Source organism: Acipenser ruthenus, chromosome 8, assembly GCF_902713425.1.
Source record: "Acipenser ruthenus chromosome 8, fAciRut3.2 maternal haplotype, whole genome shotgun sequence".
In the NCBI taxonomy this organism is placed as follows: Eukaryota; Metazoa; Chordata; class Actinopteri; order Acipenseriformes; family Acipenseridae; genus Acipenser; species Acipenser ruthenus.
The window spans coordinates 52,969,697-53,026,446 of NC_081196.1; the positions used below are offsets into that span (position 1 = coordinate 52,969,697).

Below are 56,750 nucleotides of genomic sequence, written 5' to 3' on the forward strand. Positions count from 1 at the left end.
GCCAATTTGCAAGTAAAGGTGTTTCCTAAATGTATACACAGATGTGCTAACATAATACTGTGGGAGCATAGGGCCAGCCTCACTTTTCCTGCACATTAGGCTTCAGTGTCTTTATAGGGATGAATGTCAAGCTGACAAAGGTTCAAGAGGAAAAAGGTGGTCTAGCTCAGTGGGAAAGTTGCAGTGAATGTTAATGCCATTGTTTCCCAATGGGAAACTTCCACTAATGATCTTAAAACAAAGAAGAGTTTAATATGTGCAGGGGATCTTTTTGTTTTATATTATGTTTTCAGTTATGTTGACGTTCAGCTTTTTCAGTTAACATTACCGCTTAAACTAATGATTGGAGTGCAGGGTTTTTGCTAGGTCTCACGGCTGATGGAGATTCCATACACGTAGGAGGTCAGCTGGCATTTCCTGTGGTCTTGCAATAGTGCAGATGATAAGTGTTTCCCCCCCTTTAGAAAAATGTTGGTACTTGGTAATTTTGATAACTTAGGAATCTTTTGCTTATTATATTATCTTGTTCCTTTGTAAAGTGTTTTTAAGAGAAACACTGGATTGGCCAAAAGGCCCTTTAAGGGTGAAGAAAAAAAATGTGTTCAGAGTGACATCTAAACATGATGTAATGCAATGTAACATTTCTCACGTTACATGTATATTTGCCAAAATAATGTAGACCTGTACATTACTGCTCACTTAATGTTTTAATACAGCAGTTTAAAAGTCTATAGTAGGAAATTAAACTGTGCAGTTACAGTATCTTCTCTGTCCTGGCCTTCTTTTTACCAACAGTTATAAAAACAGTCATTTGTTTTTAAACTTTTGCTCTTTCCACTGCATGGATACAGTGGATACAGCTTGATATCTCAGCTTTATTATGACAAGCACGGCGGTTTTTACATTCACAGCTTATGTTCTTTGATCTCTGTATGCTGCTGATGAAGTTTGAACCACATATATTTTTATTGTGTGCTTGTACTTGTAATTGTCTTTGTATTTTTTTTCCAGGACCCTCTCGGTCTCAATGGGGAAATTTCCTGGTTAAACAAATAAATAATGTTGGATTTTCTTTGAAAATGACCAGTTTCGTTTGAATCATAATAGCCTCACTGTACATTTTCAAGACATATGCTGCTTTGTATTGTAAGAATATGATGAAATACAGATTCAAATTGGGTCACTCTCTGGGTTGTTCCCTTGGGAGATTACATATATATACCCAGTTACTTCACACGGCAGCTAAATTGATCACCATGCCACAGAGCTGTCATAACACAACAACAAGCCTTCATGTCTTGAAATGTAACCCTTACTGTGTCCTCAGATACCACATATTTATCTGGTCCATTTCTACCTGCAAATCCACTGGGTTTGGAACATAGAGTTGAGCTTACCAACTGTTTTATGTGTATTATTATCTGTTCAGAAATGTAGATAGAGTCAAGTCCATATTTTCCAGAGCATATTTTTTGGAACACACTGACCTTGGGAAAGGGACTGGAATCTTCTTCTTTTCTTTCTGCTTGTTATTTCAGTGCTTGAACTCACCTTGTCACATAAGCACAGGCATTTCTCATTTCTTGGGAGCCTTCAGTCTACCACCAAAAGGCAGCTCTAGCAGCACCACAAGAGGGTCATTCTTGATGGCTAGATCGGGGTTTGACTGTCCAAGTGTCCCTTTCCAGTGGTCCTCTATTTGTTGGCTATAGGTGGTCTCTCAGCTGCCACAGGCCTTAGAACTAAAGTGCGGTGAGAGATTTCTGGTCTCTTCAAAGGGTCCCTAGTTTGAGACTTGAACTTGACTTAATATTGGTAACTGTGTGTAACAAAATTTGCAAGTTGTCTCTGCTGAACTGCAATGTTCAAAAGGCTTTAAACAAAACTCACTTTATCCATTACTATTGAGTTGTATCAAACGAAAGCCTTTATTTGAGACAAAATGACCACTGAAAACACAACTTGTGATCTTAAACGTAACATACTGTTAACACACCGTTGCATTTTAACATGAACGTTCTAATGCTTCAGCATCGGTACCAAACCAGCTTTTTTTGTTTTGTAATTTCTATTAGACTATAATGACAGCACAATATTGTGTTTAAAACAGTTTATAATAGTAAATCGTTTTTGTCAAGGTATATAATATTAATAAGTGTATCTCGTGGCATTAACTGACCAATTGGTCATTAACTACCTATTACCATTAACCACCTATAAAAGAAAAAAAAAGAAAAAAAAAATTACCCTGAAAAATATCAATAAGGAGAGTCTCCTTCACAATATTAAACTGACTTCACATTCATTTTTTTAGCCAGCGAAGAAGCTAGTCACATGACTTTTTACATCACTTTCATTGGCTGATTTATTCTATGATGTAATGTTTCTTCTACAAATTGAACGGTCCTTTGATACAGTTGCTTGCAGCAAATTTGCCTGAAACTTGTAGCTTGCACGTCAGTTTCTACAAAAAAAGCATCCCTTTCTACATTTTTCTAGCAACATGTAGACCAGTATCCCCTCGGCTTAAGGCTAGAGTTTTCAAGTTGATTATCAACTGAAGCTTGCCACTGGTCTTACTAGGTTCACAGTCAAATTGTCCAAAAAACTATTTGCTGGTGTCAGTTTGCACCCAAGCATAATAGAATGGAAGTCATGTTGGATGAGAGTCAAATCGGATCAAAGTCATGCTGGTCAAAACTTATGCAGATGAAAATCAGACTGGATCAGTGTAATCAAACAGGATACCCATGACTTTTCTTCTGTCAGTTATTTATGGCGTGACGAATGGAACCACTCTACTCCCTTGAAAGAGCTGTTACGACCTGGCATGTCTTCCTTCTGATGCACTACCTCATTTACACCTTAATGGTCAGGCTTGTACTGACTCCTCTTACCATGTGCCCAACACATAACGGGCATTTGCAATGTTTTGGCATCTGTGAACAAAAGCTGTTGATGCACTGAGAAGTATACCTGGTATGTTAAAACATGCCTAAGTAGTTTTGTTTTTTCAACTGTGCAAATTGTAACATGTTGTCAGCGGTAATTGCTAAGACTCACCAAGAAGAATTCATTTTGAAGAGTGGACAAGAAGTTACTCAAAAGAGACCCAGAGGGAAATAATGACTATTTACAGTACAAAGCTTTGAGAATAGAGCCTGGTGTCTCTGTGCAGTAGGGAATGTTGGATTTAACAGGTTGTCATTTATCAGTGGATTCCAAGGTATCATAAATCGAGCATTCAACTGTATTCCAGATCAGTCTGTTGAAATATCTGTGTGAATTGGCAGCAAATTATTGGGCTGTACACTGAGGACTTTCTCAAAAAATGCATCATTGTTCATTTTGGAGTATTGCCATGTGTGTAACAGGTTGTGTGTTGTGTGATACGCAGCTGTTACGGATTCTGTCCCCTGTCGGTGAGATGATGTGACAGGCTGACCGTGGTAAGGAGACTCAGAGTCAGGATGTGCAGGGAAAAGCGCTCTGGCACGTATTTATTAAATAAAACAAACAAAATAAACAGTTTAAACAAAAACAGATCTCGCACACACAGGATCAGCGATCTACCCTCTCCAGAATCCTAACACCAACTAACCCTGTGCTCTCAGTGCTCCCTTATATACACACACCTGTGCAGCAATTTACACCCACTTAATCAATTAAACCCTCCACCACATTCTCACGTGTTTTTAAAGTGCAAGTGAATTAACCCTTTAATTACCCACCACCACTACAAAACACACATATACACAGGCCAGTACCCTCATTCTGCCACAGATGAGATGAGGTTAAAAGCTCTATAACCATGACTGCAGACTAGCCCAGCTCTTTTGCATTGTTGTTAAGACACTCTTGCATTGCTCAGGGTCGCCGGTTCACGTCTAGCCTCCAGCCTGTTACACATGCATGTGACTTTCAGGATAGGGCCTTTCTGCTTTTGCTCTTCGCATGTGTAATATTCCTATATGTTTTTTGTTTTGTTTTGTTGACGAAGTGGGACAGAAATAAGTCTTCAAAACATCTCTTCTCTACAGCCTGAGTTTTACAACTGTGCTTGTAAAAAAAAAACTAAACGTAATCACTTATCTGGAGACCTTAAAGCCTATTAAATACAGATGTGTAAAGCGCTGGGAATCCGGATGATGCCGGAACTACTAACTTTTCATTCCCAAAGCATGAAATAAAAACACGGCAGTTGTTACACTTCAGATTTGTAATATCCAACAAGAACAATATACCACTGTTCATTTCAATTGACACACTTTCCATTTGGGCAGTTCTCTCATTACAGCATGTTACGCTCTGTGTATTGCTTCTAAAGGGCCGGTAGTTTCCATCAAGGGTGGAGAATTTTTTCTTTTTAACTGTGGCCTGCCAGCATATTGCATATGTAACAATTGGGAATTAATTGTAACTGTTAAACTATCTGGAGAGACTCTTACACACCTGGAAACTAGTCTTAATATGAACTGAAATATATACTTCAAATCGGCTGGACACCTGGAATCATTTTATTGAAATGAATCACAAGGTGGTTAGAACAGCCAAGCAGTGATTCGATAAACTGATGATAGACTTGTTCAGAGTCAGATGCTTCTAAGTATTTGACTGAATACATTAGTGTAATAAAGTACCACCACACAAACACACTTATGTTTGTAATATCATTTACTCAGAAATGCACTTGAAAACTGTTTAGAAGTAATGTGTATGCAAAAAGTTTGAAAGATGCCACTGGGATGCCATTGTAAAACTGTGCCTCAAGACTAATGATGCCCATATTTGAATGCCCATACATACAGGGCGCATTGAATCCTGTCAAATTGTCCTGGCCACTACCACTAAACATTAATTGGCAAGCCTCTTTGTTTATTAGAATTATGAATGCTTCTTGCTTGTACACTAAACTTCATTAAAAAAAAACATTTAATAATGTTATCAAGCCAGAAATAAACATTATATTCAGTCTTGAAAATAATCTTAAATAATCTTAAATTGTTTCTCTTTCGAATTATATTTGATGTTTTCTATTTCCTTCTAGAAATAAAAAAAAGCACTATTGATACATAAGAGTAAATAGCTTTTGAAAATCTGGCCTGTAGTCTTCAAAGTCCCACTAGAATCCCAGTGAGCTGGTTTAAAATATTATTTTGACTCTATTCTGGTGGGGATCAGGATAATATACTGTATCTACATTGTATGGGTTGACTTAATTTATACATCCGTAAACAATTTACAACAGAGGTGACCAAAGCTGGCCCTGGGCTTTGTGCCAGACCGGTTCTAGATGATTTATTTGGACCCCAAAGTAGGTTATTATTTAATTTCTTAGACAACCATAGGTGGACTGGCCCTCCAGGAGTGTGACTGAACCTGCCTGGTTTACAATATATGCCATGTCATCTGAATCAAAGCCATGCAGAACATTACTAACAGCTATGAAAGCATGCTCCCAAAAGACCTTAGTTCACAGTCAATTAGAGATAATTACATAAGTCCAAGGACGATTATTAATGTGCAGAAAGTAGTGTAAATGTCAAACCATAATTACTTCCAAACCAGGAACATATCTGGAGTTGTCATAACTTCCCATCCCATCTGCTAACTTTTATTTTAGCGATTAAAATCATTTAAATTAAATTAATTAGTCGATTTGATTTTTTCAGTGCTTTATTTTAGACATAATTATCTTGCGCTGTTCTACTTACAAACTGCAGTTTTTGAGATTATGATCTTAAATTGCTTTTGATCTGCAGTGAAAGTGTGCAAAGCTGACAAATATAAAAAATGAAAGAGACTGCAGCATGCAAATGTAGTCTTCATTCCTCACAGTGTTGCCTACGATTTGTGCTGAAGCACTCCTCAATGTAGCATTGGAGACAAAGAAACATGAAATGCTCTGCATAACAACATCTCCCCAAACTGTGTGCTCCTCAACCAGATTATTTCCCATGCTGCATTGCTCTAGACTAGATTCAGAAAAATCCGGAGATGCAAAAGGTGAAGGACTTAAATAAAGCCCACTTATTAAGATGTCTTTTTTCAAATCTATCCAATCATTTCCCTTCTTCTGCAGACCACTTCATGGGGCTCGACTCCATCAGAAATGACAGTGCTGCTACAGTACATGACCTGCATAATGTCCTTGTTTTATCTCTCCCATAGTGTAGGAAGAATATGAGTTGAAAGTCTCTATTGAGCAGCCAACTTCAGTCCTCTATAAGCCCTGTCCCCACCACAATGCTACAGGAAGAGACCGTGTCTCCAGGGTTGCCCAACAAAGCTTATAGAAGAGGAAGTTATTCTTTGCTTTGGAAGGGGGGCTTTGGTTTGGTTTTATTTGGAATAGGGGGCTTTTGAAACACAAATCTATCATTTAAAAAAAAAAAGCTTTTTATTCCAAATCGCTTGCGAGAAAAGTTTTAAAGAGAAAAAAAAAACCATGATCTGTCTGGATGAATAATGTGGAAAGGTCTTTAACTGACTTGCAAACATACTTAAAGTGTACATAAATAGATACAACATTTCATAACCCGGTGCATGTGATTAGCTTAAAGTTTGAATTTAATTTAATGCAATGTTTTGTGTTCCAAACCTAATTTGTCAACAAAAGGTTATGACCACAGTATGAATGTGCTTTTATAAAGCTGGAAAATGGTTTGTTTCCAGTGAGCTGAGGTTACTTAACCCACAGAGCCATCTGAGAAAACAAAGACGGATGACTGTACTAGTATATAAACTAGGCCTTATGGGAAATACATGAAAACTAGTGGCACTGCTAGGATATTACTTTAGGGCGTCACCCCTCTTCAGTTTGCTGAGCAGTTATAATGAACCTCCCCTTCAACTGATCTACTCACAAACAAAGAGAAAACACATCCCCAAATTAGTGGATTTTTTTAACAGGCATCAGATGAAAGCATCTTTTTAATCATAGTGTACATACAAACCCCAATAAACATTGACTATGATACATTTCCAAAGTAATTGTTGTCATATATAAGGACTATACACCATTTTGAATTGCACTTTAGTATTGTATCCTTTATCACAGCCACATAATAATAATAATAATAATAATAATAATAATAATAATAATAATAATAATAATAATAATAATAATAATAATACACTCCTTTGAACCAACTCCCGAGTGACACGACTTTATAAAACTTGCCAGAACAAATGTATTATTCTGAAGTGAAACCATGGGATCAAAAGGTCATCTCTAAAATGTGTTTTTACTCCTTATTGAGCAGCTTTAGAGAATTAACAATGTTCCTCTGACTTCCTCTACTCAGAATAAAAGGTGTAATAGCCTTGAGGACATGTCTAGTTTTTTTTAATTTTATTTTTTTATTTTTTATTGGTTAACCCTATATTCCCACACAAAAATGCATGCTCATAAATACGGCTTCTGTTCTGTGTTGTTTTCAGCGTTCATTTTTTTTTAAATAGAAATGTCTGTGCTTTTTAAAACCTAAAATCAAAAGCCCTGCTTAAAAACGAAACACTTGTACTGAGCCTGTCTTCTGACCACCTGAGATCTCAATCACCATGTTAAAGGGCAGCCACATGAGAAGCAGTACAATGTCCTCTGTAAAGTAAGACTGAGCAGTAATTTCAGAAAAACAAAGTTTTTCAAAGATGAAAATTCTGTGGGTGTCATTCATAAAATAGTGTCCAGTAGGTGATATTCTGAATGGGGATGTCTACTGGAATGTGCTGAGCAAGGTTATATAATACATTGGTAGGTGGCTAATGGCAGCTTCTCCAGTAACAGAACAACAGTCTTCAGAAGAGAAACATTCTTTCATTTACTTTATTACTTGTTTGCTTCTAAAGGTCACGGAAACCTTCCAAAAGCCGCTATTTCTACTAGAGTTTGTTTTCAGGACTATCAGAGAAATGAATGAAGGAATGGTGAGGTGTTGTATACTAGGCTACTGGAAGATTCAGTCACTTGTTGGTTCACACCATCCAGTATCTCAATGGGACCCCTGCCACTCTGCAGTCATCATGTAACAGGATTCTGCAGGCACTCCACTATGATGCCTCCAATGACAGCCCTAATTCTGGATTTCACATCCCTTTTGGAGGTCTTGTACCCAAGACAGGTAGCAAGGTTCTGTTGTCCCAAGGAGCAGGGCAATGTTCCCTAGCAGAAGTCAGGGAAACGGTTGACAGAAATACACAGTTTATACAAGCGAGGAATCTTCTACTTTCTTGTGATTAAACAGATGTGCATTTCAGTTCTGCAGAGGGACTTGATCTACACCTAGAACCCAAAATTAAATGAAAAAAATGAACAATAGTTTGGGAGTCTGTTAAAAATAAAGGTCCACTAGGTGTTATTGAAACAACTGCAATTAATCTACATAATGAAGTATATACTACTAATTACAAATAAATAAAAACAGGTGCATATCATTTTGTATCAAAAGAGGAAGGCATCTTACCAAATAGCACCCGCTATTGGAACGGTGGTGTAAATGTTCTCTTAGTGTATTTATTACTATCTGCCTGCTGATGCATACAGTACACGTTGAATTTAAAAAATAATGGGCTGGATTCTCAAAGTCTTTACTCATGACAAATCCCAGGACAATTTAGAATGAAAAGGGGCATTACGCTTTGACCTTTAAGAGTTTCCCAGGGATGAAGGTATCAAAGCTTACAGCTTACACTGGAGTCCAATGGTATATTATTATAACACCAGCAATGACAACACAGTGGATTTGAAAAACATATTGCAGTCTGTGACCGGGTAGCATTAGCAGTGATTTACAATCACAAAAATAACAAAACAAACACACACAGTACCGCACCGCACCTTCACTATCACTATTCCCAAGTCACCTGTGATCACCCTTTTTATACACCTGTGGCTTCCCACGAGTTTCCCACGTGTTTTTGCAGGAAGAAATTTAACCCCCTCCTTGCCACCCAATATTCCCAACACACCCGTGCACCAGTAGGGCTTCCACACAGTCCTATACAGGAACACACTAGTACTGACATGGATGCATGGTACTGCAGTAGATGACCAGTGTGTATTTGTTCATACTGTTATTATGATACCTTTAGTATATTAAGGTATTACAGTGTTACCACTGTATTACAATACAGAGTCTCATACCTTTGCTGCATGCTTATCATTGTCCCTTAGCACAGAACCATTGCAGTATGGGAAGAATGCATGATGTGAGTTAATGTTGAGAGATAGTTGTTTACTTCATAGGAATGCATGACATGAACGCAATCATGTGAAACTTCATACATAATTAGATCTGAGTTACTGATGAGTTACTGATGTCCATTATAAATGTTTGGCTCCCCCATTTTGAAGACGCAGTTCACAAAACAGCTGTTTGCAGCTGGTCAGCAGCAAAGAAAAGTTAAAAACTGCTTTAAACAAAGTACTGATTAACTTCTTAACAGCAATGCCTATATTTTCCACTGTAGGAACTTTTCAGGCAAATGTATGAAGTGGGCGATCAGGTCCCAAAAGTCACTGACAAAATAGATGAAAATCAGCACAGTAGCTATTACACAGCCTAGACATATTTCTTACTAATTAATTGACGAAGGAAGTCCATTTAACAAGAATAATCCACATCCTGATTTAATACAACCTTTAATAAAAATAATTGAAGGCAGCTGCTTTCAACACGTCCTAGCAGCTCCCAATAGCTTCTCCATCTTACAGAGGAAAAACAGAAGAAGAAATTAAAAGCTTAACAAGGTCTGCTGCTATACCAAGGTAAAAACATAGAGAATTGTAGGAAGGAACATATAGAATCACAGATACGTATGGTAAAGAAAGGATGTAAAGAATAATCTAAATACATTGCATAGCATGAAAAAGCAAATGCAAAATTCAGTGGCTTACGGGATGCAGTATTTCTCTCCACAATTCAATGCCTGGCCACAAAGTCATGGGTTTGCAGGTCAGTTGTCTATAAATGAGGTAAGCCTTGCTTGCTTTCACGTATATACATACATCTAAAAAGGCTGCTTTGGGGACCAAAGTTGGTGGATCCGTTCAAAAGACCCTGTTGGAGAGCTGCCAGCAATCAGAAGCCCAATAAACCCCTGTGTCTCAAATGCTGCACTAGAGGCACACAAAGGAAATGCTCTACCTGCGGACATGGATAATAAATCCATGTCCGCAGGGTAGCACAGTTAAGGTGCAGCAGATTGTTTTTCCAGTGTGGGTCCTGCTTCTACACAGTGAATTAGTTGCTCCATTACCACCCATTATCCTTGTCCACATTGGGTATAAAGAGATACACGACTACTGAGCCATACAAACTCAATAAACCAATTTCTCTGTTTTGTTAAGTTGTTCTCTTTTAATAAAGATCAGGTATTATGGTATTTGTTTCAAATTCAACATGGTGCTACACCTTGAGCCAAAAGCCAAAGTCAAGCTATCAGATTATCTGCATGCTGTGCTATGTAGTTTGTGTGCGTGCAAGAATAAAAAAAAATAAGTGTGAGATAAACATTCTGGAGAATACTTAGGTGCCTGACTGTGAGTCATCCTGGAGCCAAGCCACTGTAAAGATCCTTTCTTGCCTGTAATATAAACAAGTCACAGTATTCTAAAACAATGAACCGTATTCACAAAGTTCCATGATGGATTAAATATAGTTTCTTACGGATGTTGTATGCTTTAATGGGTTAAATAAAGGTTGATATCCATGATCTAGACTATATTGACTTCCTTCACAACAGTCTACATTTGGAACAGTTCTAGATCTAGAACACTGGATCCAGAATGCTATGTAATCCATAAAAACACAGTTAAAGATGAATCACCTGTTAAATATCTCATGAGTTAAAGCTTTATGGATATAGGGCCCAGTGATAACAATCCCTACTCATATATTCTTCAGTGCTATTGCTTCATAAATGCAGCAACTGGACAAAATCTAAAATCATGAAACCTCCCGTGCACCAATCAAATTCCCCACCCTTTTGTTAAGACCTGGCTTGGGCTGGCTGATCTGCAATAGGTGATCAGAAGAGCACATACAGTAAGCAAAATGTGCTGACAGAACAGAAGAGCAAGCTTTGCCAAGGTCTAGCAGTCAAGTAGACTTGGGCAGAGACCCTGAGGTAATGAATGGATTTAAGATAAAGCTTGCCTAGGCAGGCAGAGGCTGTGCCAGGGGCTATGAAAAGTAACCCATACTGCATGCCATTTTACCTCTGTGCATCTACTGTAATATCATTAGTCAGTCTTAATTATTTAATACATTGAATGATTCATGATAAGATAGACCTTGGAGTTGTGAAAATGTATGTGGCCAAGATATGGTATGTTTGTTTAGTCAATAAATCAGTAAAAAGCAATTTGCATTTATTTTCCAGAAAGTGCTACAGGCAGAACTTTAATTGTGTTGTTCAAAGAAACCAACTACTACTTGACAACAGGACATGACTCCTTACACCCATAGTCCACTCATTTGAATACAGACAAGATGAGTAGCGATGAAATTTGAATAAACTAGCAGTCATAAGAAATGCATTTGGTAGATATGGGTAGAAACGGGACTTGCTGAGGGTAGACAGAAACATGGGTTCTTTCTTCACAGGTAAAAGCAACATGGAAGGCAGGGTTTTGTTTTGGACTAAAAACACATGCATGGTACCAAACTCTGACAGGTAACCATATAGGGTGTGTTTTTATCAGTTCTTACACTGTAGTTAACTGACAAAATAGCTTGATATGTTATACTCAGCGGTGGTTATTACCTAATAATAATTGCAGCACTGCTGTTGTATTCACCTTTGGAAGGCACCCCTTTAAAAGTAAAATCAATCCATGTTCATACTGACAAAAAAATAGCAAGATGGGCTGGTGCCAGCATAGTAAAGACTGGGGAATTGCAGTTTCTTTATATTGACAAATTAATGCTGGCTCAAATTCGTACTGGCTCAAATTAGTTCCAGATTAGTGTAATAAAACTTGGAATAATCCCTTGAAATACTGTATACAGCAACAACTACATCCCAGGTGTTATTTTTTGTATGGTGCACCACTACACTGTCATGTTTAGGTCACTAGCCGTGTGTAAACTGAGAATGTGCCCCATGCTAGAATGGCCAGACTGCGCCATTTATAAAAGTGAAGATTCTCATAACCGTCACCCGGTTTTAGAATTGTGCAGTTCAATGACATATCGACACTATTCTCTTACTGGAATAGAACAAACCCTTACCTTCTTTGTCAGGTATCTTTTTAACTTGTGTTATTTTATTTGTCCTTATTTATTTACAGTAGCTCTAGTCCTCCCCTCACCGTAGCTCCACACTGTTTTTAAAGTCTCAGGGGCAGTCTGGGTAAACAAATGTTTTGCACTTTCCTTTGCACTATAAATGGTTTAGAGTTGTACCCGCTAAAGCTTGATGTTATGCAATTATTATTAAATCAAGAACGCTAGCTATGCTGTGTTATATTAATAATTGTACAGACATGAATGGACCAAGTATATTAAAATGCAAAGTTTCTGATGTATTTGGTATGTGTATGATAAAATATAATATAACTCTCTATGTGCGGACATATATGTTATACAAGTTTAACATTTGCAGTAATTTAGCAGTTTTACCATGTTTTCCAATACTTTTTCTGCTGTTATTTATTTGTATTCATTTTTTTAGGAAATCATAAATGTACAGGTTATGCTTCTCAAGCCAAATAAACTTGTATTGCTAGGGACGTGTATGCTTCGACTTTATTCACCATATCAAAACCAGTAAAATGCAAATATCGTGGGCTGTGTAGCGCAGAGCAGACTACGGGTGGGTTCTAATCACGTGGACAGAAGCAGAGTTGGCTAAACTTTGAAAAAGTTTCTGCTCGGAGGGGACCCGTCATCATTCAGTGCTTTCCCACTGGAGGCACCTGCATGGTTTGAAATCTCCCTCTCTCTCTCTCTCGCTGTTCCACTGTCTTACAGTTCCTGTTCGTGTGTGATTCAAAAGTGAAGAACATAAGGAAATGAATCTTGGAAAAGGTGGGAAGACACAGGATTTCCTCAAGGTTTAAAAACCTAAGGATCTGTTGTTGCGGCTCAGTCGCTCAACAAGTTCGCCTTCGCAGTTGGTTTTTCACTAATGCAAAAGTAGGAGCTGCTCGCCGTTTCCTCCTGCTAGTTTACCTCTCGGGGTGAAGGAGAGCTGCTGACCCGTTGGAACGTTTTGTGAATGTGAACAGGTAAGCACAGTGAGCGCGCGGGTTTATAGCGCCGCAAACAAACAAATTGAATAAACTGTATACAAACAGAACACACGCAAGATCGGTGGGAGGAATGTACTGTACAGACTTGTTCATAGACAGAGAGCTGCTTTTCTTGATCCTTCACTAATCGAGATTGCATAATGCGCAGCGGTTTTGATAGTAGCCTAAAGTTTTAATGTTTGCTAGAATATTTGATACACACAAAACTGCAAACTAATCATACTTGTATAATGTATTATTACATGTAATATTATGTTCTTATTTAACAATCAGGTTATCGTAAAATTAAACTCCATAGGAATATGTTCTGTTTAACTTTAAAATGAACGTTTCTGATTATTCTTAACGGTATGTCAAATAAGAGAAGCAAACCCTTATTTTAAGTGTCCGAATAATGTGTGTGTGTGTGTGTGTGTGTGTGTGTGTGTGTGTGTGTGTGTGTGTGTTATTGCATTAGCATTAGAGAATAAGCAATGGTGGTTAGCTGAAGATTTTCTCCAAAACGATCGTACTGTGAGGACGCTGTGAGCGCACCTCATGAAGTGGTCTAGTTTGAGATTGAAAGAAACCACCATTAAATCTGTTCATACCGGTATACTGTAAAATAGGACGTGTGTCATCGCAGTTTAATGATTGCTCTGCAACTAAGAAAACCCTGATACTCTGATGGTCAATAAGAAAACCATCATACTCTAATAGTTAATAAGAAAACCCTGATACTCTAATGGTCAATAAGAAAACCCTCATACTCTAATGGTCAATAAGAAAACCATCATACTCTAATGGTCAATAAGAAAACCATCATACTCTAATGGTCAATAAGAAAACCATCATACTCTAATGGTCAATAAGAAAACCCTGATACTCTAATGGTCAATAAGAAAACCCTGATACTCTAATGGTCAATAAGAAAACCCTGATACTCTAATGGTCAATAAGAAAACCCTGATACTCTAATGGTCAATAAGAAAACCCTGATACTCTAATGGTCAATAAGAAAACCATCATACTCTAATGGTCAATAAGAAAACCATCATACTCTAATGGTCAATAAGAAAACCCTGATACTCTAATGGGCAATAAGAAAACCCTGATACTCTAATGGTCAATAAGAAAACCATCATACTCTAATGGTCAATAAGAAAACCATCATACTCTAATGGTCAATAAGAAAACCCTCATACTCTAATGGTCAATTCCTGTTTACAATATTTGTTTCACAATGTCCTATTGTAAGTGACTCTGCATATAATGCAGTTCACAGCCTACCTCTGTAAAGCGCTTTGTGATGGTGGTCCACTATGAAAGGCGCTATATAAAAATCAAGATATATTATTATATGCAAATGGCATTATATGAACTGACAGTATTTGCAATGTAATTATTTACAAATGCCACATATTACTAGTCTATTGAATTCTAAATGGTGAGTTTTACTGTTGTTTAATCATTTTAATTGAAACAATTTAACAATGTTTAATGCTTTTTAGTTTCTTTAACATGATGATTTATTTTTTCATTAGAGTTCTTGAGTTCCCCCTTCTAAAATGGCCTTAACATTTATTGGTGTTCATTAGCATGGTGGTCAACTCCATGGTATTGAGTTACCCACATCACTTTAATTCCCAGTGACTCAAATGTCATCCATATAAATACTATACGTGAGCAGACTCAGAATGCTGTAATTGTATATGACATTAGCAATGCATGAGGGCTCATGCTAAGTCTCAATTGGGATGCTAGACTATTTAGCTTGCTTGTTTAATACTGGTCTGTAATTACAATACCAACACGTACAGTAAATCTTTGTGAGCTGTATTTAAATTACTCTCAGCACCAGATGCACCCAGCTCCACATCCCTGTTAGTCCCCAATGGGAATCAGTGAAACATAAATTGAACTCTGTGAAATGTCTTACGGATGTTCCAACATATGAGCTGCCAGGAAGGCAGTGATCCACATGGTGAGTCTGCAGTAGGGTTTTATTAGGGGAGAGGTGACCATTTCCTTTAGGTGAGTTGAGGGTGGAAATTTGTGAAGTCTTTGAATCAGAAGCACCTCCCAACTGAGCTCTCATCGACTAGCAGTCAAAGTAGGTCAGATATCCATTGTGACCAAAACTAACTTGGAAATGAAAGATACCTCGATTGTTAGGTTTATTAGGTTTAACTGTTGAAAAAAGGATTTTCAAGACTTTAAAGTGAATAGGGCCCAAATATAGCACATTATTATAACAGTTACATACACAGAAGTTCAATTGACTTGGTTTTGTTTTGTAAACCTATCCAATTGGTAACAACTCCCCATAGTGTAGGTTGAAAACTAAGCCGCTCTTTACACTTCATCCAGGGAAGCATATTTACACTTTCTGATTTGGGAAAAACATGTAGGGGGCAGTGTGGAGGTGTTTATTAGTTTCTGAATAATTGAGATTAAAAAAGAGCTTTTGGCAACCTTTAAATACTTTTCTATAGTTATTATTCACTAAGGCATTTGGAAACAGCCCTTAGACAGGAAAGTGGGGTTGTTACCACTAATCTGTAGTGTGTCATTTTATTTATTGACTATTTCTATTAGAGTAGGATGTACAAAGGGTCACTGAATGGTGTTTTGGTCAGTTGTGGGGGCTAAACCAATACGTCAGTGGTCATCCATAGCAAGTTTTAACAGCCTGGACATGCCAGGAATGAAGTCTACAAGATGTTAACAGTCTCCTAAAACATCAGAGTTCATTAATCTTCCACAGCCTCAAACAGAGTGTGTGCACAGTGACATCGTTTAAGTACAAACCATAGGCCAAAGGAACTCAAGCCTAAATATCATAGCAGTTCATTGATCTGGATGCACACCTCTCTAAATATCATAGCAGTTAACTGATCTGGATGCACACCTCTCTAAATATCACAGCAGTTAACTGATCTGGATGCACACCTCTCTAAATATCATAGCAGTTAACTGATCCGGATGCACACCTCACTCTCCTGCCCAGTTCCTGGTCAATCCAGTTAGGACCTTATGTGATAATCCCGACCAGATCCCAGCCTATACAGGGCATAGAACTGAAGTGGACATGCACAAGGAAAGCGAGAGATCCACCATTGCAGAGGTCCATGGTAATACAGTCTTGAGGCAGTCAGGGGCAACAATGATGGCCAATGTAGTGGTATCACAGACACAGATATGAAACTTGCCTGTGCAAATTAATTATATTCACAGAGTATTCCTTGGTCTTTGCTTTTTAAATGAATTACTTAGAATTAATATTTCTTCAGGTGTGTTTTGTGTTACCTCAGTTTCATTGTTAAAATAATAGATTTATTAGAGGGATCCTACAGGGAGAGTTGCATTGACCTGGTGTTCTTGCATGATTGGTTAGACAAAAAAAAGTCTATTAAAATGTAGGAGGGAAATATGAACAATTTAAAATAAAAATTAAAACTCAGCATGTTTGTAAATTACAATGGATTATCTGTACATACTGCTCATGACAGACACTACAGCACTGTGTTAAGAGGGGTTAAGATATCATGCATCATTGTGTTTGAATCAATGGGATTCACATTTTTATTAGTATTTGTTTATTTAGCAGACACCTTTATCCAAGGCGACTTACAGAGACTAGGGTGTGTGAACTATGCATCAGCTGCAGAGTCACTTACAATTACATCTCACCCGAAAGACACACAATGAGTCAGTGGCTGAAGTGGGATTTGAACTGGGGACCTCCTAGTTGCAAGCCCTTTTCTTTAACCACTGGACCACACAGCCACCTATAAAGGGTTAACTGGAGTAGCTAAGCTGGTTATGAATCAGGTTCAGTAAATTCAATTATTTGAACAGGATGGGGCAGATAAAGATGTGAAAACTTTGTAGTCTAATGGACGCTGTGTTTCACATCAGGTTTCCAGACTCCTGGATGAGCCTCTTTTAATGGATGGGGATACTGATTAGCTTGTCATGTCAAAGTGATGTGATGGGAGGTGCTGTGTTACAGAGAGGGTGTAGTACTGAGGAGGCTGTTATAGTGTATAGAAGGTACCACGCTTTCAGAACTGGTTGAATTCAGTCTTCCATCCTGATTTTCATTAATGTGGAATAGAGCTTTTTACCTGTTTTATTTCAGGTTTCATTTTTTAAAATGATTTATTCACACCCCCTTGAAATGAAACACCTTTCTGTTGAAGAGAAACAGAAGAGCACATTCATACATTACATTTTCTTTTGCAGAGGAATATTTTACAAAATATACATAGCATGATAAAGGGAACTTTATTTTTGTTAGATCTTTATAAAAAAATAAAAATAAAAAAAAGATAATTTATGTCACTCTTTTGTAATACAGTGTGATTGTAGAATATATCAGATTTATATTTGCCTCTTTAATTTAGAAATGCATACATTTGCTTGAGATTGACTTGGTAACTTGCTGATTCTTCCTGAGCAACATCCGAAGAATCCGACCCTTCCTCAACAACTATGCTACCCAGCTCCTGGTCCAGGCCCTGGTACTCTCCCGCCTAGACTACTGCAACTCCCTCCTGGCTGGCCTCCCTGCGTCCGCCACCCGTCCGCTCCAGCTCATCCAGAACTCTGCTGCCCGCCTGGTGTTCTCTCTGCCTCGCTTCGCCCACGCTACTCCACTACTCCGCTCGCTCCACTGGCTCCCGATCACCGCTCGCATCCAGTTCAAGACTCTTGTACTAGCCTACAGATGCCTTGACCAGACTGCACCCAGCTACCTCCAGACCCTCGTCTCTCCCTACACCCCCACTCGACCTCTCCGCTCCGCCTACACTAGAAGACTGGCTCTACCTCCGCTACGCTCCCCTGCCTCCAGAGCCCGCTCCTTCTCCACCCTTGCTCCGCAGTGGTGGAATGACCTTCCTACAGATGTCAGGACTGCCCAGTCCCTGACCACATTCCGGCGCCTCCTTAAGACTCACCTCTTCAAACAGCACCTGTAGAACTCCTCTGTTTGTATCCTGGGACACTATCACCCTTCATTTAAATGCGCTTTACTTGCTCTTATCTGCCCCCTATTTTACTGCATTTAATCCTGTACTTCAGAATACTGTAATCTGCCAAGTGTTTAATCTATAGTACTTTGTATTTAATCTTATCCTGATGTAACTATCACTATTTAATCATATCCTGATGTAACTATCACTATTATCTGCTGTATTATTGAATTGTGGTTTGTCACACTTGTACTTTGCTTGAACAAAAGTTATTGTATTTCTTGCTCTTATTGTATTACTTGTATTGTAACACTTGAAATGTATTTGCTTACGATTGTAAGTCGCCCTGGATAATAATAACTCCCGATAACATGGGCGCCTGTCTTTAGCCGGAACAGCTTCCGCAGCCTGGAATGCATGGAACACAAATATGTCTGGCATTTCCTTCTAAAATCTTTAAGAGTTTTGATGGTATAGATTATTTATTAAGATGTGATTTTGAGATTTCTAAACTGCCCATTAAGTTATCTGCATTTCATCAACAAGTCATCCGTTATTGGAAACTAATATATAAACATAACTTCACAATAGATGTATCCTAATTAAGAGAGAATCCTTCTTTACAGTGAATGGATGGAGAAAGGTGGCTGGTCTATTCAACATTTAATGTATGATAATGGAAATATTCTATTGTATAACGATTTCATTCAAAAATATGATCTTGTTTGCACCAATAGACAATATACTACAGTGGTTAAGGCAATTCCACAAGCAATGATTATTTTAGTTAAAGGGATGTTGACTTATTCTGCTGCAGTACTACAATGTTTTCATTAGTTATAGATGGATGTAATTTCTTAGATAAAAAATGTAATAACAAATTCTTAAGAACTACTGTTACTACAGAGTGCTTCCCTTCACCTTTGAAAAGGAAATATATGTCACTCGATGTTCTATAGTCAGAATAAGAACCAGATGCCTTTCTTTTCCTTCATCGCTTAAAGATAAAGAAGTTCATCTCAAAACAATGAATGACATTTACAATGTAAAGATTTCTGAAGACAGAGATTTAACTTTGACTTTAATCATTGTGTGTTTTGTAACTCAGATATTGAAACAGCAAAACATCTTTTTTTCACATGTCAACCTACTAAAACCTTCTGGATGCATTTCAGGACTGGATCACAAGTAATGATCTATTCATACCCACTTTAAAGTTTAATAATATTAGTTTGGTTTTCTAATGGAGGACAGGAAAGCTGAATGTATGTATAATAACTTGATCATTATGGCAAAATATTTCATTCACAAATGTCGTTTTTTTAAAATTACCCCCTCCATGTTTATTGTTTTCTTAAACGAGAGAAAGTTATATAAACAATCGTTGAAATTGGTTAAATCCAAACAAGCCATTGATCTTTATAATAATCTCTATAATTTGATTCCTGAATATACCACCCTGTGTATTTGTGTTTTTTTGTTATTTCATTTATTTTATTTGTACAAGTTTGCTCAGTCTGTTTATTGAAAGAAATATTCTTTCTATATGTGAATTATGCCTGTTTGTTATTTGAAAATGTCTGAATAAAAAAATAAATAAATAATGTCTGGCACAGACTCATACCCAGTCAGTCTGACCATTTTTTTTTCTGCAGGAAGCTCTTCGAGAGCCAATCACCCACAGCGTTACCTTCACCTTGTGCATGTTGGATATAAGCAGGCACAGAGACAAGGGGCTCTATGTACCATGGATTTTTCTTTCATATCTTGACGTTTCGTAGGTTTTTGTGACTTCGTAGACTTACCCGCGATGCATTAAAGTCATTTTCACTCCCGTAAGTTAGTTTCATCCTTGCTGCGGTATAGTTTCATCCTATGCAAATGTAAATACAAATGTATATCATTATAATATCTAAGTTTCGCGCTTACGCTTCATGTATCATCTTTCATTGCGGATTTACGACTGCGCTTTGTGCCTGTTATTTTACGCATGCCTCTGACTGGCGTATATTCAACTAGCCTTTTGTATGTGAAACTTCCTGTTCAAACGTTTGCGTGCATTTAGTTACTTTAAATAAAAAAAGAGACCCTCAAAAATGTATTTATTAATAGTCTATATTAAATAGCAATGGCAATAAATACATGTTGTTTTGGTTTATTTTATATTTTAGTGTACTTTATTTTAAACGTAGGCCCCACCTAGAATATTGTGTTCAGTTCTGGTCACCTCGTTACAAAAAGGATATTGCTGCTCTAGAAAGAGTGCAAAGAAGAGCAACCAGAATTATCCCGGGTTTAAAAGGCATGTCGTATGCAGACAGGCTAAAAGAATTGAATCTATTCAGTCTTGAACAAAGAAGACTACGCGGCGATCTGATTCAAACATTCAAAATCCTAAAAGGTATAGACAATGTCAACCCGGGGGACGACTTTGACTTGAAAAAAGAAAAAAGGACCAGGCGTCATAAATGGAGATTAGATAAAGGGGCATTCAGAACAGAAAATAGGAAGCACTTTTTTACACAGAGAATTGTGAGGGTCTGGAACCAACTCCCCAGTAATGTTGTTGACGCTGACACCCTGGGATCCTTCAAGAAGCTGCTTGATGAGATTCTGGGATCAATAAGCTACTAACAACCAAACGAGCAAGATGGGCTGAATGGCCTCCTCTCGTTTGTAAACTTTCTTATGTTCTTATGTACATAAAGCATACAACTATTCCACTCTATTACTTGGTGGTAGAATGATAGACTGATACGCTGCTTCTTCTAATTGATTTTAGGTAGGATAAATATCAAACAGAAACCACGAGATGCCTCACATAATCAAAACGAACTATACAGGTAACACCAATCGGAAGTAAACATTTTACGCGTAGTTTGAAAGCAAGTAGAGCAAAAACAGCCTTCATTTGTTGTCCCATCAGAAACAGTAAAATTGGGAAATCGTCCCTTGCTTTTAAGTACAAAACTGCATCGGTGTGCTCAGCAAGATGATAGCAGAGTAATTTATTTGGTTGTGTTAGCGCCATTCAAAAATAAAATAAACAATCGTATGAATTATTTTGTTTAATCATTCAGATTCTGTGTTTCTCACGTTTAAATGGTAATAGCTGATCTATTTTTTTAAAATCTGGCTTTTGTACATTTAACATGTTATGAGATGACAATATGAAGAAAATACGTAGTTGTTATCATGTGCAACACACACACCCGATGTTAAATTTTGTAAGTTACTATATTATTGTATTATTATATACTGTTTAACTGCTTTGGAGTTAGTGCGGCTTCAGTGAATTGAAGAAAAGAAAAGTGCTTCACTCTGCAAACATGGTAACCTTAAATTACATGGACAGTGCGAGAAACTAAAGCCGAACAACTGGACAGAACTCACATAGATATTCAGTATTTTCTCGAGTTGCCTACAGGCAGAGCACAGTGCAGCGCCTCCTACAGCACGGCGGGGGGAACGTGTTGGCTGAACAATAATACTGTACAGACAGTACCTGTTAGGAATTAAAGTTACTGACGTAGTGCATAGACAAATGAAGCGCGGCTAAAATTATTTACATCCGTAGCCTGCTGTATGTAGACTACTTTACTTATTTCCTTTACACAACTAAAATATACATAGATTGAAACAAAAGTTTTTCTGCGATATTCTTAAATTAAATTAACGCACTGAAAGCATGATTACGGTGCAGAATTACCGTGCATATGTACCATGTTAAACTTCCATATATATATATACAAGCTTAGCTTTATTCATGCTTTCTGTTTTTGGGGAGCCTTTCTTTTAGATTACATTTTGGTCTGTTTGCGCTCCACTAGTATTACATTGTAATGTTTACTTCCAGAAGTTCTAAATTTTGATTTTCGTCGTTGCCAATCTATTTATAATGAGATGCAAACTCTGATAACTCCTGTATAATGAGCAGTAATTTATGCTGTTCGTAAACTTGCGTTGAAATTAAGATAGTTGTTCACGAAAAAGAGCTGCTTACGAAATCGCACGCAGAAATTCTACGAAGGACGGAGGCTACGAATTCGCAGTATTTACGAACACGAAAGTCATATTAGTACATAGAGCCCAAGGGCTTTATATTAAAGTGTTACAGAACGCCCTCTAGTGTTTACAATAAACACATCGTGGGTCATGGATATCTAGAGAACACGTTTCTAATCTTTCACCCTAGTGCTTGTCGTGAGTATTTTAGTGTGTGCAGATTTGTCGTGAGTATTATTATTATTTATTTCTTAGCAGACGCCCTTATCCAGGGCGACTTACAATTGTTACAAGATATCACATTATTTTTACATACAGTTACCCATTTATACAGTTGGGTTTTTACTGGAGCAATCTAGGTAAAGTACCTTGCTCAAGGGTACAACAGCAGTGTCCCCACCTGGGATTGAACCCACAACCCTCCGGTCAAGAGTCCAGAGCCCTAACCACTACTCCACACTATCTTAGTGTGTGCAGATTTGTCGTGAGTATCTTAGTGTGCAGATTTGTCGTGAGTATCTTAGTGTGTGTAGATTTGGTTCACTCCTGCAGCAAGACTGCTCATAGTCTCCCCACAATACATCAATCATTTTAGATTTCAGTAAGATTCACATGCTGAAATATGATTTTACTGTTAGGATTGGAACAGATGAAAAAGTAAGTAAACCCCTGTATGGTGTGTGGCAGTGGTGTGCTGTTCAAATGAGCCATAAAAACCACAGGGTCTTAGAACATAAGAAAGTTTACAAACGAGAGGAGGTCATTCGGCCCATCTTGCTAGTTTGGTTGTTAGCAGCTTTTGTTTAACAATGATTAAATTAACAGTCTAGTTGAAACAGTTTCATGAATAATCAAAACAGTCATTAAAAATATAATAACATGAGTTTAAACTCTGTGAAAATATGAGTTCAGACAAGGACTGCTTGATAATAGCACTAGGCAGTGTCTCACCATGTGGACCGCTTCCATCGAAAGACAAGTTTGTGGCTAACCTGCAGCACAGAGCATAGCTTGACACTGGGCAGAGCCATGTTGGTGTATCTGGGCTGCTTTACGCAAGACAAGGTGTGGTTGTAGCATGCAAGTTCCTGTCTGTGCTGAGGTTTGAGCTTTGGGTGGGTATGCATGTGAACACAATATAAGACATGTTTTGTTAAGCAAACAATGCAAGTGTTCAGGTATGTATTGGAACATTTAGGATAGCTTTTAGTTAAGTGCCTGGGCGTGTGTTGCTTTGTAATATTCTGTAAAATAAACTAGTTCCTTTTAACCAGCTCCTTATAAAAACTAATACACAATTAATTTAATTCCTGTCTGCTCTTCAGGTATTTACAATCTTAACAACTTCTTCTATTCTGCCCATTTAAGCCCTGAATTAAGCTCTATAGTTGACAGCAGGGGGGGGGGGATTTTTAGGTCATATTTTGTGAGTAAATTATACGTTATGACCATTTTTAAATGTTTTTATTTATGCAGCACAGCTGTATTGTTTAGTGTATTTTTCTAAACTTGGTTTACAGCCTGGATGGGGTTAAAATGCCCCATCCAGATAAAATGGGTGAGAATGCATGGTGAGCAGCGAGTGATTATTGACAAACTGGCATATGAAAACCCATGCCGAATGTGGTTGAGGGATAAACTAGGTAATTAATAGGCAGTTAATCCCTCGCCCACAATATAAAAACAAGCAGCTTTGGGTGAACGGGGGTTACGGTGTTCAGAGGCAGAACGAGAGATTTGAGATAAAAATAATACATCTAGAAAGCAATTGGTACCCGTGCTGGTGTAAAACCAGCACAGTACTTGTTAGTTCCGTATCTGTTGTGTTTGTCTGTTTTGGCCATCGTGCTGTTTTGTTTGTTCAGTGTTTTGCTTCAATCCATAATAAACCATGCATCTGCCCTTCATTCACACCTCAGTGCTGTGTGCGTGTGTGTGTCTCCTTCCTGGTCTGAAGTCACTCGCAAGCCATCTTGCCAAAATTGGGTTTTGCAGCTAAGGCCTATTTTAGACAAACTGTGATCAAATCTTTGTTTTCTCTGAAGACAGAAATATATAAATTAGGGAGTGTTCCATTAAAGGCATCAGTCAGAATTCTACAATGAAGTAATAAATAAGCTTACTGCTGCCACCTGCTGGAATAGTAGGTGTTTTTGGGGAAATATTTTGTATTATGGTGAGCTTCCAGCTTCTCACATGTTTGTTTTTTTTGGGGTTTTTTTACATCTTAACCTATTAAACATTCTCTTGCCTTGGTATTACACGGTATTGGGAATTAAGATTTTTTTTTCACAACCTGTTCCAGTCTAAGAGAAACCAAGTAGCCATATTAATTATACTGACGGTTTTTTTAAAAAACAAATTTAAAGGCACATTACATCTTATACGTGCATGCTAACTTTAACATTTTTCTGGTCTGCTATGAAGCGCTACTATCAGCCACTTTCTTCTCTACCTGTACACCTAAATATCAATTTGTAAAGAAAAATTTACTATACAAATCAATCCGAAAGGAGTGAAAATGTTAACTTTTAAAAGGCCAGAATCCTAACTGAACGGTTGACTCCCTCGTAGGTTCATCACACAGTAAAACTGTCTGAAAGCAGGGCTTAATACCAGCTAGCATACTGGTACCATAACATGTTAGTTACATTATATGTCTGTTTCTATTAAATCTTCCACCAGGTCCTGTAATTAAAATGTACTCTTTCAACAGGTTATCTCCCAGCATGGCACCTTTGCTGACTCTTCTCATGCTCCTGTGTGCCGTCAGAGGCGCTTTGCTTTATCATCCCATCTGGAAACCCATGTGGCCAGCGTCCAAAGTGCCAGTGGTATTGCCTCAGCTGACCGAAGATTTAGATGCCCCAGAGTTCACTGCTGAGGCCAAGCTTGAAGTAACATCTCCATGCGGCCCCGAATGTCACAAGAGGGCATTAGTGCCCAGCTACGAGGAGCTGAAAGAGCGCCTCTCCTATGAGACTCTGTACTTCAACGGGAGCTTGACCCAGACCAACGTTGGCATCTACGGCCTGAACGTGGCAGAGCTGGCTAGGACCCAGGAAACCAAAGGGAGGTCAAGGGCTAAGAGGCAAATATACGGCTATGACAGCAGGTTTAGCATTTTTGGGAAGGACTTCTTGTTAAACTACCCATTCTCCACCTCTGTTAAGGTCTCAACAGGTTGCACAGGGACTCTAGTGGCCGAAAGGCATGTCCTGACAGCTGCCCACTGCGTTCACGACGGGAAGAGCTATGTCAAGGGGGCCAAGAAGCTGAAGGTGGGCTTCCTGAAGCCAAGACAGAAAGAGGAGAGCAGCAACCAGACAAGGTCCCACCTCTCTGAGAAGATGAAGTTCCAGTGGATTCGGGTGAAGCGCACCCACGTCCCCAAGGGGTGGATCAAGGGAAACGCCAATGACATCGGCATGGATTATGACTATGCCTTGCTCGAGCTCAAAAAGCCCCACAAGCGACGCTACATGAAGATCGGAGTGAGTCCAACGGCTAAACAGCTGCCCGCAGGGAGGATCCATTTCTCAGGCTACGATAATGACCGCTGGGGGAATCTGGTCTACCGTTTTTGTAAGGTACAGGAAGAAACCTACGATCTCCTGTATCAACAATGCGATGCCCAGCCTGGGGCAAGCGGCTCCGGTGTCTATGTGCGCATGTGGAAGAGGGAGCACCGACGCTGGGAGCGCAGAATAATCGGCATCTTCTCAGGGCACCAGTGGGTGGAGCGTGACGGCATGCCTCAGGATTTCAATGTGGCGGTTCGCATCACCCCCCTGAAATACGCACAGATCTGTTACTGGATAAAGGGCAATTACGCGGACTGCCGGGATGGATAAAATGATATACATAAATGAAACAAATACATGAATACAGCTATGGCCAAAAGTTTTGCATCACCTAGAATTATAGGATTGAGACAATATATATATATATATATATATATATATATATATATATATATATATATATATATATATATATATAACAGAATTTAGATATTTTATTTAACATCATCTAATCAAATAAACTACAAAATTATATCACAAAAGTCTACCAGAAACCATAATAGTAGTACAGTATTCCATGTTATATTTTGAAATGTCATGTTTTTCAATTGTCAGTTTTTCAAGGTTTATGGAAAACTACAAAGCAGTATGTAATTCAATATGTTAACGTTACATTTTTCAGTAGGTTTCATTCGACTATTAGTTAATTTTATAGGGTGATGGAAAACATTTGGCCATAGCTGTACAGGCATAAACACTAAAACAAAAAAGCACTTTTAAAAATAAAAAAAAAACTAAAAGAAAAGGAAGGTGTTACTTCCCTAAAAAAATATGTGCACTGTGCATTGAAAAGGAAATTAACCCCTCCCTTCCAGAACTCTGCTTCAGATTGTATTACAGTTATAGGTTATGGACAGACAGCAAACAAATCAAAGGGGCTGTGGTTGGCTTGTAGAAGCCCTTTTCTGTTCCTAAAATGTCATGTTAAAACAACTGTGCAACTTATGACACTTCCAAGCAGCCATTCAACAGAACATTTTGACAGCTCCCATGATGTTACAGTGGCACCATCACAGGACATGGACATCCGAGATCTGGAAAGGACAGTTTTGTTTCCCTTTGGTCACTCGCTGACCACCCTGTTTTTCAAGTTTAGGGTGCTATATAGTGGCTTTTTAAGAATGTTATGCATAATTTAATTTGAAAAGGATAAGGCCTTATATACAGTACACAGACACGTTTACATGAATTCATGTTGCTTACTTTAAGACAGTATTTATGTATCCTCCAGTCATGTATCATTTTAATTAACTTAAGTTTCACACAGTTCTCATTAGATTTATCCTTTTTCTAGTGACAAGAACCCATGTCATTTTTAGTGTCTCCTAATGTACAAATGACAAAATATTGCTAATAGTTAAAAGTAGCAGTTTTTTAATCATCTTGTTTTGAGTCATCTTTGGTCTGATGAGATGCAGTAGGTAACCCAGCAATACAAAAGCTGTTTTTTAAAATGAGCCTAAAAAAAAAATGAAATAAACTTTATAGCACTATAATTTGTACAGAAGTATTTGCAAAATGTTTAAACAAAGATTTGAATAGAAGCTTGTTGCAATTTTGTTTTGAATGAAAGTGCAGTTTATAGAATTTTCACTGCCTAGTGTCGACACGATAAAAGCTCAATTGAAGGGGTTAGGAGAAGCCAACTGTGGCAACCCCTCCAGCGATATGAGAAATTGAGTATCCAGAAATTCAGACTAACCTGTGGCTTTATCTTGTTGGAATGTCTGTCTTGCTTTGCCTGTCGCTACTTTCCCCCAAAAAACAACCATCATGTCCTTTTGGATGATTAAACGGCACCACAAGGCACTGATCATTTCATACAGTCTTATTTACTGCATTTGCAAAAATGTTCTTCCCTGAAAAATTCCTCCTCAACCCCTAAGTGATCGAGCACTGTTCCCGTAAAAATGTAAACATTTCTCTAGTGCTAGTGCTGAACTAGCCTGGCTTACCCGGCGATGACGCTCCCTTTTATTGTGTTTTCTCATGTGCTAGCATCATGGCTTCTTATTGGTGGAATTCCATGCCACAAAACATAAAATTTCTTCATACCGCATTCCACTCCACTAGGATTGGTGCAAAGAAGTAACACTACCTGTAGATAAGAATCCCACAGCAGTGTTGCAGCCTGCAAGTTCAAGGACTAGTTTATTAACCACCTTTCGGAATTGCAGAGGGACCTTTCCTATGCTGTTTCTACGCAATACTGTGATAGAGACAGAGTGAAATTTGGTTTGTAACAGGCCGTCAACAAGATCACTTGAGTTTATATATTATATATTTTATATATATATATATATATATATATATATATATATATATATATATATATATATATAAACACAACCTGGGTCAAACAAGAACACGTTTTTATAAATAATACATTGGGCCCCTCTTTTTAATCAATAATATTTTTGTCTTATCCAACACCTCATCATTCATAAAACTTGTCGGCTGTCTAGAACACATATGAATGCAAACTTTATTGAATGTATGACTTACAAAAAACAAGAAAAGAACTAAAGCCATACATCTGTATAGGGGTTAAAATTCAATACAGGCCCTGCTGCCCTTAGGGTAAGAACTGTACCAATTCTAATAGATTTTTTTAAAAATTATTATTATTACAAATCAATTGATGTGTTTTTCTTTACATTTCTCTGATTACTCTGGTTAAGAAGCAACAGGAACAAATCTCATTATCTGTAAAGGCAGCGGGCACAAACTTCAATATGCATTTATTTTTTTGTGTTTGTAAACTTCAGAATTTCACAGAATAAAAACATGTTGTCAAAGAGAGTCCCTTGAATACCAAAGATAAATAAATAGATCAGGCAAAGTCTATGGCATCGTGTATGTGTGGTGTGGTTAAATTAATCTTGAGTTTTTATGGAAAAACAGAGATATCAGCAGACAGCTAACTGCATACCCACACCTCCACTCCACCACATAAATGCTTTCATAACACGTAATTATTTTCCAAACGGCCAACGGATTTCCCATTACTAAATAAATACCATTGCTTCGAAAAACAGTTGCCAATTTGAAATTTCTAGTAGTTCCTAATATGTTTTTTTAGTACTAGTCATCACCAGGAAGAACATGACCTACTTTGAGTCATTCTGTTAAAGATATAATCCAGGGTTTGTGTTAATACTGTACCAAGTGACGGACAAAAACATTTGTGAAACTGCTTTATTTAGAAGTTAACCTCCTCATGCAAGATATAAAGGACTGGGTTTTTTTTTTCCTTGTTTAAAAAAGCAACACTGCACAAATCACAAAACCCACCTCTGACATTCAGTAAGAATAGGAAAAGATACAATTATGTGGGGAATGTAAATATTTCCATGGTAAAGCCATATGCCTGCATCTGCATAGTTACAATTTCTGTTTTAGTTTTTTTGACACTGAAAATAGAAGCAAAATAAAAAACCTTGAAATTGACATTTTTCAACGTTTGAATACTTGCTCTTAAGATCTTTCATAATTCCCTTTATTACATCATGCATAATAGTTCATATCTAGGTGCCCCATATTGGTTGCCTTGGTTCGGTGCATGTTCTCCTGTTACACCCCGGGCCTCTACATTATATTACTCTGCAAAGCAAGACGAATAACAATCAAAGACAATAATGCACGACTCACTGTGCCAGAATTGTGTACACAATCCTTGGATGTCAATTCAGTTGAGCATGGTTGGGATGAACTTAAAACATGTATTCAGCTACTGATGCACCAGTTGTGTGAAATGTAAATGTTTGAATAGATTAAATACCTTCCAGCACCTTGTGGAATCTATGCCACGTTGTGTTAAGGCTGTGATCAGGACAAACGGGCCCAACCCAATATTCGATGCATATCCTAATAGAGAGGCCAGGAGGTGTATATGAATCATGTATGTACGTATGTATACATATACATATATATACACACACATTCCATTATTACAGCAGGTTATTCAACACGCAAATCAGTTGCATTTATTGATTTATTCCCCCCAATCATTGCTACAGCATGGCGTCCAGCTGTGACACAGTCTTGGCACTTCAGTAAATTACTTTCATCAATTAAAGGTTGAGCAAAGCATATGTTCTGAGATGACAAGTGCTCAAAAATAATGATAACACCTCGCAAATGCAAAAAACTGGAACCCTTGAAACAGTATACAAAATATAAAATATCTTTAAATAGATATAAACATTGCATGAAAAATAGAACCGTATCAAAAAAAATATTTTTTTTCTGGTCTCACTCTCTTTCCCCTCCACCCCACCCAAACTCATGTCTGTTTAATGAGACTTAATTCCAAAGCTGTTCAAAGGATAAGAGTATGCTTTTCCCAGGACTATTCTGTCCCTAAGCAGTTTAAATAAAACATAATAATTACAAAAAAGAATTAAAGCCAAAGAAAGAGTGTGGTTCCACTTTTCGGACCGCAGCAAAGAGTAGAGCTGGTAAAGCACCACGCTGCCTTCGATCAGAATCAGAAGGTTCAGGATCCTTAAGGGTTTGTGAAATAAAAACTGCAACAGAAAAATAAACATGGGTTTAGATTGGACTCAACCTGATGATTTCAACTCAAACTGGGGCACACTGAAACCTGTGACCTCATACCAGACAAGCTCAATGTGGTTTCAATGCTGTATGTCAAATGGTAGGAGAAATCAGTTAGGGCACACAGCTAGAGAAGACCATTAACACCATCAAGAAGTTATTACACCAACATTCTACAGAAAAGTTGCACTGTCTTTCACTTACTGCTACAATAGCCTCTGTATGTAAAGTTCATGTAAAATTTCACATGGTGAAAAGTGCTTAAAATCCTCCCCATTAACAAGCTGCTTCATAAGCTGCCCAAAAATTGCCAATTTTTTCATGGGCTTTAGGAGCTGTTAAATTAGAACTGGCCACCAGAGGACAGCAACATCATATGATTTAAAAAAAAAAGGTCAAAAGAATGCACATCACTGTTCAGAAATATGTCTTTTGTACTCCATGGCTTTATGTTTATTTACACTAATAAACCATTTTATGGCATTGTGTTGGGTGGTTTATTTGGGTATCTCTAGGCTGCCATATGTTTGATAAGGGAGGAGTACAAATTCTAAATTGTAAACAGACCAAACTCCACCTGCTGCTTTCTCAGTATTCTACCACTTCAATACGGTTACAAAGAAAAGTGATGGGTGGTAGCAGACATTTTACTGTGCCTGTCCCACACCTTTTCCTCTTTCTAAAAATCTCCAACAAAACCAAGTGAATCAATAGCAGTCTGAACAGGAATCAGTCCAGAGAGTATCTCCCGGTAGATCTTCATAACAAAGTTTGTTGAAGCAATTTTAGAATGATTCAGAAGATTCAATCAAAGTTCACAAACATAATTCCATATATTAATACTGGCTGATCATGTTACAGAGTATGCCAAGCTCATTAATCATTCACTCCAGTGCAAAACCTAACGTGAGGCTTATTTTGACATTGAAGTTTTGTGGGTCCCTCCCTCAAAATATGTTTAAATACGTTTTTTGTGTGTGTGTGTATAATTGCCGTTTTATTCAAAACAGATACTTACATAAAATCTGGCATGGGATACATCTGAAGGCACTGCAACATTATAAGGTCCCACTGCTTTGTATAAACACCGATTGTGTCGCACCAGTACACCTTGTGGCCATATCGTACTTTCTGACCAGCTGCAACAGTAAAAACAACTATCAACCATAGAACAAACATATATCTGGATTTCTCTCAGTTTACAAGCGAATGTGGTTCAAAATAATACAAATTACAGCAAGAAGAAAGAACTTCCTCTTGAGATATTGGGGTATATATACCACAAGACAGAAGGTATGCAATGGCTCACTTAAAACGAACAGCTAATCACTAACTTAATGACCCATTCATTGGACAACACCGATAATGGGAGTTATTTGAAAAAAATCACACAAAACAGCACCAACTGAGTGTGATCTGCCTCACTGATGCGTCAAAAAAATGTGGCAACATGGGACAACACAAGGCAGTGGAACTTAATCATAAGACTACAGCTGTGTATCACATATTGAGACAATATACCCCAGAAATGTATACATTACATGACCTCAGTATACAGTAGCAGCCATTGTAGGTGTGAGGTCATTGCCATGGTCACATTTACATTAAGCACACAGTATTTATAGAACTCTTCCTCAGATGGTCTCAGAGAAAACAGGCGGTGCCACTGCAGCAGTGGCAGCAGCAGCAGCTTAGTAAAATGACTGCCAAAAGGATCATGTTCCTCAGGGAATCTCCTTAACATTGAAAATACGAATTTAGCATCTTACATGGTTTGAGATATTATCACCAGCAGCGGAATGACAGGTCCACAGAGTTTAAAACCCTCAGGTTAGTTTTCATTATACTCTGCATGCAAGACAAAACATTGGGACTGCCCATTATTTGTGCATACAGGGGCTTAATGACAGTCATACTGCCTCATAATTAGAGACAGGCCAAATTTGCAGATAATGGAATTCCTCACAGAATTCCCAGTTTTCCACAGATTCGCCATACTCTGCAGCTACATCGTCATCATAATTATCATTAAAGCCCTGTTCACACTTGTATCGGTACGATACTAGTTCAGTTTGTTTTGGTATAGAATATACCTGTACGTAACCACTTTCTGTCCTCACTGACTTTTCAATACCGGTACAGCACCGATGCAGTTGCGATACACCTGTCCACATTGATGTGTGTTTAAATCGACAGTGTTCGGGTTCTGGACTCGTTTCCAAAACGACCGCTGTCACGTTAGAAATGGACCCGCTGTTATGTAATATGACATGTTTTGCCGTCCTGTCAGTCTACAGTATTTTGTTTTGGTGTTCAATCATTATTAAGAGATGAGCTGAATGCGAAAGAATGAGACGAACAAAAAGGCAAAAACAATTAGCCGTCTTTAAAAACATGAGGTTGCGAAGACAGCGGGCTTGCATCACGGCTTTGGGAATGCATGTTTTTTTTTTTTTGCTTTTTGATATTCCCTCACAAGGGATTTTATTTTAGAGCAGCACTGCTCTGCAGTACGCTTACCTCATTGTCATCATCACTTATTTTGTGGTGATTATTTTGTCACTTATTTCCGCAACGATACCAGTATAAAAATGATAGTGTGAACAGGGCATTAGACTGCTAAAGTGACCTGAAATATATAATTTCGCTGTTCGCTTCTAGTTTTGTTAAATTAACAGATGTTTTGTCTCCTTCAAAAGTAGGAGTTAATTAAGAGTAAAGGCTCTGAAAATGTGGCCCAATAAGAAGTCTCATGTGATGTGTTTTTGTTTGACGGTTTCTAAAGGTTTTTCTGACAACAATGCTTGACATATTAAATTGAAAGTACTTAACACAAACTGTTTGATATGATTATGTTTACTTGATTTACATTTTTATAAGCCATTATTAATACAATTCTAAACAAATAAGACGCTCTACGGGACACTCCGCAGAGACCTACTTCATTTCTGCAGTTGTTTTGCATATTCTCCCGCAGATTTGGACTGCCTCTACTTATAACCAGCTCAGTGTTATAAAGGGCTGAAAGACTGGAGGGAACTTACACGTGTTGTGGAGTATTGCTGTAAGAGCCATGTTCTAGTTTCTGCCATTTGCCGAGATGTGCTGCGGATCTGTGCAACAGATTACAGTATTTTGGAGGCAGCAACTGACTCATTAACATGACAAAGGCATTTATCCAGACCATGATGAGGTGCTCACATGACCACCGCATGTCATAGTACTGTGTACTCTGCAAAGACAAGAGAGAACAATTATTTAGCATCACACACAGTTAACAGGCAGCTACATGACACATGGGAAACTCCACCCGGCAGGACTCAGTGAATATGAATCAAACAGGGGGAAAGGCTGCAGATCACCAGCCTTGCCAACTCTCACTACACGCTTCTTCATTTTAATTGAAAACTCAATTAGAGAAATCCTGTTTCTCTTGTGGCACCAGATGTATCTCGGTCCTGCTGTAAAAGGAGGGTTTCATGCAGTCATTATGCTGTGGCTATTGTACAAGACAGGCAGACTTTCAACTGCAGTTGGCTACTGAAGACAAGTGTGTTTGATACCATTTGCATCATGACTCAAAGAACACATTCTGCTCATGACTCCTAAAGAACGGGATCTGTGTCACAAGCCCAGCCGTACATACCCATAGCAAACCTGCTAGACACAGCAATAAACACTGTTCCTTTTTTCTGAACACACTACACAGCAAAATAGTGTCGTAGTAGATATAAGCAAGCTTCACAACTCATCCTTTTTCAGATTCATGCACTGGCAGGATATAAAGTTCCTGAAAATAGATGGACTTTAAAGGTTTATAACATATTTGACTGAGCCTACTCTCATGGAAGCTTTGTATGTGCTGAAAAACACCAACAAAAACAACCGAAAAGCTGTATACTGCATATCCTATGCAGATAAGTACAAGTAAAAGACTAATCACAGTATGTCTTTTCAGAATAGTTTTTTGCTTCCCATAATTAGTGACATAAATACCCAGGGAAGAACGGAGCTATTCTGTATAAAGTAGCTTAGGTGCTGTTCAATAAAACTGATTGCCATGTACATGTAGTGTGGGGGTCAGTCATCGGGGTCTATTCAATTGGTCTAAAAAATTGTCAGTATTTAGATCCTTTTAGATCAATTGAGAGGACCACACTGACTAAAGACACTTATCATCCACTTCATTGAACAAATATTGACAGGCATACATGGAAGCTCTTTTTTAATGTCGTAGCAACATTAAGTACAGTATGTGTTATTTTTATTATGTGTTACGAACATACCTCATTTTATTGGTAATCATGTTAATAATAATTACCGAAATGTTTTCAAATAACGTATTGTTTAATGTGTTTATATAATTATATTTAGCATTGGAAGATAACGGGATAATACTGCATTAGGTTTGACATTTAGTGTTTCTCTTTCTAACTGAGGGCTCCTGAAAATAATAATATAAAAAAATCAGATTTCCTTTTGCTGTGGAGAGCGTTCTGTTTGAATGAGTGTGAGAAAGGAAGTGAGAGACGCTTACAGTTTGGTCACTTAAGTGGGCCAAGTGCTACTCTGATACAATCGTTTTAAATGCAATTCAATTGAGATATTCTGTATTATTGGTTAAACAATGTTTGGGATTAGTACTCCAAAAATCGTTATTAACCTATGTCTATCGTAGCAAAGAGAAAACGACTTACTTTTACAAAACAGAGAGGCAGGAAGGCTACATAATAGGCACTGAAGAGGGAGTTAAAAAGCACTTCTTTAATCCTCTTGTTGAAGTCTGATTTGAGGCACTCCACCTCGTTTCGAATCAGATCCGGCGACAGAGGGCAGGAATGCACTGGGATGGACGTAGGGTTATTAAAATGTTCTTTTAAATTCTCCCTCAGGAGCGTCAGGAAGTCCTTGGATTTAATCAGAGGGCCATCAAGCTGTTCCTGGTCCAGGTAACCGCAGTCTGTAGGGAGCGGCTGCGACCGACTCTCCTGGTGGAAGCAGCACAACGGCACATACACACCAAATCTGTGGGGAAAACGGGAAAAAGGCTGAACCAAAAAAACATATCTGACCACAGCGGTTCCTCAATTCCTGCATTTAAATTTAAATATTTGCTTATAAAGTAAATTGGCTATTTTATTCCAAAACCCACACAGTCACCATCTTACAATGCGATAAAAGTTAATCATACTACAATCCCAAAACACCTACTTACATAGCTGCATTATTTTTAGGGATAGGGACATTTTTACTGAACTATGCTTAATAATAATAATAACCTGTTAATAGTTGCACAATTTAACAATCACATTGGTAGAATAATTCTACAATAAGTGGCATCTCAGTCTCCAGCAGTACAATAGACACATATACAGTATGAGGCTGTAATGAGCGCAGCTTGCATCAACAATCTCTGTAAACCATCACATCTGTCATACCTACCTCTTACTTTAAAAAAGGCAGAATTATGAAATGTAGAATGCCATTGTGATTTTCTGACGTGGACCGTATACTGAAGTGCTTTAAGTTATGCCCATGTCCTAATTCAGCCTCATAATGTACATTGGTCCACTGTGCTGCAGGAGGCTGAAATTCTTTATAGACAGTTTTTATGTAGTATCACACTAAACCATGTCATTGTTAAGCTATGTGCCCTTGCTTTAGACCATTTAAACCTGCCTTTTTCAGCAAATGCATTTTCAAGGGTTCAGTGAGAACTCCATATCGCAAAAAACACTGCCTCTCGGAAACTGTGATGTTGGGCATCATCATGGTATGATGGACTGAATGCCAAGCCCCTGGGTACTTTGTGATCGCAGCTCTGCTGGTTTGGCACCAAATGATCCATTGGTAAGATTTCTGTAGAGAGATGTCTTCTATGAATGCGCTTGTTTTGTTTTTTTGTAACTCTTTGTGCTTCCATGAGAATCTACATTGTGACTGTCTTTCAATGCATTGATTATAAAGACAATGTTATTCCTTACAGGGTTTTGTCAATTCTGCTGATGAAATAGGTTTCTCCCCAGCACTGATCTATGCTGTCTAAAGTAAAGGACACTTTACCCTGTGATTTGTTTGCTGCTGAACCTGGTGTCTTGCCTCAAGCCCTTGGCATTGAACACTGATTGGAAGAATATATCTGTTAGTAATTTGAACACCCTACCATGAGAACACCATATAGGATTAGGGGAATAATACAAAGACCAAATTCACTTACGGGTACCCAAGAAAGAGCAGGTTGAGCACTGAATGATTTCTGAAGAGGCTGACTAGCGTCCAGCACAGCACCCAGCCACACAAGGTGAGAAGAACGAACCGAGCAGCAATCAACACTGTGTAGCGTATCATTGATGTTGGTCCAGTTTGGGTGGCCTAAGAAAATAATAATTATAATACTAAAATAATTGTTCAAACAATTATAATCTTTAAAAAGGTGGACTGGCAAGCCTGAAACAAATACTGCTACAGCAATAAATAAAATAGGACCATATTTCACACCAGGGAGGGTCTCAGAGAGGTGTGTGGTGTTCTTTATTGCTGCATTTATATAAAACTGAATAATATTTTAAAATTAAAGATCAAAGCGGTGAATTGAATTCCTTGTCCAAGCAAGAATCAAAAGTGCCCCTTTGTGGAGCAACTGTGTAAATATATTTAGAAAACCATAAATTGACATTTACTTTTTTAAATGTTAAATTCAGTGATATCTAGAAGGCAAGAGACAGCGACAAGGACTTTTAAGGGTTTTTAAAGTGTTTTTTTGCTAAACTGAACCATATATTACTTTTTTGGTATTTCACAAACACAACAATAACCAATATATAATCAATAAGTGAGGCTTGACAAATTGTATTTGTAAATACATATATATTTTAAAAAAAGGTTAAACTATATTAAAAACATTACCTCTGAAATTATTGTCCATACTAATCTTCGTGCCAGCATGACTGTAATGAAGGTTGCCAGGTGGTAATCAATTAGGTGGAAATTCTGGAAGAATGCAGGATATAAGCAACACATTATTACTGCATTAGGATGTTAAAAGTATGTTAAAAGGTCTTCTTGTTATAAAATCAAACAAGTGACTGTCTCATGGCACCATCTGTCTGCAAATAACTCATTAAGAGTTTCATTAAATCCATACAATGTCACAATTATTACAATTCAGTGAAATCTGCACTTACTAGCAGAAGTTTGTCAATATTATAGCTCTCTCTCTCTGCTTTTATTTAAATCACAGGACAAAATCTACACATCTTGTGATTAAGTGACAGAATGGTTTGCAAACATTAAGTAAAATGGATATAAGTAAAATGGATATACAGAAAATAAATGATTGAAAAGTGGAAGCAGTGCAACATTTTGTCTATAGTAGTTTAACCGAACACCATGGTGCAAAACATGCCACCCACCCCACTCAAAACCAGGAAATCAGACAGATTGCCGATGTTCCTGCTGCTTGCACAGCTACTTTGGTTAATGGTATGTAGATACCAAAAACTATAGCTTACTGAAATTTGTTTTATTTATATATATATATATATATATATATATATATATATATATATATATATTTCTACAGCTAATAAACAAATCACACAGCAGAATCTATAAGAATTTTGAATTTGCGAAGATCAAAATAGAGGAGACTACAGAATGTTAGTGGGCAGGTTAGTAGGTACTGCAATTCTCATTTTTTTATATTAGGCTATGGCTAGCAGCTGTTTAGTTTTCAAAGAATGTGTTGTAAAAATATTGCTATCTTATGCATTATTTACTTTGTTTTGATGACTTACAGGGTCATCTTGAAACACACATCAATGGACAGGGGAGGGACTAATGCTCACTTCCTTATAGTTTTTTTTTTTTTTTCCTGTGACATCACTGAGAGGGGCATTTGGTGTCTACGGGGCGGAGACAGTTTACAGCAGCCCAGCAGAGACAAAAGCAGAAACAAAACATCACAGGAACTTGTTTAAAGCGAATAAAAAAAAAAGGGAAAACACTATAAATCTGCTATATTAGACCATTTATTATTTCTCATGTGTTTTCATATATTTGTTTTTACAACATTTATAAATATCAAGAAACGAGTGGATATAAGCATATACTATCTCATGAACTAAATGTATCAGGTACGTTTTTTTTCCTTATTACTAATAATGAAATGAGTAACTATTTTATTTACTTCGAGTAGTGTCCATTATTGCTTATAAAAGACTCTGAGAATAAACGTGTATTATGTTATTGCAATCATTCAGGTGAAACAATGTCTTGTAATCTGCCCAAACATCAATATTTTTCAACAAAACTTTCAGGAAGTATTGTAAGGTCCTTTGGGTCATAGAATAATGCGTTTTTATACATGTATGGTTTCTGAAGTACTTTATAACGTTCCCCAGTGTGTTCTGAAATAAATACCATTTGCAAGATGCTACTGTAAAAAACAGATTTTTAGTGACTTTTTATAGGAAAAGAGTCAATTACAGCCAAAAAGCGCCTAGTCCTGGGGGAACATCCCACTGAAAAATGCTTGGTCCTGAAAGGGTTAAAAATTATTTTAGAATAGAATATTGTTTATACACACAAACATTTTTCCTTTTAAGTGTACAACCCATAATTAGACTACACTACTTCAGGTACACTGAAGGGAAAATAGACTTACAGTACAACTGATGGTCCAAATTAATTATTAAACATTCAGCAGGGTCAAATCACAATTAAACCATTCTAACGTGTTGTTTGCAACCAGTAATGCTTTAAAAGAATGATTTATGGCTGTGCGAATCATAGATCATTACCAGTGAGGTAGAAGCAGCAGGGTGGCTATAAGGGTACCACCACACAGTTTTGTAGATGTTTATGTACTGGACGAAGAGGGCAATCAACAGGTAAATGAAGAACAGGAACTCGAAGAGCAGGCTCCCGTCCAGGGGGAGCTCAGGGACACGACGGTGGCGGACAGGCTCAGGGGTGATGAGGGCAGTGATCGGTGGGGCAGACAGACCGACAGAAGTACTGTTCCTGAAACACAAAGTGAGAATCCATGAAAAGGCTGGGGGAAACAGGGCTTGAGTCAAAAGCTTACATTTCCATGCTACGGCTCTACATACAATACAATTATGATTGCAGTTTTCTTCTCCTCCTTCTTCTCATGTACAGGGTTTTTCAAAAGTCATATCAGTGGGACCCAGTGTTTGTACAACTGCTCAGTAATTAATCCACATTGAGTACAGATAGTATACAAGGAATACTTGGTATTTTTGACCATTTTTATATAGATGTATAAGATGTTCGTACATTACAAAACAGGGGTTGTAAATGAAGGGGCTGTAAAACATGTTTATTTCAATGGAGATATGTTTCATAGTGTGACTGTATATAGAACCAGACAGATTAGAAAGCCAGTTACACAGAGAAGCGTTCTACAGCTATTTCCTATATGTTACTTTATTGAAAAAGTATAATTGACCGATTTTATTTCTTAACCGCCAATACATCAGTCTAATAATTGAATTCCTAAACTGCCGGCTTGATGGTATTAATCAGGTAAAAGATAAACAAAGGATACTGTATCAATCTAGCAGGGAAAAGGAAACTATTTTCAATGTTTTACTTGAATAGTATACATATTGTATTTAATGACGACAGGTTTCTAAAAAAATCCTCTGTTTTCTGGAATTCTCTCGTCATAAACACAGTTCTGGCCATGTTCAGACATGCATGAACATTCCTCAAGGCTGACTTCATGAAAACCAAAGAGCACGCTGTACACACTGATACCACACTGCACAAGACAGGCTTGTCATTTACCGGGTTTTTATTGTATTGACTCATGAACATAAAAAGACAACTGCAACTCTGGAATGAAACTTTATTTTTTTTTTTTTTTTTTAAGGCTTCACCCACACGTTTAGGCTATTGTCTTCATTAGGGTGTCTCAACAGTTTTTTAGATCCCTTTTAGCACAATGGTAAACTAGTCAAACTTACTGGGTGTCTGTTTTGTGATCTCTTGATCATATATCTTTTTTATTGCAACAACAGTATACTGGTTTTATTTATTTTAATGTTTTTTAAGACTTGCATACAGAAGAATAAGAACTTACATGCAGCAGTCAACTAATAGTCAAAGTAAAAATCGATTTACCGACAAAGGTGTTGAGCCTTTGGCTTTACAAGTTCTACAGATATGATCACAGAATTAGGGATGTACTTTTTGCCATTATTTCCCAAGTAACTGAAATATAGAAAAATATTTAGTTAGTATGTATTAGGGATGACACAGGGTACTCGGGTATCCTGTTCTTGTGATATCACCAGAATCCATTTTCAGGATTCGATTCCTCTTCGAATCCCTTTTTGTTAAAATCAAACATCTCAGTTTTCCACGCGACATGTTGTAGCGGAGCCACTTGACCTGACCGGCTAGACCAGTGGTTTTCAACCTGTGGTACGAGTACCTTTACTGGTATGCGACAGGCTTGCCACTGGTGAGCGCAGACAGTTCTTTATGACAATATGATTCCTCAAAACACAATGCTCTGTCAATCGTACCATCGTGTATCAATCTGTTTGTACCACTGAAGCACAGAGAAATGAGAAATTATAATGCAGACTGCAATTAAAATTGTTAGAAATGCAAGAACAACAAAAAAAATTGACAACTTTTTCAGGGGTTAGGCACAAAAATTCTGCATTTCCCTTTAAAGCAAGTGTCAATATTTACGAATGTGAATATATATATATACACACACACACACAATGAGAGTCTCTACGGCAATGCAAGCATTCAAATTTCTTTCAGCCAAACTATGTTTAAATGGCTTACCAAACGAAATTCATAATTTTGCTTCAAAGAGGTTTGAATACTCCCGCTCGTTTATATTCATCAAAATTACTGATTTAAAAAAAGGACATAGTTGTAAAACAAACAACACATTTCGACACAAACGCGTCTTCATCAGGTATATTAACGCCAGCAGAATACATGAACCCCAGTTTCTTGCAACAGTTGTGATGGTGACGAAACGAGTGAGTACTGTTGTGTAAAAAAAGTAGCTTAAAATGAAGTTGTTTAGGAAATGTAGAACAAGAACAGCAACAAATAAAAATACACTTAAGGTTTGTGTCTTGCACACGTGTCATTAACAAAACGTAATTAATGAAGGGCTGCAATGCAACAAGAAGAGCAAGAATTAAACAAACAAGGATGTGAAAAGGTTACCGTACCAAGCTGAAAAAAGTTGTCTTTGTGAACTCCAATAAACCAATGTTATCTTTCGCCAGTCAAATCGTAGAGTGCGTAAATAAAGTTTTGAGTCAACACGAATAGATTTTTTTTCGTCTCTTGCGTCTTGCATCCCAGTAGATTTTGTTACATTGTTTACCGTCTGGAGTTTAAGGAGGATTTAATTGCACAAGATTCCATGGTTAGATGATGAGCTGATAATATCTCTTCAGCCAAAGAATCAGCCACAGTAATTTAAGAGCAACATTACCATTATGTAAAACAGTATGTAGTGTGCGCATTGTACTAAAGCAGGGCCAGCTATTGAACAAAGTTTATTTCTCAAACTGACAATTTAAAAAATGTAAAAGCAGAACAGACAGAAATGCGTGCGGTCAGCTGGCTTGCATTCCCTTCCCTTCTCCCCTGCTCCAGCCATGACGTACAACGACCTTCAAACTTGATTATTTCGACCTACAGCCACACACACATGCACATTAGTTCGTAGTGCTTTAGGGGCAAAAACGGTGTCATTAACCCTTTCCAGGAATCGGGTAACCCGGTTCCTAGAAGGCCCAGAAATGACTCTGAATTCTTTTACCTGATGTCATGCTTAGTATATATAGGGATAGGCTGTAGAATATTGTGTAACTCTAAAACACCAAGTGAGGAGACATGCTGTTGCTTAATTTTACACGGATTGACACTGCTGTTAATTTACCCTCCAACACTTCAATGACAGACAGGTACAGGTGCCTCTTTACACCCCCAGGTTCAGGTTCTCTCAATAACTAGTTTAATAAAACTTAATCTTTCTATTCCTTAAGGATATTATCTTCAAATATTGCTCATCCTTGTTAGACAGCTTTTTGGGTCTTCCAGTCCTGGGTTTGTCAATTACAGATGATGTTTCTTTGTTGTTGATTCAGATACCACACCTTGAAAATCAAGTAATGCGAACTATTTCACTCAATGCTTTTCCTTCTTCATGCAAGTCGAGGTTGTTATAATAGTAGAAAACATGTTTAAGACTTTTGCACAGCAGTGTGTGTGTGTGTATATACATTATATATATATATATATATATATATATATATATATATATATATATATATATATATATACCATATATATATATATATATATATATATATATATATATATATATATATATATATAATCTGGTACTGGACTAAACCACAGTGCGAAACAGTGTTGTGAAAAAATAAAAAAAAGTATTTCTCCTTTAAAATTGTTTAACGCTGACAGGTATTAAAAAACAGAGACAAAAAAACACACAGTGTGTTAACTGCAAGATCTAGTGCTGTTTCATTAATTGTATTCCACATATTTTTTTCTAATGAATAAAAGTGATCGGTAATTGCGCATATTATTTTGTGGTTCCTTTATAAACATGGGGTTTAATGAAGAATTACTCTGGTTAAAACAGACCCATTTATAAGTAGGGGTCTACTTAAATCGTGGTAAAATTAGGTATTTTTTGTGGATAGGTTTTAGAATAAAATTAGGATTTTGCTGATTTTCACGGACCTGTTTAAACGTTAAATAAACCTATGTGTACAATATTTCAGAGCACTATAAAAGCCTAAAAACAGTGGTACTTGCTTCCTTACTAAAACAGAGTGCTGTCATTTGTAAAGGCAAGCATGCAACATCCCCCAGCAGTTGCTGCCAACATTCTCTGTCTGGTGCAGACTTGCCCATACATCGAGACTGCACGTTCTGCATCCACTGAATTGGTTGGAAGTGTAAGGCAAAGCTTTGCCAAGTTATACAGATGTGGAAATTGATTAGAAACACTCCCAAAACTCGGTTAACCAAGGGCATCTGGCATACTTTAATAAAGGCAATATATACAGCACTTTCGTTGTCATGTTAAGTTGTCCCATCCAATAATTTATTTTATTAGTATTGAGTCAAAACAAAGAAAATGTGCCTATTCAGATCTAAAATTCTAACTGTGTTTAAAAAGTAAGCAGCAGGCTGTTTGAAGCGAGGTGGCTGTGCTAGATCGTACTTGTAGTGCTGATTTAACTTGGATACAACGAACAGGAATACTTTTTATCTGCGCTGACTTTCAAGTTTGTTTTCTGAAAGCTGTTTATTTTACATTCTGTTCAGCAGCCTCTGTAGTAGCCTTTCGTTTTAAGTGTGATTCTGAAGCTAAATAGCGATCGATTGTATTTTCTCCAAAGACACATTACAAGATGTGCAAAACAATTACCTCCATCTGCATGCAGTTTCTTTGGGAAATAGACGATCATCAGCTGAAATATACTTTGCTTTTTTTGCTTTGTCGTCCATTTCTGGTATTTTACCTCCAAAACTATATTAGCGCCTCTGTTCTGCATTGTACTGCTAATTTGGGACTACTGATCCTATGATGCACTTCAAGTTGTCATAGACACAGTTTTCGAATTGCATTATCCCTGCAGACAAAAATTGAGGTGTTGAAAGAGATGGATAATGCACCACAGTACAAGAAAAAGAAAGATGTTACTACAGATTTCAACACTCCTGCAAACACTTTGTCAACCATAATCAAATGAACAGCAAACTGTGGGTGTTTCCGATTTGCTCAATACCCTAATGTTGAGGATGCCTTGCTTTTGCAATGTATACATTTTCAAAGTTCACTTACAGCCGTATTTACTTTTAAATATATAATACATTTCATTGAACTGTAATTGAAACACAAAAATATGGGTCGCAGGGGAGGTAGGTTGAGAACCGCTTATAGGCTACCACTGACACAAAATAAATCATGCTGCTGCTTCGTACACATTACTGTAGAATGCAAAAAGAAAAAGATTATTTTAAAATTAAAATAATTTTAGTGCATTTTCTTTTTTAACATAGCCTACGTAGTACACAGTTAATTCAAAATATATCACAGTGCTACACTGACACGCTACGATAGTATACAGTACCTTACATGTACTGCACACACTTTACAGAAATAATTTGAAAAATGTACATAGAAAACGTACAGTGTACGCAAATAAAACACATATCCTATCTGCTACTTTTTTCTGTTGGTATTTTCTTTGCAAAAAGCAATTAAAGACTTCAAATTCAGAATTGTAATGATAGTCCACATCTTGTGTTTCGAACCACTGGAGTCCACCAGTATTTCTGAAAGCTTCTCACCCTGTTCCAACCGATAGATCACAGTCAGTTTATTTTCATCCTGTCTGTGGTGCAATTATAACACACGTTTTTTGTTTTCCTCAGTGTCCTTCTTTGGATCATGCAATTCAGTGATATAGCATCACACTTATTAGGATATTATTGGGGGACACACGTTGAGTCCGGCATATCAGAATGGTGTCTGTATGGGACTATTAACCAAACGAGCAAGATGGGCCGAATGGCCTCCTCTCGTTTGTAAACTTTCTTATGTTATTATACTGTGTGTGTGTGTATATATATATATATATATATATATATATATATATATATATATATATATATATATATATATATATATATATATATATATAGAGAGAGAGAGAGACACACACACACACACTCACACACACACACACACACACACTCCGAAAGATCTCTCTACCTGTTCCGGAGGCCAGTCCCGTTGCTACAGCTTCCTCCCACCAGTGTCTGCAGAGAAGGCAATGCTGACCTGCTCAGCTGCTGCCTGCTCGGACCCCGCCTTCCACCAGGCATGGCAAGCAACCGAACCGATTCAGGAGACACCGGGACGGCCCACCCCGAGAACTCAGTGCTGATCCCAGTGCTGCCTGACCTCTGGAAAACAAAACACATCGATTCAGGAACGCTTTTAAAGACCGTCTTAGTCTGTCTATAGTCATCATTTTCCATCCGTACAGAAACTGTTGTTAATATGGCACTGTAACTCACTTGAGATCTGCCAGTGTTCACGGCACATAAAGCTGGAAGACTGAAAACCTACTATTGTAACAAACTGCAGAGACCGAAACAGAGTTTAGCAAGTATTTTTTTCATCACACTACTTGTGAGATTCATCTTCCCTGTACTGTATCACCACACTCTTGAGGAATTCCCTAACTAAACAGTTGTGTGCTATAATGTGCAAATTCAACTTTCAGAGTTTTTCTTTTGAAGTCAAAGGCTAGGCTATTCATGCATACTGTATCTTTAATAACTTCTGGGTATTTGTTTTCCATTATTATTATTATTTTTTTTTAAAGGTTTATAAATCCTTCACTTTATCATAGAAGCCACAGAGGAACACAGTTACAAGTAGACCGCAATTACACAGGTGAGGTCAACTGTTTACAGTAGCCTGTATTTCCAAAGAATTGTGCTGATGTGGGAAAATGTATCAGCACCACCGGGAATAATACCCCATTCTGTAGACTCTGTGGGATCTTAACTGTCGTCCAATCAGATTACTTGATTTGCAAGCTTTCTTTGATACTGTACCTCTCAACCAGTTTGATGGATGCCCAGACGTGATTCTTAAGCCATTGTTCATTGTGTGTACACACTTACTGGAGGTACATTAATAATTAACACAATCATACAACAGACTAAGCTATCTTTCAGTAATAATAATACAACAGGGGATAAACAATCCATGGCCGTTAGAGATATCCTAGTCCGGTTTCACTGTTCACCAGTAAAAGCAGCGCTCTTGGGGGAGACTGTCTGGTGTGTTAACTGTTTACAACTTCAGGCTACAGGCAAAGGTCATACGAAGACTATGTTCATTCTGTGTACAATATTGTACAGGCACTCAAAATCAAATAGTATTTGCAGACTGGAATGAAACACTTTCAGGTTATTTTCTGTGTATTTCCCAGGTATTTCTTTACAAACACAACTGTTTCGAAAGCAATTACAACATTTTTAGGAATCTTAGGGGTATTTATGTAGGCCCATTCTCATTTTATAAAATACTTGTATTTGTAGTAAAACCTAGAAATGGGAGTTTTGTGGAAAAACAATGTATCCTCAGGGGCATAAAGTCAGGGGAATGGCTTAACAGTTTTTAAACAGGAAGTGAAATGGATATGTGAAAAATCTCTGTATCACCGATATCTTAAAAGGTTAAAACAATGTGGCAGTGAAATGCAATGGAACTTCATTGAGAGAATCCTCTGAAAAGCAAGTGGTCTGTATAATTGGTAAGGCCAGATTTCAAAACAATGTGGAACTGAAACAATCAAGCTTCACTGGACACCACCTGTAAGATTGCAAAGAGCAGAAAGAAGTTAAATATTGGTGGCAACTCATAGTTCTGCATTTCAAGCACAATCTAACGATGCAGCTAACTGCCTCTGGCTAATAGTGTAACGTTTTCTAATCAAGCAACCTGAGACAAACATGGTCGGTGTGTGGGAATTGTTTTGGGTACACAGTAGAACAATGTATTGCCTACATCTGATTCATATCCTGCAAGCAGCTCGCTATGGTAACATACTCTGACATTCATTTAAGCCAAACTGGAATGTGCACAGTTAGCACCAAAGAAAATAGTGAGAATTGCTACAAAAAGGGAAGTGCCATTGCAAAGAATTATCATAGTGTAATATAGAGCATATAGAATAAAATACAACTTTAAGGACAACATTCGCTGATGTATTTAAGACTCAGCCTAAGTTATGTCAGCCAGCACAAAATTATTAATAAAGTACACTTTGACAGGTTAATCTTGAGATTAATATTTAGTTGCGGTACACTGCGGATTTAGGAGGAATTTATAGGTCAGAATATAAAATGTATTTCTATTTTATAAACTTTTGCTAAAATTCCCATTATGGGTCTGAAACGTGTTTCAAACTTTTTATAGGTCATTGTTTTATTTAAGTTAAAACAATAATGCCCACGTCTGCTTTTAAAGTAAATGGGGGCAGCTTGTTTTGAAGTGAACCCCATTCTAATAAGCATCATGACATTACGCGGCGATCTGATTCAAACATTCAAAATCCTAAAAGGTATAGACAATGTCGACCCAGGGGACTTCTTTGACCTGAAAAAAGAAACAAGGACCAGGGGTCACAAATGGAGATTAGATAAAGGGGCATTCAGAACAGAAAATAGGAGGCACTTTTTTACACAGAGAATTGTGAGGGTCTGGAACCAACTCCCCAGTAATGTTGTTGAAGCTGACACCCTGGGATCCTTCAAGAAGCTGCTTGATGAGATTCTGGGATCAATAAGCTACTAACAACCAAACGAGCAAGATGGGCTGAATGGCCTCCTCTCGTTTATAAACTTTCTTATGTTCTTATGACATTGGAGGTTGTGTTTTACTGTAATAGCTAATATTCTGCATGTATAATCTACAGTATAACTCATCCTCAGTGGCGGCTGCACGATTTTAGTATTAACCGATTTAAGTATGAACCAATCTAAGTGTTGGTTTGCACTTTAATAGAACACATGCAAGGTTTTAAAAATCAATTTCCCTACTTTATAACATTTTTGTTGATCCCTCTTATTTCACGGAAGGTCTTTTGGTTTGTTGCTTGTTTTTTTTTTTTTTTAGAATTTAGGATACAGATTGTTTTTCAAGACCAACAGTGCTGATGTTCCTGTTTCAACATAGTAACTAAACACTTCCTCCACAGCCGTTAGCCCACTGGAGTAAGACTGATCTACTGCACTGGGAGTCATCTCGTATCAGAAAGCAGCAGCAAGTTTACTAGTGCTGTCTGAATATAAACATCATTCAGTTTTCTGCCCCTCTTTCAACAGGGGGCAACAGAGACCACACCAATTGGTTGGCAAAGTCTCTCTTTCCTAAAATAAAAAAAACTGGCCCACAATAACAAAAAAAAGAACGTCCATGCTTTGCTGTTGGCTGAAGATGTTTCAATGAGAAAAAAAACAACAACATGTGAAAGTATAGCATACTCCAAAACTATCAGAGAATTGCAGAAGATTTATCACAACATAGTGTACAAAAAGTTTTGTATGTGGTCCAGTACTAGAGGTGCCCACACTTGTCTCCTTAAAACCGGGTGAGGTTTTAATGTATTACATATAAAATATGATATACTATATTCTGAAATATGTTTTTAAAAAGAACATAATTATCTCTGCTGTTGAGAAGCACCTGCCGAAACAAAGATGACAGATTACAAAGTTTCACTTTCATTTGTTTAACCGGCCAAATACCACAAAAACAGCACAACATAATTTAAGAGATGTTACAACCCTGCCACGCACCCACACAGAAAGACTGCACTGTCCTACAGTATCATACAGTTTGATAGTGTCCTCCTGATATTTTACAAGTGATGAGCTTACTGTAGCAGGCTCTATACTCTGCACTGATCATGCGCCTGTTAATAGAAAAATATTCAGAAAATCAATGCCAACATTTTTTTTAAACATGAATGCGTTAAACAAAAACCGTTTTAAAACAGACATCAGTAACCAGCCAGGTAACAAAATCTGAACCAGTTAGAATGGGCAGTATAGAGTAGCACACCATAAAGCTCTGCAGTAAATTTTACTCCCAGTTTTATGCACCACCTACAGTAAAACAATCTGTAACAATTATTACCAGCCCCACACAGGTCTTAATAAACTGCAAGAGGCTGGTACAGTACAATAATCTTATTTTGTGTTTTTATTTATTGTGGGTTTATAAATTAATGCATAATCTACCTAAATGAGTCAGATCAGCTGGCCAATGGGTTTTGAGCACAAAAGATGGAAAGTACTGTAGATCCTCAAACAGGAGGCCTACCGCTTCTAGTAACTTCAGGAAGCCACGTATGTAGTGAAGGTAAAACATATGTGAGATGAGGACAGGGCAGCTCTTCTTGTTTTGTAATCAGCACATTAATAAATGGGTGAGTTTTGATTTATTTAATACCTGCCGACAAATACTTCTTAAAGGTAAGTCCTCGGAAAATACTACCTGTCGTACCTACCACTGGCTATTGCCAACTTTGAAAGCTATCAGGATGCTGCCTGACCAGTTGCAAAAGAATATTGAGAGACTAAATTCCTTGCAATTGGAGTTTTCCATGGAATCCCAATAACTGTCCTTTATAGGTGAGGTGCCTGACCTACTATCCAATATAGGGAAAACCATATCCTTAGCATTCTGCATGTGACAAAGAACACTGGCATACTGACCACCACAGCAGAACTACACTGTGGAGGATATTTTACATTAGAGTAGATTAAAAGACATTTAAAGTGAAAGGGTTGTATGTATACTGTACTGTATGAAGCCTGTTTCCACAGAGAACCTGCCTGTGCTTATTCGTATGGTTTGGTACAGCATGATGAGAGCTTTGTTTATAAAATACATGAATTGTCTTTTAAAATCAATCCAGTCTTTATGCCCGCTGGCATAGGTATAACGTTATAACTCTGTTCAGCCTAAACCGAGTGTGTTTTGGGTGTTTATTATTGTACTGTAATATACATTTTATTTGTATCCAGTATAACATGACTGTCTGCCAAATCAGATCCTAGCACACAATGCACTGCGTCACTGAAAGACATAAAAGAAACGAAGTTACTCATAAACAGGTAGAACCAAAGATCTGAGCAATTTTGTATTGGCTATCAACAACACATCTTTTTAAAAGGTCTCATCAAAAACATACTATGACTACTACTAATAATAATTTTTCACAATTATGTTAGGAAGCACATAATTATGCAAATGTGCAAATAACTAGACAGTTACTGGTACAGTATATTTACTTGGACTCTCACTTTAAATGCAAATTGATTTGGTTGGATTTGGTAAGCCTTGGCAGTTGTTTTCCATACAATAGTGCGTTTTTATGAAAGACCGTGTATTTCTAATACAGGTAAGCAGTTTAATGGGGCTGTACGATGTACATTGTATGTTATGAATAATGAATTTATGAAAAACAATTACTGTCTTTTCATGCACCGCGCTACAAAATTACCGTTTCATTTCGACGGGTAGAGGTACTAATACAGTCACTGCCTGGATTCTGAATATGCAAACACATAATTACATTTCAAAACTGTCAAATGGACGCCGACAGTTACGTATTTTCTAGTGTATTTTTGTATATACAGTACACATTAAAACAGTATGTTAAAATGACCTATGTTGTTAATGCTTCCATAACTAAATGTCAATGTAGTCCCCGCCATATGCTAAACACAGGAAACACCATCAAGTGAAAAAAAACGAACTTCTGCAGTACAGGCGAGGAAAATGCAACACACAACTTTTCTTAAGACTTCAAAAGTTTCACTGGAAAATCAATCTAGTCTGTAGATAAGAGTACATAATAATACAAAAACAAACAAAAGGAAGATCTTTACTCACACATAGATGTGCAATGGTTGGAGTTGACGTTCAAACATCTGCTGTGTGTAAAGACTGGTTGTGGTTTGAAACTGTACACGTCCAAAAAGCAAAGGAGCATTTAATTCACTATTGCTCGTTCTTTGTGTTCAGTTATTTAATGAAATGAATACTTATTTACGACCGCGGTGCTTTGAAAAGAGTTCCCCTATTTATTTATTTTTGAGTATTTTGAACAGAACGAACTCATGTCTTGCTACCTCACTTCAGACCTGCCGCTGCCACAGAGAGACGTGGCAAACCAGAACCGCCTTTCGGCGGCGTCATCAGGCCTGCGACGTGCTTCCCGGCGCATTCGCAGTGCTGAAACGAAGCGCTGAGCAGAGTGGAAACAGGCGAAATTTTGAATAACTGAACTGGACCTGCAGAGTCCCCACACGTGATTGGAAAGTCCCTGAACTGTACGTTGACAGGCTTCCTCTATGTATTTCACTGCAAGCAGACTTACAATACTTAGATAGGCATACAAATGTGTAAGGTACCAAACGCATTAGTCAGTAATTACTGCATTGTGTTATTAATTTTGATGCATTTATATCTTGTACACAGCGAGTTTCTATTAGAGTTTCAAAGATGGCCAACAACAGTTACACGTAGCGTGGCTTTATTATTCCAATGACATGTTTATTATTATTATTATTATTATTATTATTATTATTATGTGGTTGTTTCAAAGTGACCACCACCTCCATGTGTTATCCGTTTACGGAGTCATTATTGGGGGTAGCAATCAATTATGGTTTTTTTTATTATTATTATTATTTTAAAACTTTTTTTTTTTACCTTACTTCATAACACTGAGGAAAAATTAATACAATTGGTCAGTTTGGCGAGTTTGAATCTGAAATGCATTGAACAAGAAGTGGCAGCACTAAATAGTGAAGACCAGCATTGTATTTAAATTAAGCGCATACAATTTTAGTCAATTTAAAAATCAACATTCCAGATTACATAAAGCTAAAGAAATTGCTAGCTGCCATTAACAATCTATTTGGGGCAAAAAATTGTAAAACACCTTAATCTGGAGGATACATTAGACAAGGTAGTTAGACTGTCCTGTCGTGCTACCTTGTCTTTTCCTGACAGTTTTACACAGTGAGAAGGAAAGCTGCACATATCTTGCATCTACTATGGAGTTGGCAATTTGCCAATAGTGTAAAAAGAACAGGTGTGATTTAGGCATCTTCCTAAAAACAGGTTTTACATTAACTTATTTTTTGGTTAGGGGCTGCAATGTACCGATCACCAAAAGCTTTGTTTATCTGGCCCACAGAAAGCATCTTTATTCTGGACAAGTTTGCTACAGTAATCGACTCGGCTTTGAAATGATCTTCCAATACCAAGACCTCAGAGAAAATTGTTAAAATTGACAATAGCTTTGCAAAATTCCCATTAATTGAAAGAAAGCATTTTGCAGCATTGAATTGGTAAACTTCATTCAAAACTAACACAATGCAAGAAATCAATGTATTTTATTGTGTAGTCTGTCAAGGCGATCGTAAATACAATATAAGACAGGCATATCGGTGGTGTTTTTTTAATTTTTCATTCACAGGTAATTATATCGTTTTTCCTTTAAAGATATACTTTATTTGAGAGTCTTTGTTGACTGAATCATTTAGGTGGTGGTAGCAGTACCACCTTTCTGTGTATTTATACCCTTTCACATTATAAACAGTCTGAAATACCTACAAAACAATGCCTTGCTAAAAGCAGACACAGAACACTTGCAAGTTTACCCACAGCTAGTGCCAGTTCATGTACATCTTCCTGCACACCCTCCTCAGAAAATCCCAAAAGAGTGATCTGACCCTTACCAAATCATTTTCAATAGGAAACCAACTGTTCTGTACTCTAGGATAAAAAGGGCACAGCACAGCTGCAGTGGTATTGCCCATTGGTAGAATTATTATGCTGTCATCTAAATTGTAATGCAGGCTTGTTACAATAAAATGTGACAACAAAAATCTATGGTTTTTTTTCTTCCTGGTGATAGAAGATAGTGGCAGGAACAAGTGGTGCTCTATGGGTCAGAGTTACAAAGGAGACTGTCCAGTGTAAAATGAGGATGAGGATGATGATGGCGATGATGATAAAAACAACATTTTATAAGTATTCTAATTGAATATAATGTGGTTTGCAATGCACCTGTGGCTTATTCAGTATTTCCTGCTGTGCGAGGACAGAAATCAGAAGCCTGTTTAGCACAGAAAAGTAATTCAGATAAACTGATACCCCACTGTGAACTAGATGAATGCTAGTCTAATAGATTGCTCAATTGCCTGAAATAAGAGGTTAGTACTTTATGTTTCCCTGTACAGTGAGTGTTGTATTTCTAAAACAGTTTTGCTATTGTTCCAATGCATTTCAAATGCCACTGATTTAGCACCCTGTGACCATTAGTCTACATCACAAACCCACTGTGCAATGAAGCACAATGGAAGTGGCTGCTTGAAGGAGACGCTGGACTGAAGCGCAGGGGTCGTTCAGAATAGAAAGCTCTGCTGCCAGCCAACCCCATGCTTGACTGTAGCCAGCAGCATTGTTAGCCACCTAGAGCATGAGCACTAATTCACAAGCACTGAAAGACGAGGGTTTATAATATTGGAATTGTTGGCCTCTGTTCAAAGCCTAACCTGTGAGTTATTTAAAGAATATTGTTGTAAAACTCTGTTTTTCATAAAATACAGTTTTTATTTCATACCACCGTTCTAGACTGTTGTTGATTTATTTAATTAAAAAAAAAGTAATCTACAAGAGCAGTCTCATAAAACACCAGCTGTATTTTGTTTAGAATGACTAATAATATTTCAATAACCCAGTCATTCAGTTTTGTGGAACACAATGCTGTATTTTAGTGAATAACATGAGCAGTTCAATGTCTGCCTCTATGGTTTTTAGGATAGAATCTCTGAGGCTGACATTTATCTCTTTCCAGAGACAATTTGTCAACTATGGCCTTCCCCAAGCTCCCAGGCACGTTCCAGATCCTTGCGGCTGAGGTCACTCAGCATGAAATTGAGTTACTGAGAAAAGCCAACGTCAGTTAGGCTACTAAAGAGGCCATATGGTCCTCGATAGTGGAGAAAGTCAATGTTGTCTGACTTCAGAAGGACAGTCAACCAGATGATGAAAAGGTGAAATTCAGCTATTGGGTCTAGGATGACCTGTGGAGTGAGAAGATAACGCCTTAGCACCGCATCCTCCGGCATGACAAATAGTGACCCTGGGTTTGACTATGCAGTCTTCTCCGTCTTGCCATTCTCTGAAGGTTTTCCTACCAGTCCTCAACAAGAGCCAAGCGCCGCCGCATCAGGAAGTGTACCACAGCAGCCATCCTGAGGCCAATGACAGGTCTCTGAAGGTGTGTGCTTTTATACAGCTCTTAATTACATCTCATTATGTTTGCGCCCGCTTAGCATTCCAGATTCCTATACAATTCCATGCTCTTTTCTTCATTTGAATACATTTCAATGTCATTTAAAAGGATTAATGACAGCAAAGTGCTAATTTGATAGTGGGTGCAGAACGGCAGGTGAAAACCATTCTTTACATATGGCTTGTGCATGCAAAACGCACATTTTGGTCGCAATATGGGCGTTTTGCAGCCGCACATCACTTTGCACGTTTCCGTACATCAGCCCCTTAGTCAGGAAAGAAATGTTCTTGTTGCAAATTGGTACAGGCTGATGCACCTTAACAGATAGTGTTTACTCTTCAATCCTATGGAAATAACAGCTTAAAATAAGATCATTTTTGCAATTACTGCAATTTACATCATAGGAAAGATATCATTGTATTCTACATCCTCAAGATAAGCTCACGGACCACAGGTTCACAACCATAAGAATCTGCTTTAAAATGAAGGGAAGTTGCATTCAAGCTCAATCTTCGTGGCCATCATTGGTTGTTAGTTGTACCAACTTAAATGTTATGATAAAATGTTGAAGAGCCAAATATATTGGTTTTAAAGTTACCGTCATAAAACAGTATTTGTATTACATAAAAAAAGAAGATATAATAGTTGCATAGTAGGTCTCTATGACCTTCATCCATAGTATGTGTAATATAATCTCTTAATTATCTGTGCACAGATGTTGGTAAATTGTGAAATATATATACAGTGCCTTGCAAAAGTATTCAGACCCCTGACCAATTCTCTCATATTACTGAATTACAAATGGTAGATTGCAATTTCGTTCTGTTTGATATTTTATTTTAAAACACTGAAACTCAAAATCAATTATTGTAAGGTGACATTGGTTTTATGTTGGGAAATATTTTTAAGAAAAATAAAAAACTGAAATATCTTGCTTGCATAAGTATTCAACCCCTGTGCTGTGGAAGCTCCCAGTTTATACCGATGAAAGAAATTGCCCTAACGAGGACACAATTACCTTACCATTGGCCTCCACCTGTGAACCATTAAAGTTGCTGTCACATTTTCTGGATAAAAACCCCACTGTTGAAGGATCATTGGTCAGGCTGTGAATCTGAAGGAAAATGAAGACCAAAGAGCATTCTACAGAAGTTAGAGATAAAGTAATACAAATGCATAGATTAGGGAAAGGGTACAAAATAATATCCAAGTGTTTGGATATCCCAGTGAGCACAGTTGGATCAATAATCAGGAAGTGGAAGCTGCATCACACCACCCAGGCACTGCCAAGGAAAGGCCGTCCCTCAAAACTCAGCGCTCAAACAAGAAGGAGACTTGAGAGAGAAGCCACAGAGAGGCCAACAATCACTGAGGGAGCTACAGAGTTCAGTGGCTGGGAGTGGAGTAATGGTGGAGTGGAGTAACCATATCAAGAGCTCTGCATAACACTGGCCTGTATGGGAGGGTGGCAAGAAAGAAGCCGTTACTCAAAAAGTACCACCTGAAAGCACGTCTGGAGTTTGCCAGAAAGCATGAGAGTGACCCAGCTGCGATGTGGGAAAAGGTTTTGTGGTCAGATGAGACCAAGATAGAGCTTTTTGGCCAAAACTCAAAGCGCTATGTGTGGCGCAAACCTAACACTGCCCATGCCTCAAGACACACCATCCCTACAGTGAAGTATGGTGGTGGCAGCATCATGCTGTGGGGTGCTTCTCATCAGCAGGGACTGGGCATCTTGTTAAAATTGAAGGAAGAATGGATGGAGCAAAATATAGGGAAATACTGCAAAAGAACCTGCTTCAGTCCGCTAAAAAACTGAAGCTTGGGAGGAAATTCACCTTTCAGCAGGACAATGATCCCAAGCACAAGGCCAAAGCAACATTGGAGTGGCTCAAGAACAAAAAGATGAATGTCCTACAGTGGCCCAGTCAAAGTCCTGATCTCAATCCCATTGAGAATCTGTGGCACTATTTAAAAATTGTGGTCCACAAGCGTCGTCCAACCAACCTGAACAACCTGGAGCAAATCTGCCAAGAAGAATGGGCCAAAATCACTCCGACACTGTGTGCAAAGCTGGTACATACTTACCCCAAAAGACTTAAAGCTGTTATTGCAGCGAAAGGTGGCTCTACCAAATATTAATTTGTGGGGGTTGAATACTTATGCAAGCAAGATATTTAAGTTTTTTATTTTTCTTAAAAATATTTCCCAACATAAAACCAATGTCACCTTACAATAATTGATTTTGAGTTACAGTGTTTTAAAATAAAATATCAAACAGAACGAAATTTCAATGTACCATTTGTAATTCAGTAATATAAGAGAATTGGTCAGGGGTCTGAATACTTTTTCAAGGCACTGTATATGAGCTGAGGCTATACATTGTCAACATGGAATAAATATGCCCCCCACCTGTCTGTTAATACAAAGTATT

The 56,750-nt window shown here is 37.7% G+C and overlaps 2 protein-coding genes across 2 annotated transcripts; one reads left to right on the plus strand and one right to left on the minus strand.

The window, feature by feature from the left end:
• Positions 1–12,876: 12,876 nt before the first annotated feature.
• LOC117406895 (serine protease 23-like) lies at positions 12,877–26,187 on the plus strand. Its single transcript, XM_034011283.3, has 2 exons — positions 12,877–13,234; positions 24,938–26,187. The coding sequence occupies exon 2, from the start codon at positions 24,951–24,953 to the stop codon at positions 26,073–26,075; it is 1,125 nt and encodes a 374-aa protein (XP_033867174.3). The 5' UTR covers positions 12,877–13,234; positions 24,938–24,950; the 3' UTR covers positions 26,076–26,187.
• Positions 26,188–28,267: 2,080 nt separating this feature from the next.
• On the minus strand, positions 28,268–51,261 carry LOC117407279 (transmembrane protein 39A-like). The gene is made up of 9 exons (XM_059029233.1): positions 50,899–51,261; positions 45,190–45,383; positions 39,167–39,389; positions 37,272–37,355; positions 36,583–36,737; positions 35,063–35,390; positions 33,410–33,597; positions 31,384–31,504; positions 28,268–30,334 (listed from the first exon to the last, which is right to left on the minus strand). The coding sequence occupies exons 2-9, from the start codon at positions 45,300–45,302 to the stop codon at positions 30,101–30,103; spliced, it is 1,446 nt and encodes a 481-aa protein (XP_058885216.1). The 5' UTR covers positions 45,303–45,383; positions 50,899–51,261; the 3' UTR covers positions 28,268–30,100.
• Between the last annotated feature and the right edge of the window lie 5,489 nt (positions 51,262–56,750).

Coding starts and splice junctions, on each gene's coding strand:
- LOC117406895 (XM_034011283.3), top strand. CDS start 24,951: ATGGCACCTTTGCTGACTCTTCTCATGCTCCTGTGTGCCGTCAGAGGC.
- LOC117407279 (XM_059029233.1), bottom strand. CDS start 45,302: ATGCCTGGTGGAAGGCGGGGTCCGAGCAGGCAGCAGCTGAGCAGGTCA. Junction 37,356..39,166: donor CTGCTGCTTCTACCTCACTG/GTAATGATCTAT, acceptor GCATTCTTCCAG/AATTTCCACCTAATTGATTA. Junction 30,335..31,383: donor TATCCCATGCCAGATTTTAT/GTAAGTATCTGT, acceptor TTTCTGTTGCAG/TTTTTATTTCACAAACCCTT.